General features: G+C 59.3%; 4 protein-coding genes and 1 long non-coding RNA gene across 5 annotated transcripts; 2 read left to right on the top strand and 3 right to left on the bottom strand.

Moving 5' to 3' along the window:
* The first annotated feature begins 1482 nt into the window (after positions 1-1482).
* On the top strand, positions 1483-14284 carry TTC5 (tetratricopeptide repeat domain 5). Its single transcript, XM_087734975.1, has 10 exons — positions 1483-2582; positions 7218-7566; positions 8361-8572; positions 9156-9288; positions 10413-10504; positions 11603-11659; positions 11879-12025; positions 12511-12698; positions 13303-13447; positions 14052-14284. The coding sequence occupies exons 1-10, from the start codon at positions 2508-2510 to the stop codon at positions 14175-14177; spliced, it is 1524 nt and encodes a 507-aa protein (XP_087591101.1). The 5' UTR covers positions 1483-2507; the 3' UTR covers positions 14178-14284.
* Positions 14285-15029: 745 nt separating this feature from the next.
* On the bottom strand, positions 15030-27076 carry HNRNPC (heterogeneous nuclear ribonucleoprotein C). Its single transcript, XM_087734991.1, is given in 9 exon segments — positions 15030-15244; positions 16113-16199; positions 16201-16271; positions 23377-23478; positions 23594-23711; positions 23713-23755; positions 23852-23899; positions 24087-24162; positions 26107-27076. Coding segments are annotated over 9 exon segments (870 nt in total). The 5' UTR covers positions 26348-27076; the 3' UTR covers positions 15030-15160.
* A 171-nt stretch (positions 27077-27247) lies between these two features.
* Positions 27248-32430, bottom strand: LOC148051898 (uncharacterized). The gene is made up of 3 exons (XR_015699394.1): positions 32217-32430; positions 29398-29425; positions 27248-28970 (listed from the first exon to the last, which is right to left on the bottom strand). It is a non-coding gene; the product is annotated as an uncharacterized LOC148051898 (long non-coding RNA).
* Positions 32431-35109: 2679 nt separating this feature from the next.
* Positions 35110-52202, bottom strand: SUPT16H (SPT16 homolog, facilitates chromatin remodeling subunit). The gene is made up of 26 exons (XM_087734960.1): positions 52055-52202; positions 50873-50965; positions 50084-50254; positions 48764-48916; positions 48541-48687; positions 48279-48430; positions 45600-45772; positions 45412-45502; positions 45253-45326; positions 43889-44001; positions 43712-43777; positions 43491-43586; positions 43285-43400; positions 43019-43172; positions 41834-41961; positions 41604-41739; positions 41400-41526; positions 41198-41316; positions 40980-41105; positions 40765-40877; positions 39464-39539; positions 39194-39363; positions 38991-39120; positions 38044-38173; positions 36708-36785; positions 35110-36622 (listed from the first exon to the last, which is right to left on the bottom strand). Exons 1-26 carry the CDS (start codon positions 52118-52120, stop codon positions 36501-36503), a joined length of 3120 nt encoding a protein of 1039 aa, XP_087591086.1. The 5' UTR covers positions 52121-52202; the 3' UTR covers positions 35110-36500.
* Positions 45904-48148, top strand: LOC148051899 (uncharacterized; the record flags this gene model as incomplete). Its single annotated transcript, XM_087735034.1, has 5 exons — positions 45904-46097; positions 46454-46597; positions 46829-46925; positions 46967-47072; positions 47549-48148. Coding segments are annotated over 5 exons (762 nt in total), but the record flags the coding sequence as incomplete, so codon positions are not given.
* Positions 52203-52478: the final 276 nt, after the last annotated feature.

The raw sequence follows: 52478 nt of genomic DNA on the forward strand, positions 1-52478 counted from the left end.
TCCCTCAGTTTTTCCCCTTTTTCCCTCGTTTTCCCCCTTTTTCCCCTCGTTTTCCCCCTTTTTCCCCTCGTTTTCCCCCTTTTTCCCCTCGTTTTCCCCCTTTTTCCCCTCGTTTTCCCCCGTTTTCCCCTCAGTTTTTCCCCTTTTCCCCTCGTTTTTCCCCTTTTTCCCTCGTTTTCCCCCTTTTTCCCCTCGTTTTCCCCCTTTTTCCCCTCGTTTTCCCCCGTTTTCCCCTCAGTTTTTCCCCTTTTCCCCTCGTTTTTCCCCTTTTTCCCTCGTTTTCCCCTTTTTCCCCTCAGTTTTCCCCCTTTTTCCCCCCTTTTCCCCTTTTTCCCCTCAGTTTTTCCCCTTTTTCCCCCCTTTTCCCCTTTTTCCCCTCAGTTTTCCCCCTTTTCCCCTCAGTTTTTCCCCGTTTCCCCCCAGTTCCCCCCCCAGTTCCCCCCCAGTTCCCCCCCAGTCCCCCCCAGTTCCCCTCTCACCACGCCCCCCCCCCTTCCCGGACGACGCGGGAGGAGGCCGCTGCTGCCGCCGCCGCCGCCTGTGTCGGGGTTTTGATGACGTCATAAAGGCGTCGTTGGCTCCCTCAAGGTCTCATCTCGGCTTCCTGGTGTTCGGAGGTGGTGGGGGCTGAACGGGGGGAAAGGGTTAAAAATGGGTTAAAACTGAGGGGAAAAGGGTTAAAAAGGGGGAAAATGGGTTAAAAATGGGGGGAAAATGAAGGGAAAATGGGTTTAAAAAGGGGGGAAATGGGTTAAAAAAGGGGGAAATTGGTTAAAAAAGGGGGGAGTGAGGGGAAGAATGGTTAAAACTGAGGGGAAATGGGTTAAAAATGAGAGGAATAAAGGGGAAATTGGTTAGAAATGAGGGGAAATGGGTGAAAACTGGGGGGAAAAGGTTAAAAATGGGGGGAAATGGGTTAAAAATGGGTTAAAACTGAGGGGAAAAGGGTTAAAAAAGGGGGAAAGTGGGTTAAAACTGAGGGGAATGAAGGGAAAATGGGTTTAAAAAGGGGGGAAACGGGTTAAAAAAGGAGGAAATTGGTTAAAAAAGGGGGGAGTGAGGGGAAGAATGGTTAAAAATGAGGGGAAATGGGTTTAAAAAGGTTAAAAAAGGGGGGAAACGGGTTAAAAAAGGGGGGAATGAGGGGAAAAGGTAGATAAAAAAGGGGAATAAAGGGAAAAAAGAGTTTAAAAGGGGGGGAAAAGGGGGAAATGGGTGTTAAAAAGGGGGGGCGCCCACCTGGAGCCGCTGCCTCAGCCGGGGGGTGTGTGTGCGTGTGAGGGGTGGGGCCCCGCCCCCAGGGGGCGGGGGAGAGGGCGGGAAATCCGGGGGCGGGGCCAGTTGAGGGGGTGCGGTGGGAAAGCCCCGGGCGGGGGGGGGGAGCCTGGGGGCGGAGCCAGTGGAGGGGGTGGGCCCCGCCCCGACGGGGGCGGGCCCCTGCCCCTAGGGGGCGTGGCGAGGAAAAAGGCGGGAAAAGCACCCCCCCCCCCTCTCCCGGCGGGGTGGTTTCTGCCGTTGCTGTGTGACATCACCGCCGTGACGTCACCACCGCGCCCTGGGGCGGGGGGGGGGGGCGCGCGCGGGCCGCCATTTTGTCGCTTTCCCCCTCAGGCTCGGCCGCCGTCTTGTCCCCGCCCCGAGATGGCCGCCGCGACGCCATCGCCGCCGCGACGGAGGCGCCGGGTGAAGGGTGGCGGCCGTGACGTCATCGCCTGGGGAGGGCGGCGGCCATCTTGTCTTCACCCTGAGGGGACGGCGGCCATCTTGTCCTCTTCCCTGAGGGGACGGCGGCCATCTTGTCTTCACGCTGAGGGGACGGCGGCCATCTTGTCGCGTTCTCTGAGGGAGAGGGTTGGCGGGAGGGCGGCCATCTTGTCCCCTTCTCTGAGGGGGTGGCGGCCATCTTGTCTTCACCCTGAGGGGCCGGCAGCCATCTTGTCCCCTTCCTTGAGGACAAGGCAGCCATCTTGTCCCCTTCCCTGAGGAGAAGGCAGCCATCTTGTCCCGTGAGGGGACAGCGGCCATCTTGTCCCCTTCTCTGAGGGGATGGCGGCCATCTTGTCTTCACCCTGAGGGGATGGCAGCCATCTTGTCCCCTTCCCTGAGGACGAGGCAGCCATCTTGTCCCCTGAGTGGACGACAGCCATCTTGTCCCCTTCCCTGAGGGGACGGCGGCCATCTTGTCCCCTTCCCTGCGGGGGCAGCAGCCGTCTCGTCCCCTGAAGGCACGGCAGCCATCTTGTCCCCTTCCCTCGCGCCGCGGCCGCCATTTTGCCCCTTTTCCCCCGCCGCGGCAGCGTCGCTACCGCCGCCATCTTGAGCGCGGCCACGTCGCCCGCGCTGCCGCTCCGGCCGCCATCTTGTGCGCGGCGCGGCCGCCATCTTGCGCGTGTGTCGCGGCCGCCATCTTGTGCGCGGCGGCGTCCTCCCGGGCGGCGGGGGGCGCTGCGGCGGGGGGCGGGGCCCGGGGGCGGGGCTCGGGGGCGGGGCCCGGTCCCAGCCCGGCGATGGCGGCGGCGGAGGCGGCCGAGCCCCGGGACGGGGACGGCGACGGGGACGAAGCGGCGCTGAGGCGGCTGGAGGTGAGGGGGGGGCGCCTATAGGGGCTGTGGGTCCCTATGGGGGCTCCTATAGGGGCTATGGGGGTTATGGGGCTGCTATAGAGACTCCTATAGGGGTTATGAGGTTCCTGTAGGGGCTGTGGGTCCCCTATAGGGGCTGTGGGGCGCCTATAGGGGGTGTGGGTCCCGTATAGGGGTTATGGGATCCGTGTAGGGGCACCTATAGGGGATGTGGGTCCCGTATAGGGGGTGTGGGTCCCGTATAGGGGCTGTGGGATCCCTATAGGGGCTCCTGTAGGGACTATGTGGCTCCTATGGGGGCTACGTGGCACCTATAGGGGCTGTGGGTCCCGTATAGGGGTTATGGGATCCCTGTAGGGGTTCCTATAGGGGCTATGGGGGTTATGGGGCACCTATGGGGGTTATGGGGCTGCTATAGGGGTTATGGGGCTGCTATAGAGACTCCTATAGGGGTTATGAGGTTCCTGTAGGGGCTGTGGGTCCCGTATAGGGGCCGTGGGGCGCCTATAGGGGGTGTGGGTCCCGTATAGGGGTTATGGGATCCGTGTAGGGGCACCTATAGGGGCTGTGGGTCCCGTATAGGGGGTGTGGGATCCCTATAGGGGCTCCTACGGGGGGTATGGGGCTCCTATAGGGGCGCCTATAGGGGCTGTGGGTCCCGTATAGGGTGTGTGGGGCTCCTATAGGGGCTCCTATGGGGGCTACGTGGCACCTATAGGGGGTGTGGGTCCCGTATAGGGGTTATGGGATCCCTGTAGGGGCTCCTGTAGGGGCTATGGGGGTTATGGGGCACCTATGGGGGTTATGGGGCTCCTATAGAGACTCCTATAGGGGTTATGAGGTTCCTGTAGGGGCTGTGGGTCCCCTATAGGGGCTGTGGGATCCCTATAGGGGCTCCTATGGGGGGTATGGGGCTCCTATAGGGGCACCTATAGGGGCTGTGGGTCTCCTATAGGGGCTCCTATGGGGGGTATGGGGCGCCTATAGGGTCTGTGGGTCTCATATATGGGTTATGGGATCCCTATAGGGGTTCCTATAGGGGCTATGGGGGTTATGGGGCTGCTATAGGGGTTATGGGGCTCCTATACAGACTCCTATAGGGGTTATGAGGTTCCTGTAGGGGCTGTGGGTCCCCTATAGGGGCTGTGGGGCGCCTATAGGGGCTGTGGGTCCCGTATAGGGGTTATGGGATCCGTGTAGGGGCTCCTATGGGGGCTGTGGGTCCCGTATAGGGGCTGTGGGATCCCTATAGGGGCTCCTATGGGGGGTATGGGGCTCCTATAGGGGCGCCTATAGGGGTTATGAGGCTCCTATAGGGGCTATGGGTCCCGTATAGGGGCCGTGGGGCGCCTATAGGAGGTGTGGGTCTCGTATAGGGGTTATGGGATCCCTATAGGGGTTCCTATAGGGGCTATAGGGGTTATGGGGCTCCTATACAGAGTCCTATAGGGGTTATGAGGTTCCTGTAGGGGCTGTGGGTCCCGTATAGGGGCCGTGGGGCACCTATAGGGGCTGTGGATCCCGTATAGGGGTTATGGGATCCGTGCAGGGGCACCTATAGGGGCTGTGGGTCCCATATAGGGGGTGTGGGATCCCTATAGGGGCTCCTACGGGGGTATGGGGCTCCTATAGGGGCTGTGGGTCCCGTATAGGGGGTGTGGGGCTCCTATAGGGGCTCCTATGGGGGGTATGGGGCACCTATAGGGGCTGTGGGTCCCGTATAGGGGTTATGGGATCCCTGTAGGGGTTCCTATAGGGGCTATGGGGGTTATGGGGCACCTATGGGGGTTATGGGGCTCCTATAGAGACTCCTACAGGGGTTATGAGGTTCCTATAGGGGCTATGGGTCCCGTATAGGGGGCCGTGGGGCGCCTATAGGAGGTGTGGGTCCCGTATAGGGGCTGTGGGTCCCGTATAGGGGCTGTGGGGCTCCTATAGGGGCTCCTACGGGGGGTATGGGGCTCCTATAGGGGCGCCTATAGGGGCTGTGGGTCCCGTATAGGGGGTGAGGGTCCTGTATAGGGGCTCCTATGGGGGTATGGGGCACCTACGTGGGTTATGGGATCCCTGTAGGGGCTCCTATAGGGGCTATGGGGGTTATGGGGCTCCTATAGAGACTCCTAGAGGGGTTATGAGGGTCCTGTAGGGGCTGTGGATCCCGTATAGGGGCTGTGGGGCTCCTATAGGGGCTCCTATGGGGGGTATGGGGCTCCTATAGGGGCGCCTATAGGGGCTGTGGGTCCCGTATAGGGGCTGTGGGGCGCCTGTAGGGGGTGTGGGTCCCGTATAGGGGTTATGGGATCCCTGTAGGGGCTCCTATAGGGGCACCTATAGGGGCTGTGGGTCCCGTATAGGGGCTGTGGGATCCCTATAGGGGCTCCTATGGGGGGTATGGGGCTCCTATAGGGGCTGTGGGTCCCGTATAGGGGCTGTGGGATCCCTATAGGGGCTCCTATGGGGGGTATGGGGCTCCTATAGGGGCTGTGGGTCCCGTATAGGGGCTGTGGGATCCCTATAGGGGCTCCTATGGGGGGTATGGGGCTCCTATAGGGGCGCCTATAGGGGCTGTGGGTTCCGTATAGGGGCTGTGGGATCCCTATAGGGGCTCCTATGGGGGGTATGGGTCGCCTATGGGGGTTATGGGGCTCCTGTAGGGGCTATGGGGCACCTACCTGGGTTATGGGATCCCTATAGGGGCTCCTATAGGGGCTGTGGGGGTTATGGGGCTGCTATAGTAATTATGGGGCTCCTATAGAGGCTCCTATAGGGGCTATGGGGCGCCTATAGGGGCTATGGGTCCCCTATGGGGCTTATGGGATCCCTATAGGGGTTATGGGGCACCTGTGGGGGTTATGGGGCTGCTATAGGGGTTATGGGGCTCCTATAGAGACTCCTGTAGGGGTTATGAGGTTCCTATAGGGGCTATGGGTCCCATATAGGGGCCGTGGGGCGCCTATAGGAGGTGTGGGTCCCGTATAGGGGTTATGGGATCCGTGTAGGGGCTCCTATAGGGGCTGTGCGTCCCGTATAGGGGGTGTGGGATCCCTGTAGGGGCTCCTATGGGGGCTGTGGTGCGCCTATAGGGGCGCCTATAGGGGGTGTGGGGGTTCCTAAGGAGGTTATGGGGCTGCTATAGAGGCTCCTATAGGGGCTATGGGGCTCCTATGGGGGTTATGGGTCCTCTGTGGGGGCTGTGGGGTGCCTACAGGGGCTATGGGGCATCTATAGGGGCTATAGGTCCTGTATAGGGGGCTATGGGGCTCGTATGGGGGCTGCTATAGGGGTTATAGGGCACCTATAGAGGGCTATGGGTCCCCTATAGGGGCTATGGGGCTGCTGTAGGGGCTATGGGTCCCCTATGGGGGTTACAGGTCCTCTATAGGGGCTGTGGGTCCTCTGTAGGGGGTTATGGGGCACCTATAGGGGGTCATGGGGCTCCTGGGGGGGTTGTGGGTCCTCTATAGGGGCTATAGGGCGCCTATAGGGGGTGTGGGGTGCCTGTAGGGGCTCCTATAAGGGCTGTGGTTCCTCTATAGGGGCTATGGGGCTCCTATAGGGGCTGTGGGTCCCTATAGGGGGTTATGGGGCGCCTATAGGGGCTATGGGGCGCCTATAGGGGGGCTATGGGGCGCCTATAGGGGGGTTATGGGGCGCTTATAGGGGTTATGGGGCGCCTATAGGGGGGCTGTGGGGCACCTATAGGGGCTATGGGGCGCCTATAGGGGTTATGGGGCGCCTATAGGGGGTTATGGGGCGCCTATAGGGGCTATGGGGCGCCTATAGGGGGCTGTGGGGCGCCTATAGGGGCTATGGGGCGCCTATAGGGGGGTTATGGGACGCCTATAGGGGTTATGGGGCGCCTATAGGGGGTTATGGGGCGCCTATAGGGGCTATGGGGCGCCTATAGGGGGCTGTGGGGCACCTATAGGGGTTATGGGGCGCCTATAGGGGTTAGGGGGCGCCTATGGGGGGGCTGTGGGGCACCTATAGGGGCTATGGGGCGCCTATAGGGGGGTTATGGGGCGCCTGTGGGGAGGTTATGGGGCGTTATAGGGGCTATGGGGCGCCTATAGGGGGGCTGTGGGGCGCCTATAGGGGCTATGGGGTGCCTATAGGGGGGCTGTGGGGCACCTATAGGGGTTATGGGGCGCCTATAGGGGGGCTGTGGGGCACCTATAGGGGTTATGGGGCGCCTATAGGGGGGTTATGGGGCGCCTATAGGGAGGTTATGGGGCGCCTATAGGGGTTATGGGGCGCCTATAGGGGGGCTGTGGGGCGCCTATAGGGGCTATGGGGCGCCTATAGGGGGTTATGGGGCGCCTATAGGGGTTATGGGGCGCCTATAGGGGGGTTATGGGGCGCCTATAGGGGCTATGGGGCGCCTATAGGGGGGCTGTGGGGCACCTATAGGGGTTATGGGGCGCCTATAGGGGCTATGGGGCGCCTATAGGGGGGCTGTGGGGCACCTATAGGGGCTATGGGGCGCCTATAGGGGGGTTATGGGACGCCTATAGGGGTTATGGGGCGCCTATAGGGGGGTTATGGGGCGCCTATAGGGGCTATGGGGCGCCTATAGGGGCCGTGGGTCCCTATGGGGCCGTGTGGGGCTGGGTCCCCCCTGACCCCTCCCCCCAGGCGCTGGTGCAGGCCCTCTACCGCTTCCGGGACCGCCTGCCCCCCGCCGGCCCCGCCCCCGCCGATGACATCACCACCGCCCCCGCCGATGACGTCACCGCCGCCCCTGCCGATGAGGTCACCGCCGCCCCCGCCCGCGACCTCGTCCCCCCCGCGGGTGACGTCAGCGCCCCCCAAGGTGACGCCGCCGCCGCCGCCACTGTGGATGACATCGTCAGCGCCGCCGCAGATGACATCGTCAGCGCCCCTGGCGACGACCTTGTCGACCCCGGCGATGACCTCAGCGACCCGGCGGCCAGCCTGGCGGCCGCCATGGAGAAGACGCTACGCCTGATGGATGACGTCACCGGTAGGCCCCGCCCCCCCCGCCCCGCCCCCCCCCCCCCCCGGGGTGGCCCCAGCGCCACCCCCTCCCCCTCCGTGGGGCAGCCCCTGACTGATGCCCCTCCCCCCATTTTCTGACCCTCCCCCCACCTCTGCCCCTCCCCCCAACCTCGGCCCCTCCCCCCAACACCTCCCCCCACTCCCCACCCCCGCCCCTCCCCCACCTTCTCCCCCTCCCCCACCTCCTGCCCCTCCCCACCTCTTCCCCTCCCCCATTCCTCCCTGCCTCCTCCTCCCACCCCCTGCCCCTCCCCCACTCCTGCCCCTCCCCCACCTCCTGCCCCTCCCCCACCTCCTGCCCCTCCCCGACACCTGCCCCTCCCCCATTTCTCCCCCTCCCCCACTCCTGCCCCCACCCCTGCCCCTCCCCCCTCCCGCCCCTCCCCCATTTCTCCCCTCCCCCACCCCTGCCCCTCCCCACCTCCTGCCCCTCCCCCATTTCTCCCCTCCCCCACTCCCACCCCCCCACCTCGTGCCCCTCCCCCACCTCCCTGCCCCCCGCCCCTCCCCCATTTCTCCCCCTCCCCCACTCCCGCCCCTCCCCCACCTCCTGCCCCCCTCCCGCCCCTCCCCCATTTCTCCCCCTCCCCCCTCCCACCCCTCCCCCATTTCTCCCCCCACCTCCTGCCCCTCCCCCACCTCCTGCCCCCCCTCCCGCCCCTCCCCCATTTCTCCCCCACTCCCGCCCCTCCCCCATTTCTCCCCTCCCCCACTCCCGCCCCTCCCCCGCCTCCCTGCCCCCCCCCCCCCCCCCCCCAGTCTCGCGGCAGGGGCGGGGCCGGGCGCTGGCGCTGCGGGCGCGGGCGCTGGGCGTGGCGCCCTCGGGCGCGGCGCGGGCGGAGGCGGCGCTGGGGCGGGCGCTGAAGCTGGAGCCGGGGCTGGGCCCCGCCTGGACCCAGCTGGGGGAGGCAAAATGGCGGCGGGGCGACCTGGAGGGCGCCCGCGCCTGCTTCCGCCGCGCCCTGGCCCACGTGAGCGGGGGAGGGGCGGCGGGGGGTGGGGGAGGGGATTGGGGGGGTTGGTGGGGGATGTGGGGGGTGGGGGAGGGGCGGGGCGCCGTGGGGGAGGGGATTGGGGGGAAGGGGCGGGGGGGAGGGGGAGGGGGTGGGGGAGGGGGAGGGGCGGGGCGCCGTGGGGGAGGGGATTGGGGGGGTTTCGGGGGGTGGGGGGAGGGGGGAGGGGGTGGGGGAGGGGCGGGGTGCCGTGGGGGAGGGGATTGGGGGGGTTTCGGGGGGTGGGGGGAGGGGATTTGGGGGGTTGGTGGGGGGAGGGGCGGTGGGGGGAGGGGATTGGGGGGTTTCGGGGGGTGGGGGGAGGGGATTTGGGGGGTGGTGGGGGGAGGGCCGGTGGGGGGAGGGGATTGGGGGGTTTCGGGGGGATTTGGGGGGAGGGGCGGCGTGCCGTGGGGGGAGGGGATTTGGGGGGGTTGCTGGGGGATGTGGGGGAGGGGCAGGGGTCAGGGTCCTGTGGGGGAGGGGAACGGGGGCGTCGTGCGGTGGGGGAGGGGAGGCCCCGCCCCCCGCCCCACCCCCCACCCCCCCCCCCCGCCGGCAGGGGGAGGAGGCGGAGGCGCGGCGGCTGCTGTCGATGGCGCTGCGGGCGGGGGGCGGGGGCGGGGCCCTGCGCGAGAGCCTGGCCCAGGCCGAGGCCGCCGTGCGCTGCGCCCCCGCCGACGGGCGCTCCTGGTGTGAGTGGGGGAGGGGCGGGGGCGGGGCCGCGGGGGGGAGGGGCCCTGTGGGGCGGGGGAGGGGTGTGTGGGGTGGGGGGGGGGCCATATGGGGGGCTTGAGGGGCTCTACGGGGTGGGGGAGGGGCTCCGTGGGGTGGGGAGGGGCTTTATAGGGTGGGGGAGGGGTTCTGTGAGGTGGGGGAGGGGCTCTGCGGGGTGGGGGAGGGGCTCCGTGGGGTGGGGAGGGGCTTTATAGGGAGGGGGAGGGGGTCTGTGAGGTGGGGGAGGGGCTCTGCGGGGTGGGGGAGGGGGCTCCGTGGGGTGGGGAGGGGCTTTATAGGGAGGGGGAGGGGGTCTGTGAGGTGGGGGAGGGGCCCTGTGGGGTGGGGGAGGGGTCGGGGGGCGGGGGAGGGGCTCCATGGGGCAACATCAGGGGAGAAGGGGGGGGGGGGCTCGCTATAGGGGGAGGGGCGGCATATGGGGTGGGGGAGGGGCTCTGTGGGGGGAGGGGCTCTGTGGGGCAGGGGAGGGGCTCGATGGGGCAGGGGGGTCTCTATGGGTCCCTATGGGGCGGGGGGTCCCTATGGGGCCGGGGGGTCCCTATGGGGCGGGGGGGTCCCTATGGGTCCCTATGGGGCAGGGGGGGTCCCTATGGGGCTGGGGGGGTCCCTATGGGGCGGGGGGGTCCCTATGGGTCCCTATGGGGCGGGGGGTCCCTATGGGGCCTGGGGGGACCCTATGGGGCGCGGGGGGTCCCTATGGGGCGGGGGGTCCCTATGGGGCGGGGGGTCCCTATGGGTCCCTATGGGGCAGGGGGGGTCCCTATGGGGCTGGGGGGTCCCTATGGGGCGGGGGGTCCCTATGGGTCCCTATGGGGCGCGGGGGTCCCTATGGGGCGGGGGTCCCTATGGGGTGGGGGGGTCCCTATGGGGTGCGGGGGGTCCCTATGGGGCGGGGGGGTCCCTATGGGTCCCTATGGGGCGGGGGGGTCCCTATGGGTCCCTATGGGGCGGGGGGTCCCTATGGGGTGCGGGGGGTCCCTATGGGGCTGAGCGGCCGCCCGGGGGCGGGGGAGGGCGCTCGTGGGGCGGCTGTGGGGGAGGGGGGGGCGGTGGGGCTGAGGCCCCGCCCCTCCCCCCCCAGACGTGCTGGGCAACGCCTACGTCTCCCTCTTCTTCGCCGGGGGGCAGAGCCCCGAGGCCGCGCGCCGGGCGCTGGGGGCCTACGCACAGGCCGTACGGGGGGTGGGGCGGGGGGTTCCTATGGGGCTGGGGGGGCTGTGGGGCTGGGGGAGCTGTGGGGCGGAGGGGGCTGCCATGGGGCTGGGGGATTGCTATGGGGCTGGGGGTCGCTGTGGGGCTGGGGGGTCGCTATGGGGCTGGGGGTCGCTGTGGGGCTGGGCGGGGTGGGGCTGGGGGGTCGCTGTGGGGCTGGGGGGTCGCTATGGGGCAGGGGGTTGCTGTGGGGCTGGGGGGTCGCTATGGGGCAGGGGGTTTAGTGTGGGTCTGGGGGCGTTGCTATGGGGCTGGGGGGAGCTGGGGGGCAGGGGGAGCTGTGGGGCGGAGGGGGCTGCCATGGGGCTGGGGGATTGCTATGGGGCTGGGGGTCGCTGTGGGGCTGGGGGGTCGCTGTGGGGCTGGGCGGGGTGGGGCTGGGGGGTCGCTGTGGGACTGGGGGGTCGCTATGGGGCAGGGGGTTTAGTGTGGGTCTGGGGGCGTTGCTATGGGGCTGGGGGGAGCTGGGGGGCAGGGGGAGCTGTGGGGCGGAGGGGGCTGCCATGGGGCTGGGGGATTGCTATGGGGCTGGGGGTCGCTGTGGGGCTGGGGGTCGCTGTGGGGCTGGGGGGTCGCTATGGGGCTGGGGGGTCGCTGTGGGGCTGGGCGGGGTGGGGCTGGGGGGTCGCTGTGGGGCTGGGGGGTCGCTGTGGGGCTGGGCGGGGTGGGGCTGGGGGGTCGCTATGGGGCAGGGGGTTGCTGTGGGGCTGGGGGGTCGCTATGGGGCAGAGGGTTTAGTGTGGGTCTGGGGGCGTTGCTATGGGGCTGGGGGGAGCTGGGGGGCGGAGGTCGCTATGGGGCAGGGGGAGCTGGGGGGCGGGGTCGCTATGGGGCTGGGGGATTGCTATGGGGCAGGGGGTGGAGCTATGGGGCAGGGGGTGGAGCTATGGGGCAGGGGGTGGAGCTATGGGGCAGGGGGTCGCTATAGGCCCCTGGTGGGGCAGTGCCTTGCTATAGGGCGGGGCTATGGGGCTGTGGGCGGGGCTATGGGGCTGTGGGCGGGGCTATGGGGCTGTGGGCGGGGCTCCGGCTCCAGCCAATGCCTGCTCCCCCCCCCAGGAGCGGGTGGACCCGGAGGCGGCCAATAACCCGGACCTGCACCTCAACCGCGCCACCGTGAGTCAGCCAATGGGGAGCCGGGGGGGCGGGGCCTCACCGGGGAGGGCGGGGCCTCAACATAGGGGGCGGGGCATCGCCATGGGGGGCGGGGCTGTGGGGCCCTATGGGGCGTACAGAGGGGGCGAGGCCCAGCGGTGGGGGGGGTGGGGCCCGGGGGGGGGCGTGGCCGCCGAGGCCCCGCCCCCCCGAGGGCACCAGCCAATGGGAGGGCGGCAGCTGCTGCAGTACCAGGAGGGGTTCGGGGCGGCGCTGGAGGGGCTGGGGCGGGCGGCGGCCCTGGCCCCCGGGTGGGAGGAGCCTCGCCGGCGCCACGCCCACCTGCTCGACTTCCTGTCCCGCCTCTGCAGCCTGCTGGCCAATCGGGTGAGGGGGCGGGGGCGGGGCTTGGGGGTGGGGGGGCTGGGGGGGCCACTTGTGGGGCTGGGGGGGCACTTGTGGGGCTGGCGAGGGACTTGGGGGGCACTTGGGGGGCTCAGTTGTGGGTCTGGGGGGCACTTGGGGGGCACTTGTGGGGCTGGGGGGCACTTGTGGGGCTGGAGAGGGACTTGGGGGGCACTTAGGGGGCTCAGTTGTGGGTCTGGGGGGCACTTGTGGGGCTGGGGGGCACTTGTGGGGCTGGAGAGGGACTTGGGGGGCACTTGGGGGGCTCAGTTGTGGGTCTGGGGGGCACTTGGGGGGCACTTGTGGGGCTGGGGGGGCACTTGTGGGGCTGGGGGGGCACTTGTGGGTCTGGGGGTGGTCACTTGGGGGGCTGGGGGGCACTTGTGGGGCTGGGGGGGGGCACTTGTGGGTCCGGGCCGACCCCGCCCCCCCCCCGACCCCGACCCCGCCTCTGCCCCTCCCCCCAGGGGAAGGTGCGGGGGAAGCGGCGGCGGGGGCTGGAGGGGCCCCTCCCCCCCGGGCTCCTGGGCCCCCTGGGGGGGGCGGGGGGGCTCCGCCCCTCCCCCCTCGCCGCCCTGCGCCCGGGGCCCAACCCCCGCCACGCCCTGCTGGGCCGCGCCCTCTTCTGCCTCACCCCCGAGGAGCGCGTGCCCTAGTCAGTGACGTCACACCCCGCGTCAGCACCCCGCCCCCCCCCCATGTCCCCCATTTTCCCCTCCCCCACCACCCCCCCATCGCCCCTCCCCCATCTCCCCTCCCCCTCCCTCCACCTGTCCCCTCCCCCACCCGTGTCCCCTCCCCCCATCCTCCTCCCCCACCTCCCCTCCCCCATCTGCCCCATCGCCCCTCCCCCATCTCCCCTCCCCCCACATCCCCCTCCCCCACCTCCCCTCCCCCCATTTCCCCTCCCCCCACGCCCCCATCTCCCCTCCCCCATCTGCCCCATCGCCCCTCCCCCACCTCCCCTCCCCCCATTTCCCCTCCCCCCACGCCCCCATCTCCCCTCCCCCATCGGCCCCATCGCCCCTCCCCCCATCTCCCCTCCCCCCATCTCCCCTCCCCCCAGGACCCCTCCCCCCCACCTCCCCTCCCCCCACCTCCCCTCCCCCCCATTTCCCCTCCCCCCCCACGCCCCCATCTCCCCTCCCCCCCATTTCCCCCGTCTCCCCTCCCCCCATCTGTCCCCTCCCCCCCCCCCCCCATGTGCCCCGCCCCCGGGGCCCCGCTGCCCCTCCCCCCGCTGACGCCCCTCCCCCCAGCACGGTGGGGCTGGCGGACGGGGCGGGGGCGGTGGCCGCCGTCACCATTTACAACGCGGCGCCGGACTGGGGGGTGCTGGTGGGGGATGGGCTGGCCCTGCCCCACCCCCACCTGCGCCACCACCACCTCCAGCACCAGGGCAAGGTACGGGCACTGGGAGGGACTGGGAGGGGAGGTGGGGGCACTGGAAGCAGACCGGGAGGGTACTGGGGTGGAACTGGGAAGCACTGGGAGGCCACTGGGGAGCACTGGGAGTAAACTGGGAGGGACTGGGAGGCACTGGGAGGGGAGGTGGGGACTCTGGGAGGGAATTTGGGGGCACTGGACGGCACTGGGAGGGACTGGGAAGGGAGATGGGGGCACTGGGAGGGGACTGGGAGGCACTGGGAGGGGATGTGGGGGCACTGGAAGCAGACCGGGAGGGTACTGGGTTGGAACTGGGAAGCACTGGGAGGCCACTGGGGAGCACTGGGAGCGAACTGGGAGGGACCGGGGGGCACTGGGAAGGGGATTGGGGGGGACAGGAGGGACTGGGGCGGACTGGGAGCATACTGGGATGGGACTGGGAGGCACTGGGAGGGGATTTGGGGGCACTGGGAGGGACTGGGAGGGGGATGTGGGGGGTCCGTACTGGTCGGTACTGGTCCATACTGGTCCATACTGGTCAGTACTGGTCGGTACTGGTCCATACTGGTCAGTACTGGTCCATACTGGTCCGTACTGGTCGGTACTGGTCCGCCGGGCGCAGACCTTCTCCTTCACAGGGATCCGCGTGCCCTCGCCGCTGGCGCTGCTCGTCAACGGGCGCCGCCCCCCGCCCTCCGCCCTGGCCCCGCCCACCCTGGCGCTGCGCAACGACCCCGCCCCCCGCTAGCCCCGCCCACCGCCCCCCAACCCCGCCCCCAGCCGTCAAACCCCGCCCCCTCCCCGCCAACCCCCTGCCCACCGCCTCCAAACTCCGCTTCCCCCCGCCAAGCCCCGCCCCCCGCACTCAAACCCCGCCCACAAGCCCCACCCCCCCCCGCCCTCAAACCCCGCCCCGTCCCCGCAAACCCCGCCCGCCCGGCGGCACCCGGCGCAGGGGGCGGGGCAATAAAAGGCGCCGCGGAGCTGATTGGTCGCCTGCGTGTAGGGCCACGCCCCCTCCCTTCTTCGCCATCTTGGGGGCGGGGGGGGGGGAGGTGTCCGTGGCGGCCGCCATCTTGGGCGGGTTAACGGTCCCTACGGCGGCCGCCATCTTGGGGCGGGTGGGGGCGCCGCGTGGCGGCGGCCATGTTGGATTGGGGCGGGGGGGGGGGCGGCGGCGGGCGGCCCCGTGGCGGCCGCCATCTTGGGCGGGTCTCTGTACCCCGTGGAGGCGGCCATCTTGGGGGGAGGGGCTACGGGGGGCTCTATGGGGCGGGGGAGGGGCTATGGGGGGATCTATGGGGCTGGAGAGCGGCTATGGGGCAGCTGTGGGGCAGGAGCAGCGCCCTAGGGCCGGCGACAGGGCACTTGTGGGGCAGGAGGGGGGCAGCCGTGGGGCACTTGTGGGGCGCTGTGGGTCACGGGCGGGGGGGGGGGGGGGGAGGGTCCCGCTCAGCGCCGCCATCTTACAAACCATCCGTCCTTTAATCGTCAAGTCGTAACGAGGTATCAAAATTAACGGGGGGAGGGGGAGCGAATTACGGGGGGGGGGGGGGAGGGGCGGGGGAGGGGCGAAGCCCAACTACGGGGGGGAGGGGTCACGACACCACGAACACGGCGGGGGAGGGGCGGGGGGCGGGGTTTTTGGAGGGGGGGGAGGGGTCCCGGCTCAGTTTTGGGGGGGGTGGGGGGAGGCGGGGGGAGGGGCGGGGGGCGGGGCTTTGCGTTTTTTTAGGAATCGTCCTCGCCGTTGGCGCTGTCCCGGTCGTCCTCCCCCTCCTCCGCCTCCTTCTCGTCGCCCTTGATCGACTCCAGCTGGGGGGCGGGGACAGGGGGGGGTTAGGGGGCGGCTACCCCATAGATTCCGTGGGGCTGCCCCATAGATCCCCTTCATCCGCCCCCCCCAGATCCCGTGGGTCCGTCCAAGAGATCCCGTGGGCTCGCCCCACAGATTCCGTGGGTCTGCCCCATAGATTCCGTGGGTCCGCCCCATAGATGATGTGAGTCTATCCCATAGATGATGTGGGTCTGCCCCATAGATCCCATGGGCCCGCCCCCCAGATTGCATGGATCCACCCCATAGATCCCGTGGGCCCGCCCCATGGATCCCGTCAGTCTGCCCCATAGATTTTGTGGGTCCGCACCCCCAGATTCCATGGATCCGCCCCATAGACCCCGTGGGTCCGCCCCATAGAATCCGTGGGTCCGCCCCCCAGATTCTGTGGGTCCGCCCTCCAGATCCCGTGGGTCCACCCCCCCAGATTCCATGGATCCGCCCCATAGACCCTGTGGGTCCGCCCCATAGAATCCGTGGGTCCGCCCCCCAGATCCCGTGGGTCCACCCCCCCAGATTCCATGGATCCGCCCCATAGAATCCGTGGGTCCGCCCCCCAGATTCTGTGGGTCCGCCCCCCAGATCCCGTGGGTCCACCCCCCCAGATTCCATGGATCCGCCCCATAGATCCCGTGGGTCCGCCCCATAGAATCCGTGGGTCCGCCCCCCAGATCCTGTGGGTCCACCCCCCCAGATTCCATGGATCCGCCCCATAGCCCCCGTGGGCCCGCCCCCCAGACCCCGTGGGCCCGCCCCATAGATCCCGTGGGTCCGCCCCCCAGACCCCGTGGGCCCGCCCCATAGATCCCGTGGGCCCGCCCCCCAGACCCCGTGGGCCCGCCCCCTCACCTGGTCGTCCCCCCGCTCCTCCGCCTCCTCGTCGTCCAGGAGGTCGCCCTCCTCCGCCGAGTCCTCGCCCCCCGCCTCCGCCTTGGCCCCGCCGCCGCCCCCTCCTCCTTCTTGGCCGAGCTCCCCCCTGCTCCTCCTCCGCCTTCTCGCTCTTCTGCTCTGGAACCCGCAACCGGGAAAAACATCAGCAACCCGGCAAAACCCCCCGAACCCCAGCAAAACCCCCCAAACCCAGCAAAAACCCCCCAAAACCCCAGCGAAACCCACCACAAAATGAGCAAAAACCCCCAAAACCCCCCAAACCCATCAAAACCCCCCAAAACCCGAGCAAAACCCATCAAAAAATGAGCAAAAACCCCCAAACCCATCAAAAAACCCCAAAACCGAGCAAAACCCAAGCAAAACCCCCCAAAAAATGAGCAAAACCCCCCAAAACCCACCACAAAATGAGCAAAACCCCCCAAAACCCATCACAACCCGAGCGAAACCCACCACAAAATGAGTAAAACCCCCCAAACCCATCACAACCCATCAAAACCCATCAAAACCCCCCAAAACCCATCAAAACCCGAGGAAAACCCCCCCAAAAAATGAGCAAACCCCCCAACCCATCAAAAACCCCCCAAAACCCCCCAAAACCCGAGCAAAACCCATCAAAAAACGAGCAAAAACCCCCAAACCCCCCAAAACCCCCAAAACCCAAGCGAAACCCATCAAAAAAATGAGCCAAAACCCTCCAAACCCATCAAAAACCCCCCAAAACCCATCAAAACCCGAGCAAAACCCCCCCCAAAAAATGAGCAAAAACCCCCCAAAACCGAGCAAAACCCATCAAAACCCCCCAAAACCTGAGCAAAACCCCCCAACCCCATCAAAAAACCCCCAAAACCCATCAAAACCCCCCAAAACCCGAGCAAAACCCCGCAAAAAATGAGCAAAAACCCCCCAAAACCCATCAAAACCCCCCAAAACCCAAGCAAAACCCCCCCAAAAAATGAGCAAAACCCCCCCCAAACCCATCAAAACCCCCGAAACCCATCAAAAAACCCCAAAACCGAGCAAAACCCATCAAAAAATGAGCAAAACCCCCCAAACCCATCACAACCCATCAAAACCCCCCAAAACCCGAGCAAAACCCCCCGAAAAATGAGCAGAAACCCCCCAAACCCATCGAAAACCCCCCAAACCTGAGCAAAACCCATCAAAACCCCCCAAAACCCGAGCAAAACCCACCACAAAATGAGCAAAAACCCCCCAAACCCATCAAAAAACCCCAAAACCGAGCAAAACCCATCAAAACCCAAGCAAAACCCCCCAAAAAATGAGCAAAACCCCCCGAACCCCATCAAAAAAACCCCAAAACCCATCAAAACCCCCCAAAACCTGAGCAAAACCCCCCAAACCCCATCAAAAACCCCCCAAAACCCGAGCGAAACCCACCACAAAATGAGCAAAAACCCCCAAAACCCCCCAAACCCATCAAAAAACCCCAAAACCGAGCAAAACCCATCAAAACCCAAGCAAAACCCATCAAAACCCCCCAAAACCCATCAAATCCCCCCAAAAAATGAGCAAAAGCCCCCAAACCCATCAAAACCCGAGTAAAACCCATCAAAATCCCCCAAAACCCCCCAAAACCCGAGCAAAAACCACCAAAAAGACCAAAGCCGAGGAAAAAAAACCACTAAAACCCGAGCAAAAAGCATCAAAAAACCATGGGAAACCACCGAGAGACGTCAAAACCGAGCAAAAAGCCCCAAACCCCTCAAAACCCGAGCAAAAAACCCACCGAAAACCATCAAAAACCGCCACAACCCGCCGAAAACCGAGCAAAAACCCGATGGCGACCCGTCAAAAAAGGGTCAAAACCCCTCACAAAACCCGTCGGAACGGATCAAAACCGGTGGAACGTCATGAAACGGCGTCGAACCCCACCAGAAGCGATCAAAAACGACCCAAGATTCCTCAGACCGGCGAGAAAGGATCCCAAGTGATCCGAAAACATCGCCGGAAGCGCTCGAAGGCCGTCGGGACCGGATCGGAAGCGACCGAAATGGGTCAAAAAATTCGACTGAAAGCCATCGAAAATGATCGCAAACGGATCGAAACCACGACCGAAAGCGACCGAAACTCATCGAAAGCGACCGAAACTCATCGAAAGCGACCGAAACGGATCGAAACCGCGATCGGAAGCGATCGGAAGGGATCAAGACGGATCGAGAACGTGATCGAAAGCCATCAAAAATGACCGAGACTCATCGAAACCCATCGAAACCGACCGAAAACGCGACCGAAACCCATCGAAACCCATCCAAAATGTGATCGAATCCCATCGAAAGCCATCAAGACTGACCGAAACGGATCGAAAGCGATCAAAAACGTGACCGAAAGTGATCAAAAGCGATCGAAACGGATCAAAAGCCATCGAAACCCATCGAAAACGTGATCGAAAGCGAGCAGAACGGATCAAAACCCATCGAAAGCGATCGAAACCGATTGAAACTCATCGAAACCGATGGAAAACGTGATCGAAAGCCATCGGAAGCCATCGAACCGGATCAGAAACGGATCAAAACCGATCGAACCGGATCGAACCTCATCGAAAGGGATCAAAACCGTGATCGGAAGCGATCAAAATGGATCGAAACGGATCAAAACCGGATCAAAAATGCTTAAAAACCATTGAAAGCGACCAAAACCGTGATCGGAAGGGATCGAATCGGATCGAAAGCGATCAGAACCGATCAAAAACGTGATCGAAAGCCATCGGAACGGATCGAAATGGACAGAAATGGATCAAACCGGATCAAAACCGATCGGAACGGATCAAAAGTGATCGAAAGCCATCGCAACGGATCAGAATCGGACCAAAAACGTGATCGAAATGGATCGAAACGGATCGAAACCGGATCGAAACCGATTGAAACGGATCAAAACCCATCGAAATGGATCGAAACGGATCGAAAACGTGATCGAAACGGATCGAAAACGGACCAAACCCCATCAAAACTCATCAAAACCCATCGAAATGGATTAAAACCGGTCGAAACCGATCAGAAGTGATCGAAAGCGATCGAAACCGATCAGAAACGGATCAAAACCGATCAGAAGTGATCGAAACGGGTCAAAAGCGTGATGGAAAGCAATCGAAACCGATCGAAACCGATCAAAACCAATCGAAAGCCATCGAAAACGTGATCGAAATGGATCAAAACGGATCAAAACCGATGGAAACGGATCAAAACCGCTCGAAAACGTGATCGAAAGCGATCGAAACGGATCGAAACGGATCGAAAGCGATTGAAACTCGTCGAAACGGATCAAAAACGTGATCGAAAGCGATCGAAACGGATCGAAACGGATCGAAAACGTGATCGAAAGCGATCGAAACGGATCGAAACGGATCGAAAACGTGATCGAAAGCGATCGAAACGGATCGAAAGCGATCGAAACCGATTGAAACTCATCGAAACCGATGGAAAACGTGATCGAAAGCCATCGGAAGCCATCGAACCGGATCAGAAACGGATCAAAACCGATCGAACCGGATCAAAACTGATCAAAAACGTGATCGAAACGGATCGAACCTCATCGAAAGGGATCAAAACCGTGATCGGAAGCGATCAAAATGGATCGAAACGGATCAAAACCGGATCAAAAATGCTTAAAAACCATTGAAAGCGACCAAAACCGTGATCGGAAGGGATCGAATCGGATCGAAAGCGATCAGAACCGATCAAAAACGTGATCGAAAGCCATCGGAACGGATCGAAATGGACAGAAATGGATCAAACCGGATCAAAACCAATCGGAACAGATCAAAAGTGATCAAAAGCCATCGCAACGGATCAGAATCGGACCGAAAACGTGATCGAAATGGATCGAAACGGATCGAAACCGGATCGAAACCGATTGAAACGGATCAAAACCCATCGAAATGGATCGAAACGGATCGAAAACGTGATCGAAACGGATCGAAAACGGACCAAACCCCATCAAAACTCATCAAAACCCATCGAAATGGATTAAAACCGGTCGAAACCGATCAGAAGTGATCGAAAGCGATCGAAACCGATCAGAAACGGATCAAAACCGATCAGAAGTGATCGAAACGGGTCAAAAGCGTGATGGAAAGCAATCGAAACCGATCGAAACCGATCAAAACCAATCGAAAGCCATCGAAAACGTGATCGAAATGGATCAAAACGGATCAAAACCGATGGAAACGGATCAAAACCGCTCGAAAACGTGATCGAAAGCGATCGAAACGGATCGAAACGGATCGAAAGCGATTGAAACTCGTCGAAACGGATCAAAAACGTGATCGAAAGCGATCGAAACGGATCGAAACGGATCGAAAACGTGATCGAAAGCGATCGAAACGGATCGAAAGCGATCGAAACCGATTGAAACTCATCGAAACCGATGGAAAACGTGATCGAAAGCCATCGGAAGCCATCGAACCGGATCAGAAACGGATCAAAACCGATCGAACCGGATCAAAACTGATCAAAAACGTGATCGAAACGGATCGAACCTCATCGAAAGGGATCAAAACCGTGATCGGAAGCGATCAAAACGGATCGAAACGGATCAAAACCGGATCAAAAATGCTTAAAAACCATTGAAAGCGACCAAAACCGTGATCGGAAGGGATCGAATCGGATCGAAAGCGATCAGAAAGGGATCGAAAGCGATCGAAACCGATTGAAACTCATCGAAACCGATGGAAAACGTGATCGAAAGCCATCGGAATGGATCAAAACGGATCAAAAGTGATCGAAACCGTGATCGGAAGCGATCGAACCGGATCAAAACCGATTGAAACTCATCAAAACCGATCGAAACGGATTGAAAACGTGATTGAAACGGATCGAAAGCGATCGAAACTCATCGAAACGGATCGAAACTGTGATCGAAAGCGACCAAAACCGATCGAAACGGATCAGAAACGGATCAAAACCGATTGAAACTCATCGGAAGCGATCAAAATGGATCAATACCGATCGAAACGCATCAAAAATGTGATCGAAATGGATCGAAAGCGATCGAAACGGATTAAAATGGATCAAAACCGCTCAAAGCCGATCGAAACCGCTCAAAACCGTGATCGAAATGGATCAAAACGGATCGAAAGTGATCAAAACGGATCAAAAACCGATCTAAACCGATCGAATCGGATCAAATCGGATCAAAAAGGATTAAAAATCATCGAAAGCCATCGACATGGCGATCGGAAGCGATCGAACCGGATCAAAACCGATTGAAACTCATCGAAACCAATCGAAACGGATCAAAACCCATGGAAACGGATCAAAACCAATCAAAAACGTGATCGAAACGGATCAAAACGGATCAAAACCGGGATCGGAAGCGATCGAACCGGATCGAACCGGATCAAAACCAATGGAAACGGATCAAAACCGATCGGAACGGATCAAAATGGATCGAAACCGATCGAAACGGATCGAAACCCATCAAGAACGTGATCGAACCGGATCGAACCGGATCGAAAGCGTGATCGGAAGCGATCGAACCGGATCGAACCGGATCAAAACCGATCGAACCGGATCGAAACCGATCAAAACCCATCAAAAACGTGATCAAACTGGATCAAAACAGATCGAAAGTGTGATCAGAAGCGATCGAACCGGATCAAAACCGATTGAAACGGATCAAAACCGATCAAAAATGTGATCGAAATGGATCGAAACCCATCAAAAACGTGATTGAACCGGATTGAACCGGATCGAAAGCGTGATCGGAAGCGATCGAACCGGATTGAAACCGATCGAACCGGATCGAACCGGATCAAAACTGATCGAAACCCATCAAAAACGTGATCGAACCGGATCGAAAGCGTGATCGGAAGCGATCGAACCGGATCGAACTGGATCAAAACCGATTGAACCGGATCAAAACAGATCGAACCGGATCGAACCGGATCAAAACCGATCGAAACGGATCGAAACCCATCAAAAAGGTGATCGAACCGGATCGAACCGGATCAAAACCGATCGAAACGGATTGAAACCCATCAAAAAGGTGATCGAACCGGATCGAACCGGATCAAAACCGATCGAAACGGATCAAAACCGATCGAAAACGTGATCGAACCGGATCGAAAGCGTGATCGGAAGCGATCGAACCGGATCGAACTGGATCAAAACCGATTGAACCGGATCAAAACAGATTGAAACGGATCGAACCGGATCAAAACCGATCGGAACGGATCAAAACCCATCAAAAAGGTGATCGAACCGGATCGAACCGGATCAAAACCAATTGAAACCCATCAAAAACGTGATCGAACTGGATCGAAAGCGTGATCGGAAGCGATTGAACCGGATTGAACTGGATCAAAACCGATTGAACCGGATCAAAACAGATCGAACCGGATCAAAACCGATCGAAACGGATCGAAACCCATCAAAAAGGTGATCGAACCGGATCGAACCGGATCAAAACCAATCGAAACCCATCAAAAACGTGATCGAACTGGATCGAAAGCGTGATCGGAAGCGATCGAACCGGATCAAAACCGATCGAAACGGATCGAAACCCATCAAAAAGGTGATCGAACCGGATCGAACCGGATCAAAACCGATCGAAACGGATCGAAACCCATCAAAAACGTGATCGAACCGGATCGAAAGTGTGATCGGAAGCGATCGAACCGGATCGAACTGGATCAAAACTGATTGAACCGGATCAAAACAGATTGAAACGGATCGAACCGGATCAAAACCGATCGGAACGGATCAAAACCCATCAAAAACGTGATCGAACCGGATCGAACCGGATCAAAACCGATCGAAACGGATCAAAACCCATCAAAAACGTGATCAAACCGGATCGAACCGGATCGAAACCGATTGAAATGGATCGAACCGGATCAAAACCGATCGAAACCCATCAAAAACGTGATCGAACTGGATCGAAAGCGTGATCGGAAGCGATCGAACCGGATCGAACCAGATCGAAACCGATCGAACCGGATCGAAACCCATCAAAAAGGTGATCGAAACGGATCGAACCGGATCGAACCGGATCAAGACCCATCAAAAACGTGATCGAACCGGATCGAACCGGATCAAAAACCCATCGAAACGGCGCTCGAAAGGGATCGAACCGGATCGAAAAGGCGCCGCCAGCGGCCCGAAGGCCCCCGGGCGGGCGCTGGGCAGGGCCCCTCCCCTCCCCCCTCCCCTCCCCCCGCCGCCCCGCGCCCCTCCCCCCCCCCCCGCGCCCCTCCCCCGCTCACTCTGCTCCCGCTCGATCCGCTCCAGGCTCTCCAGCAGCGCGTCCACCTTCTGCTTGATCTGGCTCAGCTCCTTCTTGATGCTCTGCAGGTCCTCGCCTTTCACTGCCCCCCCCCCCCCGAGAAACCCCCAAAAGCGTCGTGATTCGCCCCGAAACGAAGCCCCGCCCCCCCTCCACCCCGCCCCGCCCCCCGCCCCGCCCCCCGCCCATTCTCGTACACTTGCCGGATTTGGAGGAGGAGCCGCGCTGGCCGCTCTTGGAGTTGAAGCCGCTCTTGCCGCGGCGGGAGGTGTTGCCCGACACCCGCTGCCGCTTGGTGGGGACGACGGCGCGGGGGAAGGGGGGGGGGCGGGGGGACGCGGGCGGGGTAGCTGTACATCCTATAGGCGACAGCGTATGGGGGGGGGGGGGGGGGCGGGGTCAGCGCGGCGGCCGCGCCCCTAACCCCCCCGCCGGCGGCCATCTTGGCGCGTTACCTATCGTAATAATCGCGCTGGAAGTCGTAGTCCAAGTCGAAGGAGGATCTGTGGGGGAGGGGGGGGGGAGAGGGGAAGGGGGTGAGCGGTGCGGGGGGGGGGGGGGGGGGGAGGGGCGGCCCCGCCGTGGGGCGGCCCCTCCCCCGCTGGGTGCGTCGGGGGTGGGGGGAGGGGTATAGAATGAAAGGGTCCCGACCTGACGAGGGGGGACGGAGAAGGTGGGGCAGCTACTGACCCGTACATCTCGGCCGCCGAGCGCTTCACCCCCGCCTTGCCGCGGTTCACCTTGGGCTCGGCCGCCAGGTTGATGTCTGGGGGGGGGGGGGGGGGGGGAGGGGCGAGCCCCGCCGTTAGGGGGGGGGGAGGGGCGGGGGGTGGGGGTGGGGAGGGGGGAGCTATGGCGGGGGGCAGGGGGACTGGGGGGGGGGGGGAGCGATGAGGGGTCTGTGGGGCTGGGGAGGGGGGTTGGGGGCAGCTGTGGGGCTGGCGAGGGATCTATGGGGCAGCTGTGGGGCTGGGGAGGGGGGTTGGGGGCTCTATGGGGCAGCTGTGGGGCTGGGGAGGGATCTATGGGGCAGCTGTGGGGCTGGGGAGGGGGGTTGGGGGCTCTATGGGGCAGCTGTGGGGCTGGGGAGGGATCTATGGGGCAGCTATGGGGCTGGGGAGGGGATTTGGGGGCATCTATGGGGCTGGGGAGGGGATTTGGGGGCTCTATGGGGCAGCTATGGGGCTGGGGAGGGATCTAGGGGACAGCTATGGGGCTGGGGAGGGGGTTTGGGGGCTCTGTGGGGCAGATGTGGGGCAGCCGTGGGGCTGGGGAGGGATCTAGGGGGCAGCTGTGGGGCTGGGGAGGGGGTTTGGGGGCTCTGTGGGGCAGCTGTGGGGCTGGGGAGGGATCTAGGGGGCATCTATGGGGCTGGGGAGGGGGGTTGGGGGCTCTATGGGGCTGGGGAGGGATCTATGGGGCAGCTGTGGGGCTGGGGAGGGGGCTTGGGGGCATCTATGGGGCTGGGGAAGGGGCTTGGGGGCTCTATGGGGCAGCTGTGGGGCAGCTGTGGGGCTGGGGAGGGATCTATGGGGCAGCTGTGGGGCTGGGGGCTCTGTGGGGCTGGGGAAGGGTCTATGGGGCAGGGAGGGATCTGTGGGGCAGCCGTGGGGCTGGGGGCCCCCAGGGGCCACCTGGGGGCTCGAGGGGCTCCTGAGGATCCCCAGGAGCCCCCCTCCCCCGCCCGGCCCCTCCCCCCCTCGCCCGCTCCCCCCCCCCAATTTCCTAAAAATTTCCTAAAAAATCCCCAAATTTCTTAAAAATGCCCCCAAATTTCCTGAAAATGTCCCAAATTTCCCAAAATCATCTCCAAATTTCCCGGAACTTCCTAAAAACGTCCCAAAGTTTCCCAAAAATGTCCCAAATTTCCTAAAAATGTCCCAAATTTTCCAAATTTTCTCAAAGTCCCAAAGTTTCCTAAAAATGTCCCAAATTCTCCAAAATTTCTCAAAAACATCCCCAAATTTCCTCAAAATGTTCTAAAAATGTCCCAAAATTTCCCCAAACGGCCCCAAATTTCCTCCAAATGTCCCAAATTTTCCTCAAATGTTGCCAAATTTCCTCAAAATCTCCCAAATTTTCTCAAACACGTCCCAGAATTTCCCCAAATGTCCCCAAATTTCCTAAAAAGTCCCAAATTTCCTCAAAAATGCCCCCAAATTTCCTAAATGTCCCCAAATTTCCTCCAAATGTCCCAAATTTTCCTCAAATGTTGCCAAATTTCCTCAGAATCTCCCAAATTTTCTCAAAAACGTCCCCAAATTTCCTCACAACGTTCCAAAAATGTCCCAGAATTTCCCCAAATGTCCCCAAATTTCCTAAAAAGTCCCAAATTGTCTCAAAAATGCCCCCAAATTTCCCCAAACGGCCGCAAATTTCCTCAAAAATGCCCCCAAACTTCCTCCAAATGTTCCAAACATGTCCCAAAACTTCCCCAAACGGCCCCAAATTTCCTCAAAATGTCCCAAATTTTCCTGAAATGTCCCCAAATTTCCTAAAAAGTCCCAAATTTTCTCAAAAATGTCCCGGAATTCCCCCAGATTTCCTAAAAAGTCCCAAATTGTCTCAAAAATGCCCCACAATTTCCCCAAACGGCCCCCAGTTTCCTCCAAATCCCCCCAATTTCCTCCAGAAGCCCCCAAATTCCCTCAAAAAATCTCCGAAACGCCCCCAACTTCCTCAAAATCCCTTCCTCGCCCCCGCGACTCACCCAGCACCTGCCCGGCGATCATCCTGCCGTCCTCCCCGGCGACGGCGGCGCGGGCGTTGCGCTCGTTGACGTACTGGACGAAGGCGAAGCCCTTGTGGACGGAGCAGCCGACGATCTTGCCGTACTTGGAGAAGATGGCCTCCACGTCGCTCTTCTTCACCACCAGGGTGTTGAGGTTGCCGATGAAGACCCGCGAGTTCATGGAGCGCGGGTCCGTCTTGTTCGTCACGTTGCTGGCCATGGCGCGGGGGCGGGGCTGGGGGGCGGGGGGGAGGGGCACCTGCGAGAGCGGGAGGCCCCCGGATTTTCCTCAAGGCCCCGAAATTGCCTCAAAATGGGCCCCCCCCTTCCTCAAAAGCGTCCCCAAATCCCATCAAAACGCCCTCAAATGTCCCAAAATGCCTTAAAAATATCACCAAATTTCCCCAAGATCGCCCCAAATCTCCCCGAATCCAAAAAAAGTCTCAAGAATGCCCCCAAATTTCCCCATTTCCCAAAAAAGTCGCAAACTTTCCTCAAAAGGTCCCCAAATGCCCTAAAAATGCCCTAAAATGTCCCCAAATTCCCTAAAAATGTCCCCAAATTTCCCCAAAGGACCCAAAAATGGCCCCAAATTTCCTCAAAATGGCCCCAAATTTCCTCAAAATGGCCCCAAATGTCCTAAAGATGCCCTAAAATATCCCCAAAACTCCCCAGAATGTCCCAAAATCTCCCTAAATGTCCCCCAAATTCCCCAAAGTGATCCAAAATTTCCCCAAAAATGTCCTTAGATGTCCCCAAATGTCCTAAAAAAGCCCTAAAATGTCACAAAAGTCCCTAAAAATGTCCCAATTTTTCCTAAAAATGTCCCAAAACATCCTGAAATGTCCCCAAAGGACCCAAAAATGTCCCCAAATTTCCGAAAAATGTCCTAAAAATGCCCTAAAATGTCCCAAAATTCCCGAAAAATGTCCCAACATGTCCCCAAAATGCCCGAAAAATGCCCTAAAATGTCCCAGAATTTCCCAAAATGTCCCAAAATTGCTAAAAATGTCCCAAATTTTCTCCAAACATCCCCAAATTTCCCAGAACTTCTTAAAAATGTCCCAAATTTTCCTAAAAGCGGCCCAAAAATGTCCTAAAATGCCCCAAAATTCCTGAAATGTCCTAAAAATGTCCTAAAATGTCCGTAAATTTCCCTAGATGTCCCCAAAATTCCCAAGTGTTCCAAAATTTCCCAAAATATCCCCAAATTTCCCCAAAACGTCCCAGAATATTCCAAAAATGTCCCAAAATGTCCCAAGATTTCCTAAAAATGTCCCAACGTGTCCCCAAATGTCCTGAAATGTCCCCAAATGCCCTAAAAATGTCCCCAAATTTCCTAAAAATGTCCCAAAATCTCCCCAAAATGTCCTACAAATGGCCCAGAACTTCCCAAAACTTCCTAAAAGTGTCCTAAAATGTTCTAAAAATGCCCTAAAACGTCCCCAAATTGACAAAAAACGTCCCCAAATTTCCTAAAAATGTCCTAAAATGTCCCAAAATGCCCTACAAACGTCCCCAAAATGCCCCAAACTGTCCTAAAAATGCTCTAAAACGTCCCAAAATTCTCTAAAAATGTCCCAGTTTCCCAAAACTGTCCCCAAATTTCCCCAAACGTCCCAAAATTTCCTAAAAATGCCCTAAAATGTCCCCAAATTCCCTGAAAAGCTCCCCAATTTCCCAAAACGCCCCCAAAATTCCCCCCAAATGTCCCAAATTTCCCAAAATGCCCCCAAAAATGTCCCAAATTTCCCAAAACGCCCCCAAAATTCCCAAGTGTTCCAAAATTTCCTAAAAATGTCCCACAACGTCCCCAGTTTCCTAACAAACGTCCCAGAATTGTCCTAAAATGTCCCCAAAACGTCCCCAAAATCCCTAAAAAAGGTCCCAAAATCTCCTAAAAGTACCCACATGTCCGAAAAATGTCCCCAAAATTCCCCAGATGTCCCAGGATTTCCTAAAAATATCCCCAAATTTCCCAAAAATTTCCCCAAATGTCCCTAAAATTTCCGACACTGGTCCAGAGTTCCCTAAAAAGCCCCAAAATAGCCTAAAATGTCCCCAAATGTCCTAAAAATGTCACAAAATGTCCTAAAAATGACCCCAAAATGTCCCCAAACGCCCCCGCATTTCCCAGAATTCCCTAAAAACGTCCCCACGCGTCCCCAGGTGGGGGGAGGAGCTCGTTAGCGGCGCTCGTTAAGGCGGGAAAGCCCCTGGGGTCGTTAAGGACCTCCCCCCTCCCAGCCCCCCAACATGGCGGCACCTCCACAGCGTCATCCCCTTCGTCGCCCAACCCCGCCCCTCCCCCCTTCGTTAGCGCCAATCAGCGTTCGCGCCGCTAATTAGCGCCCGCCTCCTCGTGAAGGGGCGTGGCCTCCCCCCCCCCCCGCCAAAATGCTTCTGGGGGCGCCTTAATTACCTCACGGCTCGCCCTGATTGGCCGACCTCCAGGCTCGTTAGCCCCTCCCCCCCGTTAGCGCCTGCCCTAATTAATTAATTAATGACGAGGACAGCCGATCCCCCCCCGAGCTTTGAGCCCCGCCCCTGCCGTGCCCGCGCTCGTTAAGCCCCGCCCCTCGTTACCGTTCGCCCTGGGGACCGCCATGTTGGCGCCGCTCGTTAGCGCCCTAACGAGGGCCTGCCCCCTCCCCCCTCGCCTCGTTAGCGAGCCCCGACCTCGTTAAGCGAAGCCCCGCCTCCTCGAGCGAAGCCCCGCCCCTTTTGCTCTTACCGTCTGGGGGGAAGGGGGGGCTGGAGCCGCTCCGGTGAGGGGGGGGGAGGGGCGTCCGTGGGTCGGCGGCGGCGAGGGGGGGGTGGGGGAGGGGCGAAAGGGGGCGGGGCTTGAGGGGGGGAGGGGCGGGCCGGAAAAAAAAAAAAGGCCGAAAGGAAAAAAAAAATTAAAAAAAAAATTAAAAAAAATAAAAAAATTAAAAATGAAAAATAAAAAATCAAAAATAAAAAGTTAAAAAAAATTTAAAATTTAAAAATAAAAAAGGGAAAAAAAAAACAATAAAAATAATCAAAAACACTCAAAACCCCTTAAAAGTCCGGCGGGGGGAGGGGCGCGGGGGGTGGGGGGAGGGGCGGCCGCCGCCCGCCCGCTTCTGGGGCATTTTGGGGCCTTTTCGGGGGCGGGGGGAGGGGGGTGGGGGAGGGGAGGGGGGGAGGGGCCCCAAAGGAGGGGGAGGGGGTGGGGGAGGGGAGGGGCGGGGTCATCGCTGAGGGGGTTCTTTTTTGGGGGGAAAAAAAGGAGAATTTGGCACTTACGGTCGCCGCCGGCTCTAAAAAAATCGCGCTGTGAAAAGACAAAATGAAAAAAAAAGGGGGGGGGAGGGGTTAGGGCGGGGCCGGGGGGCGGGGCTTCCCCCGCAAGCCCCTCCCCACGCGCGCGAGGCCCCGCCCCCGCCCCACCCCCCCCATCGCGGGGGGAGGGGGGGAAGCGGTGAAAATTTGGGGTTGGGCCCCAAAATGGCGCTGGGGGGGGTGGGGGTGGGGCGGGGTGGGGGAGGGGCCGGAAATGGAAACGGGGGGGCGCAAAAGGAGGTTGAAAATTGGGAATTTTCCCATTTTGGCCCCAAAAGTGAGGGGAAATTTGGGAATTTCCCAACTTCGGCACAAAAACCTGAGGTAAAAATTGGGATTTTTCCCAATTTGGCCCTAAAACGGAGGTGAAAATTGGGATTTTCCCCATTTTTAGTTCAAAAGCTGAGGTGAAAATTGGGAATTTTCCCATTTTGGCCCCAAAACCTGAGGTAAAAATTAGGATTTTTCCCATTTTAGCTCAAAAAATGAGGTGAAAATTGGGAATTTTCCCATTTTGGCCCCAAAAACTGAGGTGCAAATTGGGATTTTCCCCATTTGGGCGCCAAAACTGAGGTAAAAATGGGGATTTTTCCCAGTTTAGCCCCAAAAGTGAGGTAAAAATTGGGATTTTTCCCGTTTTGGCCCCAAGAATGAGGTAAAAATCGGGAATCTCCCCATTTTGGCCCTAAAAATGAGGCAAAACATGGGAATTTCCCCATTTTAGCTCAAAAGATGAGGTAAAAAAATGGGATTTTCCCCATTTTAGCCCCAAAACTGAGGTGGAAATTGGGATATTCTCCATTTTGGCCCCCAAAAATACGCGGCAAAAAGGAGATTTTTGCCCGCTTTTGCCCCAAAATTGAGGTGGAAAAGGGGACGGAGGAGATTTTACCCCCAAAATTAGGTGGAAAATGGGATTTCCCCCCCGTTTTGCCTCAAAAATTGTGCGGAAAACGGGATTTTTGCCATTTTAGCCCCAAAACAGGAGGTGGGAAAGGGGACCTTCTGCCAGTTTAACCCTAAAAAAACACGCGGAAAAGGGAAATTTTTGCTGGTTTTGCCCCAAAACTGAGGTGGAAAAGGGAAATTTTTGCTGGTTCGACCCTAAAACCGGGGTGGGGGAGGGGGTTGAGGGGGGTTTAACGCCATTTTGCCCCCCAAAATGAGGCGGAAAAGGGGATTTTTGTTGCTTTTTCCCCAAAACGGGGTGAAAATGGGTTTTTTTTGTTCGCTTTACCTCGAAAATGAGGTGAAAAAGGGGGGTTTGGTGGTTTTTCCCCCAAAAATGAGGTGAAACCCGGGATTTTTCCCATTTTGCCCCCAAAAATGGAGCGGGGGAGGAGATTTTTCCCTGGTTTTCCCTCAAAAATGAGGTGAAAAATGGGGATTTTGGGGGGTTTTTTCCCTCAAAAATGAGGTGAAAAATTCCGATTTTTCCCATTTTTCCCCCAAAACGGGGGAGGGGGGAGGGGGTTTTCCCTGGGTTTGCCCCCAAAATGCGGTGAAAACGGGGTTTTTTCCCTTGGTTTTACCCCAAAATGAGCTGAAAACGGGGGTTTTTTTGTCGCTTTGGCCCCAAAAACGAGGTGAAAACCGGGATTTTTTCCCCGTTTCGCCCCCCAAAACGAGGGGGAATTTGGGATTTTGGGTCGATTTCTCCCATTTTGCCCCCCCAAAACGGGGGGGGGGGGGAGGGGCTCGAGAACCATTTCTGCCCCCCAAAATGAGGTAAAAACGGGGATTCCCCCCCAAAATGGAGCTGGGGGGGGCGTGGCCACCCCCTCAAGATGAGGCGAGGGGGCGTGGTCACCCCCCAAATTTGGGGGCGGGGTTTAAAGGGGGTGGGGGAGGGGGGGCGGGCGCTGACCCCAGCTCCGGGCTGTTGAGCCTGAAAGAGAAGCACAAGGAGCCCCCCCGCCCCCAAGCCACGCCCCCTGCCCCTTAAGCCACGCCCCCTGCCCCTTAAACCAGGTCTTAACCCTTAAGCCCCACCCCCATCCCCTTAACACCGCCTTCATCATCATTAGGCCATGCCCCCACCCCTTGAGCCACGCCCCTTGGCCCTTAAACCACGCCCCAACCCCTTAAGCCCTGCCTTAACCTTTAAACCACGCCCCCCACTCTTAACCGTTAAACCCCGCCTAAATCACCAAGCCACGCCCCCAGCCCTGAAACCACGCCCCTTACCCTTAAACCACGCCCAAACCGCTAAACCACGCCCCCACCCACCTAAACCAGGCCTTAACCATTAAACCCCGCCTAAACCATCAAACCACCCCCCTTGACCCTTAAACCCCGCCCAAATCATTAAGCCACGCCCCCAAAGTCGGGCCTTAACCACTAAACCACGCCCCTGCCCGTTAAACCCGGCCTCATTGATTAAACCCCGCCCAAACCGTTCAACCACGCCCCCTTCCCTTTCAGACCACGCCCACGCCCCCTCAAACCCCGCCCGAACCGTTAAACCCCGCCCCCCCCACCGGGCCTTAACCCTTAAACCCCGCCCCCCAGGCCACGCCCCCTCCCTCCCGGCCCCCCCCCTTCCCCTCCCCCATCTTCCCCCTCCCCCCCCTCCATTTTCCCGCCTTTTTCCCCTCAGAGCCCGAGGGGGATGAAGGGGGGGGGAAGGGGGGCTCGGCCGCCATTATCCCCCCCCTCCCCCCGCCATAAACCGCCTCCCCCGACGCGTGTCCCCCCCCTCCCCCCACCCGCGCCCCCTCTCCCCCCTTTCCTTTCCCTCCCCTCCCCTCCCCCCGCTCTCCCCTCCCCCCTCCCCCCCTCACCGCTCCGGCCCCGGCTCCGCTCCCGGCCGCCGCCGCCGCCGCCTTCGGGGGCTGCTCACAAAATGGCGCCCGCGCCGCCCTCTGCGCCTCACGGAGGGGGGGAGTGAAGCGCCGGGCCCCGCCCCCCTCCTCCCGCCCCACAGCCCCGCGCGCTGATTGGCGCAGGGGGGCGTCCGTCAGGCGGGCGGCCAATGGGAAGGCGGGGAGCGCCGCAGCGCGGGAGGGGGAGGAGCGGCGGCGTGTGGCGGAGCCGCGCTGTCCATCAAGCCGCGGGGGCGGGGAGAGAGCGGTGATTGGTTAAGCGCGACGCCCGCCTCCCGCTGGACCAATAGGGACGGAGAGGCGTCCCCGCGCTGGCCCCGCCCTCCAGCGAGGCGGAGCGACGGGGGGGTGCGGGTTGTTGCGCTCTGATTGGCGAGCGGGAGGGCGGGGCTTGCGGGCGGCGCGGGCGGGGATTGGCCCAGGCGCGCCGGCGGCGGGAGGGGATTGCGCCGCCCGCCTGTCAATCACCGGGGGGGCGGGGCCGGCCGGGGGTGTCATGGCGGAGCCCAGGGCGCTGGCGTGGGCCCGCGTTTCCCGGGTTAAGCCCGGTTTTTACTGGTTTGAGCCCAGTTTAAACTGGTTTGGGCCCGATTCATACTGGTTTTGTCCCAGTTAAACTGGTTTGGCCCCGATTCATACTGGTTTTACCTCAGTTAAACTGGTTTGGCCCCATTTATACTGGTTTTACCCCTTTTATACTGGTTTTACCCCAGTTAAACTGGTTTAGCCCCAATTCAAACTGGTTTTACCCCAGTTAAACTGGTTTTACCCCAGTTAAACTGGTTTAGCCCCAATTCAAACTGGTTTTACCCCAGTTAAACTGGTTTAGCCCCAATTCAAACTGGTTTTACCCCAGTTAAACTGGTTTGGGCCCAACTCATACTGGTTTTACTCCTTTTATACTGGTTTTACCCCATTCCAACTGGTTTGGGCCCGATTCATACTGGTTTTGCCCCAGTTAAACTGGTTTTACCCCAGTTCAGACTGATTTTACCCCTTTTATACTGGTTTCACCCCTTTCCAAACTGGCTTCGCCCCATTTATACTGGTTTCACCCCATTTGAACTGGTTTTGCCCCGATTCAAACTGGTTTTGCCCCAATTCAAACTGGTTTTACCCCCGTCCAACTGGTTTCGCCTCAATTCATACTGGTTTCGCCCCAATTCATACCGGTTTCGCCCATATTCATACTGGTTTTGCCCTCCTCCAACTGGTTTTACCCCAATTCAAACTGGTTTTGCCCCAATTCATACTGGTTTTGCCCCTATTCATACTGGTTTTAACCCAGTTCAAACTGGTTTTGCCCCAATTCATACTGGTTTCGCCCAATTCATACTGGATTTGGCCTCCTCCAACTCGTTTTGCCCCAATTCAAACTGGTTTTGCCCATATTCAAACTGGTTTCGTCCCGATTCAAACTGGTTTTGCCCATATTCAAACTGGTTTCGTCCCGATTCAAACTGGTTTTGCCCATATTCAAACTGGTTTTGCCCCCGTCCAACTGGTTTCGCCCCAATTCATACTGGTTTCGCCCAATTCATACTGGATTTGCCCCTATTCATACTGGTTTTAACCCAGTTCAAACTGGTTTTGCCCCAATTCAAACTGGTTTTGCCCATATTCAAACTGGTTTCGCCCCAATTCATACTGATTTCGCCCCAATTCAAACTGGTTTTGCCCATATTCAAACTGGTTTTGCCCCCAACTGGTTTCGCCCCAATTCATACCGGTTTCGCCCCAATTCATACTGGTTTCGCCCCAATTCATACTGGATTTGGCCTCCTCCAACTGGTTTCGCCCCAATTCATACCGGTTTCGCCCATATTCATACTGGTTTTGCCCTCCTCCAACCGGTTTCGCCCCAATTCATACTGGATTTGCCCTCCTCCAACTGGTTTCGCCCCAATTCATACTGGTTTCGCCCCAATTCATACTGGATTTGCCCTCCTCCAACTGGTTTCGCCCCAATTCATACCGGTTTCGCCCATATTCATACTGGATTTGCCCTCCTCCAACTGGTTTCGCCCCAATTCATACTAGATTTGCCCTCCTCCAACTGGTTTCGCCCCAATTCAAACTGGTTTCGCCCCAATTCATACTGGATTTGCCCTCCTCCAACTGGTTTCGCCCCAATTCAAACTGGTTTCGCCCCAATTCATACTGGATTTGCCCTCCTCCAACTGGTTTCGCCCCAATTCAAACTGGTTTCGCCCCAATTCATACTGGATTTGCCCTCCTCCAACTGGTTTCGCCCCAATTCAAACTGGTTTCGCCCCAATTCATACTAGATTTGCCCTCCTCCAACTGGTTTCGCCCCAATTCAAACTGGTTTCGCCCCAATTCATACTGGATTTGCCCTCCTCCAACTGGTTTCGCCCCAATTCAAACTGGTTTCGCCCCAATTCATACTGGATTTGCCCTCCTCCAACTGGTTTCGCCCCAATTCATACCGGTTTCGCCCATATTCATACTGGTTTTGCCCTCCTCCAACTGGTTTTAACCCAGTTCAAACTGGTTTTGCCCCAATTCATACTGGTTTCGCCCAATTCATACTGGATTTGCTCTCCTCCAACTGGTTTCACCCAATTCATACTGGTTTCGCCCCAATTCATACTGGATTTGCCCTCCTCCAACTGGTTTCGCCCCAATTCAAACTGGTTTCGCCCCAATTCATACTGGATTTGCCCTCCTCCAACTGGTTTCACCCCAATTCATACCGGTTTCGCCCATATTCATACTGGTTTCGCCCCAATTCAAACTGGTTTCGCCCCATTTTTCCTGGTTTCGCCCCATTTGGGGGGCGGGGGGGGGGATTTGGGGGTGGAAAAAGTCACTTTTTAGTTAAAAAACCTTAAAAAAACCACGTTTTTTTTTTATTGAACGATTGGAAAAGAGCGAGAGCTACCGGCTACGGAAAAGAGGGGGGAGGGGGCCCCGAAAACGAGAAGAAGGGGGAGGGGCCCCCCAAAAAAGAGGGGGGACCCCCCCCAAAAAAAGAGGGGGGGATCCCCCCTCCTCCCCGCTGATAAATAGAGCTAAATAAAAAAAAACAACAACAAAAAAAACCCCAAAAAAGGGAAATTTTGGGGTCACCCGGGGAATTTTGGGGTCCCCCCATGGGATTTGGGGTCCCCAGTTGGTTTTTGGGGTTCCCCCCCCTTGGAAATTTTGGGGGGTCCCCCCCCAAATCGGGAGGAAATTTCCCAATTTTGAAAGAACCCCCCGCCAAATTCTGAGGAGAATCGCCGAATTTTGGAGAACCCCCCGTTTTTTTCGGAGAATTCTGCAAATTTGGGGGACCCCCCCCCCAAAATTTTAGCGGCGATGCCCCAAATTTTGCGGGGAACCCCCCCCCAATTTTTCAGGGGGACCCCCAAATTTCAGAGGAAACCCCCAAATTTTTGAGGGGGACCCAATTTTGAGGAGAAACCCCCAAATTTTGAGGAGAAACTCCCAAATTTTGAGGAGAATCCCCCAAATTTGGGCCAAAACCCCAAAATTTTCAAGGGGGGGGGGCTCCAAAATTTTTAGAGAACCCCAAAATTTGTAGGGGCAGGCCTCCAAAATTTTGAGAACCCCGAATTTTGAGGAGAAACCCCCAAATTTTGGTCAAGACCCCCAAATTATGGGGGAGAACCCCCACATTTTGGGGGGGGGCAAATTTTGAGGAGGACCCCCAAATTCGGGGGGAAAACCCTGCAAATTTTCAGGGGTGCACCCCCAAATTTGAGGAGAATCTCCAAATTTCGAGGAGAACCCCCAAATTTTGAGGAGATTCTCCAAATTTCGAGAAAAACCCCCAAATTTTGAAGGAGACTCTCCAAATTTTGAGGAGAATTTCCAAATTTCGAGGAGAACCCCCAAATTTTGAAGGAGACTCTCCAAATTTTGAGGAGGGGCCCCCAAATTTGGGGGGACAACCCTGCAAATTTTCAGGGCTGCGCCCCCAAATTTGAGGAGAATCTCCAAATTTCGAGGAGAACCCCCAAATTTTGAAGGAGACTCTCCAAATTTCGAGCAGAATCTCCAAATTTCGAGGAGAACCCCCAAATTTCGAGGCGAACCCCTCCAAATTTTGCGGGGGGACCCCAAAATGTGGCGAACCCCCCATATTTTGACCCCCCCCCCCCCCCCCATTTTTCCCGGGATCCTCAAAATTTCGAAGCGCGACCCCAAAATTTTTGACGGGGACCCCAAAATTTTTTTTTTTGGAGGGGGGGGAGGGGGTGGGGGAGGGGTCCCCTACTTCCTCTTCTTTTTGGGGGGCCCCGGGTTGCGGGGGTGGGCGCCCCGGCCGGTGGGAGCCTTCCTCTTCCGGCTGCGGCCGTGCTCCTCCTCCTCCTCGTATTGGCTCTCCCGGTCGGCTGCGGGGGAGGGGACAGGGGTGGGGGAGGGGTCAGGGGGGTCCCCCCAAATTTTGGGGGGTCCCCCCCACCCCCTTGGACTCACCTTTTCGGGCTTCTTCTTCCAGCTCGTCCCAGTCTTTGCCGCTCTCTTCCTCGCTGCCCAGGGACTCCTTGGAATATTCTGGAAGGAGATGGCGGGGGGGGGAGGGGGTTGGGATCTCCGGGGGGTTGTGGTGGGACTCCGTGGGGACGTGGGGGCCTCCACGGGGATCTGGTGGCCTCCACGGAGATGTGGTGGCCTCCATGGGGACATGGTTGGTATCTCCAAGGGGTTGTGGTGGCCTCCATGGAGATGTGGTGGCCTCCATGGGGACGTGGTGGCCTCCATGGGGCCGTGGCTGCTATCTCCCAGGGGTTGTGGTGGCCTCCACAGGGATCTGGTGGCCTCCATGGAGATGTGGTGGCCTCCATGGGGACGTGGTGGCCTCCATGGGGCCGTGGCTGGTATCTCCCAGGGGTTGTGGTGGCCTCCATGGGGTTCTGGTGGCCTCCGTGGGGACATGGTGGCCTTCGTGGGGACACGGTGGCCTTCGTGGGGCCATGGCTGGTATCTCCTAGGGGTTGTGATGGCCTCCATGGGGTTCTGGTGGCCTTCGTGGGGACATGGTGGTCTCCATGGAGATGTGGTGGCCTCCACGGGGACGTGGCTGGTATCTCCCAGGGGTTGTGGTGGCCTCCATGGGGTTCTGGTGGCCTTCGTGGGGACATGCTGGCCTCCAAGGGGTGGTGGTGGCCTCCATGGAGACATGGTGGCCTCCAAGGCGTTGTGGTGGCCTCCATGGAGATGTGGTGGCCTCCATGGGGATGTGGTGGCCTCTATGGGGACATGGTGGCTTCCATGGGGATGTGGTTGGTATCTCCAAGGGGTTGTGGTGGCCTCCATGGGGATGTGGTGGCCTCCATGGTGCCGTGGCTGGTATCTCCCAGGGGTTGTGGTGGCCTCCGTGGGGTTGTGGTGGCCTCCGTGGGGACATGGTGGCCTTCGTGGGGACATGGTGGCCTCCATGGAGATGTGGTGGCCTCCACAGGGAAGTGGCTGGTATCTCCCAGGGGTTGTGGAGGCCTCCATGGGGATATGGTGGCCTCCAAGGGGTTGTGGTGGCCTCCTCAGGGACGTGGTGGCCTCCTCGGGGACATGGTTGGTATCTCCCAGGGGTTGTGGTGGCCTCCATGGGGACGTGGTGGCCTCCCAGGTGTTGTGGTGGCCTCCACAGAGATGTGGTGGCCTTCATGGGGCCGTGGCTGGTACCTCCCAGGGGTTGTGGTGGCCTCCATGGGGACGTGGTGGCCTCCCTGGGGTTGTGGTGGCCTCCACGGGGACGTGGTGGCCTCGTGAGGGATGGGCCACCCTCCTTGGGGACGTGCCACCCCCTCCCCACCTGACTCCTCGGCCTCGGAGGAGTAATCTTCATCGCTGTCCTCCTCCTCCTCCTCGTAGTCCTCCTCCGAAGGGTTGAAGGTCTCGTCCTCCATCTCCGACTCCGACTCGCCCACCTCCGCGTCGCTGCCCTGGGTGGGTGGGGGGGACATCAGGGGTGGGGCCACCAAGGGGTGGGGACAACCTGGGGGTGGGGACAACCTGGACTGGAGAAGCTGGGGGTGGGGCCACCAAGGCTGGGGACACCAAGGGGTGAAGACATCATGGGTGGGGACATCAAGGGGGTGGGGATAACCTGGAGAAGCTGGGGGTGGGGCCACCAGGGGGTGGGGCCAACCTGGAGAACCTGGGGGTGGGGACATCAAGGGGTGGGGCCACCATAGGTGGGGACACCCTGGAGAACCTGGGGGTGGGGCCACCATGGGTGGGGACAACCTGGGGGTGGGGACACCAAGGGGGTGGGGACATCAAGGGGGTGGGGACAACCTGGAGAAGCTGGGGGTGGGGACATCAAGGGGGTGGGGACACCAAGGGGGTGGGGACACCAAGGGGGTGGGGACAACCTGGAGAAGCTGGGGGTGGGGACATCAAGGGGGTGGGGACACCAAGGGGGTGGGGACAACCTGGAGAACCTGGGGGTGAGGCCACCATGGGTGGGGCCACCAAGGGGTGGGGACAACCTGGAGAAGCTGGGGGGACGCCAAGGGGTGGGGACAATTTTGGGGTGGGGACAACCTGGGGGTGGGGACAACCTGGAGAACCTGGGGGTGGGGCCACCACGGGTGGGGCCATCAAGGGGGTGGGGACATCAAGGGGGTGGGGACATCAAGGGGGTGGGGACAACCTGGAGAAGCTGGAGGTGGGGACATCACGGGTGGGGACCACCTGGAGGTAGGGACAACCTGGGGGTGGGGCCATTTTGGGGGTGGGGCCACGGAGGGGCGGTACCTCGCCCTCGGGCTCGAGGAAGGACCACCCCCCCTGCTCGAAGAAGCCCTCGGGGTCATCCACGATGGTCTTCATGATCTTGGTCCAGTTGAGGGACTGGACGCCCTCCGTGTACTTGAGGTCGCAAGAGCTGGAGGAGGAAGAGGAGGGTGAGGGGGGGGCGGGGCGAGGCGGGGCGGGGCAGGGGAAGGGGCGGGGCCTACTTGAGCCACTCCTTGATTGGGTCGAGGGAGGCGACGGGGATGGCGTTGATCATGGTGACCTTCTTGCTGTAGTCCTTGTAGACGATGACCATGTCGAAGTTCTTCAGGTGGAACTGGACGCGCTCGAAGTGGATGAGCTCCACCTCGTCCAAGGTCACCACGAAGGGGGGCTGGGGGGGGGGGGGGACGGACATCAGTGGGGCAGCCCCCCAAGTTCTGGTGGCCCCCCCACCCCCCAAAAAAATTACCCCCTCCCCCACCTCAACTTACCCACTCGGTGCAGTTGACCAAGGCGCTGCTGGTGGGTTGGAGAAGGCAGGTGCTGCGGTACGGGGCGCCGTTGAACCTGCCGGCGGGGGGACACCCCCAAAAAACCATGAGGAGACCCCAAAAAGAGATGAAGAGACCCCAAAAAACCATGAGGAGACCCCCAAAAACCATGAGGAGACCTCAAAAGAGATGAGGACACCCCCAAAAACCATGAGGAGACCCCGAAAGAGATGAAGAGACCCCAAAAAACCATGAGGAGACCCCAAAAAGAGATGAAGAGACCCCCAAAAACCATGAGGAGACCTCAAAAGAGATGAGGACACCCCCAAAAACCATGAGGAGACCCCCAAAAACCATGAGGAGACCTCAAAAGAGATGAGGACACCCCCAAAAACCATGAGGAGACCCCAAAAACCATGAGGAGACCTCAAAAGAGATGAGGACACCCTAAAAAAACATGAGGAGACCCCAAAAAGAGATGAGGAGACCCCCAAAAACCATGAGGAGACCCCGAAAGAGATGAAGAGACCCCAAAAAACCATGAGGAGACCCCAAAAAGAGATGAAGAGACCCCCAAAAACCATGAGGAGACCTCAAAAGAGATGAGGACACCCCCAAAAACCATGAGGAGACCCCCAAAAACCATGAGGAGACCCCAAAAACCATGAGGAGACCTCAAAAGAAATGAGGACACCCCCAAAAAAACATGAGGAGACCCCAAAAGAGATGAGGACGCCCTAAAAAAACATGAGGAGACCCCAAAAGGAGATGAAGAGACCCCCAAAAAACATGAGAAGACCCCCAAAACCATGAGGAGACCTCAAAAAGAGATGCAAACACCTCAAAAAGAGATGGTGGCACCTCAAAAAGCATGAGGACACCTCAAAAAATGATGGTGGCACCTCAAAAAAGATGAGCTCACCTCAAAAAGAGATGAAAACACCCCAAAAAGAGATGAAAACACCTCAAAAAGCATGAGGACACCTTAAAAAAATGATGGTGGCACCTCAAAAATGATGAGGACACCCCAAAAAGAGATGAAAACACCTCAAAAAGAGATGGTGGCACCTCAAAAAGCATGAGGGACACCTCAAAAAATGATGGTGGCACCTCAAAAAAGCTTGAGGACACCCCAAAAACTGTGAGGACACCCCCCAAAAAAGATGAAGACACCTCAAAGAGATGAAGACACCTCAAAAAGAGATGGTGGCACCTCAAAAATGATGAGGACACCTCAAAAAGAGATGGAAGACACCTCAGAAACGATGGTGGCCCCCCAAAAAACGCTGGTGGCCACTTACCCCAGCTCCCGGAAGGGCACCTCGAACTCCAGCTCCTCCTTGGTGAGCGCTTCCACCTTCTCGATGAAGTTCTTGAAGGCCGTCTTCAGCTTGTGGCGCATCTCCCGTTCCATCTGGAGGAGGAGGAGGAGGACAAATAAGAGTTGGGGGGTCACCTCCAGCCTGGTGGCACCCCGAAACCTTCTCGAGGACTTTCCAAGGTCCTTCAAACCGACCTGCTCGGCGTAGAGGTCGTCGCGGTCGTGCATGTGTTGGTGTTTGCCCAAGTCGGTGGTGATCTCGCCCACCTCCGTGTAGAACTGGACGTCGGTGTGACGCTTCTTCCCGAACATGATGGCGTTCTAGGGGCGGAAGGAGACCAGAAGACGTCGTTTTGGGGAGGTCCTACACCCTAAAATTAAAAGCCACCGGGTGTCCGCCCCCAGAAGAAGACCTTGAGGTGGAAATGGAGGACGATGATCATCTCCCCGTCGCAAGGTTGGAAGACGGCGTGCTTGATGTTGTTGTAGAGGATGTCCACCTTGTCTCCGCGAACCGAGGTGAAGCGGAAACCTGGAGGCGGGGACAATTTGGGGTGACGGCAGGAGGTCCCCAACCCCTCCAGGAGGTCCGTCTGTCCCACCCCACGTCCGTACCGTTGACGTGGGCCTCCAAGGAACCCTGCATCCTCTTCTGGGCGATGTTGGGACGGATGTAGAGGTCCTTCAACTTGGGGTTGCTACGGTTGAGGTTGATGACCAACGAATCTTGTTTGACGATGCCCTGGAGAAGATCGGGAGATGGTGGGGAGGTCCCCAACTTCTCAGGAGACCCCAAAAAACCTCCTCCGTGGTCCTCACCTCCTTCTCCTTCTCCTCAGCTTCTCGGGTTTTGTAACGTTTCTGGACCTCCTTGATGATCCGAAAAGCGTTTTGAAGGTTGAGGGCCGGCACCGTCTGCTCGCCCGGCGTCTTCATGTTGGAGGCGCGGTAGGTGCTGGTGAGGAGACCAGAAGAAGTTGAGGGGACCCTCAAGGAACCGCCCCCTCCCCCCCCCCCAAAAGTCCCAACCCCCCGCGCGGTGGCTTTACATCTCCTTGACGAAGGTGGCCTCGGGGTTGGGGAAGATGTTGCCCTCGTTGCGCCCCAAGGCGCTGCCCGGGCAGTAGAAGTTGATGCGTAGGTAGGTGTAGTCGCCTTCCACCGACATGCTGATGTTCTGGGTGGGGCCAAAAAAAAGGGGGTCACCCCCAAAACGAAGGGGCGCACCCCCAAAAATGGGGTGGGGAGAAGGTTTCGGGGGAGGGGGAGGGTTGGTGGTCCTCAAAAACGCGGTGGGGAGAAGGTGGGACCCCAAAACCACCTTGGGTTGAAGGTGGGACCCCAAATTAATCTTGGGTTGAAGGTGGGACCCCAAAACCACCTGGGGTTGAAGGTCGGGAAAAGGTGGAACCCCAAAACCACCTGGGGTTGAAGGTGGGACCCCAAAATCATCTTGGGTTGAAGGTGGGACCCCAAAACCACCTGGGGTTGAAGGTGGGAGCCCAAAACTACCTGAGGTTGAAGGTGGGACCCCAAAACCACCTGGGGTTGAAGGTGGGACCCCAAAATCATCTTGGGTTGAAGGTGGGACCCCAAAACCACCTGGGGTTGAAGGTGGGTTGAAAGCAGGACCCCAAAACCACCCTGGGCTGAAGGTGGAACCCCAAAACCACCTGGGGTTGAAGGTGGGACCCCAAAACCACCTGGGGTTGAAGGTGGGGAGAAGGTGGGACCCCAAAACCACCCTGGGTTGAAGGTGGGACCCCAAAATCATCTTGGGTTGAAGGTGGGACCCCAAAACCACCTGGGGTTGAAGGTGGGGAGAAGGTGGGACCCCAAAAACCACCTTAGGTTGAAGGTGGGAGCCCAAAACTACCTGAGGTTGAAGGTGGGACCCCAAAACCACCTGGGGTTGAAGGTGGGACCCCAAAAACCACCCTGGGTTGAAGGTGGGACCCCAAAATCATCTTGGGTTGAAGGTGGGACCCCAAAACCACCTGGGGTTGAAGGTGGGGAGAAGGTGGAACCCCCAAAGTCAACGCTGGGGGTCAAGTTGCACCCCAAAACCTCATCACCTCAAGGTTGGAGGTCAGGTTGCACCCCAAAACCCCCTCCCCAGCTCCCCAAGCGCCGCTCCCCGGGACCAACCGAACCTCCCCTTGTCCCACCACCAGAACTTGGGACCCCCAGGAGGTTTGGGGGTCCCCTGGGGGGGGAGGGGGCGGGTTCCCCACCTTGATGGTGGCGATGTGGAAGGGGGTGGCGATGCCGAAGACGGGCATGATGACGGTCTCGTACTTCTTGTCGATGTAGATCTTCATCTCGCGGATGTGGGGCTCCTTGGGCATCAAGGCCGGGTTCTTGTAGGAGATGTTGGACTTGCGAGCCCTGGGCGTGACGCGGCGATGAGGCGAGAGGCGCCCCCGAAAATCGAGACAACCCCGTTCCCCTCCCCCCCCCCCCCCCCAAAAAAAAAACCACCCCGAAATTTGGGGGTTACTTTTGGATCTGCTGCTCCCCCTTCTGCTCCGTCAACCGCCGGCGCGCTTCTTCGTTGAGTTGGGCCGCCAACTCCTTCTGGTGGGCTCGGCGTTTCTCCTCCGCCGTCAGCTCGTTCTGGGCGGGGCAAAAATGACGTCAGGCACCCCCCCAAAAAACGATTTTTGGGGTGCTCGGTGGGGGGGGGGGGGGGGTTGGACAACTCACCCGCGTCCTCTCGGTCAGCAGAGCCGCCCGGGAGCTGCGGCCGAGGAGATCTTCAGCTTCGTCTTTCTCTTCTTCCTCTTCCTCCTCGTCTTCGTTCTTTTTATGAGGTAAACCCCCCCCCAATTACCGTTTTTTTTTAAAAAAACGCCGTCTAAAACGGGGTTTGTCCCCAAATCGGGGGGTTTCGCCCCATTTTTGGCCCCCCTCCGTCGCGGCGTCACCTTGAGGAAGATGCCGACGTTCTTGACCTTCTTCTTGACGGCGGTGAGGACGGTGGCGGGACCCTCCTGGAGGAAGGAGGAAGAGCGCGGGGTGGGGGGGAGGAAGGACGCCGGCGAGGTTGGGGTGGAGTCCTGGTGGCCCCGCCCCATCCCGAAGCCCCGCCCCCCCCTCCCCACCTCGTCCACTAGCACGGTGTCCCCGATGAACATGGCGTAGGTCCTCTCCTCCGGCTTCTTGCCTTCCTTGTTGGTCAAGTCGGAGAAGCCGACGTTGATGCTGAAGACCATGCCTGGGGGGAGGGGGGAGGAAGAGGGGGGGGGGGGGGGGGGGAGGAAGGGTTGGGGGCGGGGGAGGGGACAATTTTGGGGCGGCGGGAGGAAATTTGGGGGTGGAAGAGGTCAAATTTGGGGCAGTGGGAGAAAATTTTGGGTGGTGGGAGGAAATTTGGGGGTGGTGGGACAAAATTTGGGTGGAGGAAGAGAAATTTTGAGGTGGTGGGAGGAAATTTTGGGTGGTGGGAGGAAATTTGGGGGTGGTGGGAGAAAATTTGGGGGCGGAAGAGGTCAAATTTGGGGCGGTGGGAGAAAATTTCCGTGGAGGAAGAGAAATTTTGGGGTGGTAGGACAAAATTTGGGTGGAGGAAGAGAAATTTTGGGGTGGTGAGACAAAATTTGGGGGTGGTAGGACAAAATTTGGGTGGAGGAAGAGAAATTTGGGGTGGTGAAAGAGAAATTTTGGGGTGGTGGGAGGAAATTTGGGGTGGAAGAGGTCAAATTTGGGGTGGAAGAGGTCAAATTTGGGGTGGTGGGGCAAAATTTGGGTGGAGGAGCACAAAATTTGGGTGGTGGGACAAAATTAGGGGGTGGTGGGAGAAAATTTGGGTGGAGGAAGAGAAATTTGGGGGTGGTGGGAGAAAATTTTGGGGTGGTGGGAGGAAATTTGGGGTGGTGGGAGGAAATTTGGGTGGAGGAAGAGAAATTTGGGGGTGGTGGGAGGAAATTTGGGGGTGGTGGGAGGAAATTTGGCGTGGAAGAGGTCAAATTTGGGGTGGTGGGACAAAATTTGGGGGCAGTTGGTGAAAATTTGGGGGCGGTTGGTGAAAATTTGGGTGGAAGAGAACAGATTTTGGGCGGTGGGAGAAAATTTGGGGGTGGTGGGACAAAATTTGGGCGGAGAAGGACAAATTTTAGAGCGGTGGGAAAGAATTTTGGGGTGGTGGGAGAAAATTTGGGGTGGAAAAGAACAATTTTTGGGTGGTGGGAGGAAATTTTGGGGTGGAAGAGGTCCAATTTGGGGGCGGCGGGGCAACATTTGGGGTGGAAGAGGACAAAATTTGGGGCGGCGGGAGAAAATTTGGGTGGCAGAGGACAAATTTTGGGTGGTGGGAGAAGATTTGGGGTGGAGGAGGACAAAATTTGGGGTGGTGGGACCAAGTTTTGGGGTGGAAGAAGACAATTTTGGGGTGGCGGGACAAAATTTGGGGCGGAAGAGGACAAATTTGGGCGGAAGAGGACCTCTTGGGGGACAAAGTTCTCCTCACCCTTCTTCAGCCGGTGCTGGTTCTTGCTGTTGATGACCAAGGAACCCTCCCTGAACTCGATCCCCATGGCGAAGCTGGTGAGATACGGACCCGTGGCCACCAGGAGCCCCCCGACCTCCTCCCCCGTCCCACCCCCACCCCAAAATCCCCCGTCCTCACCCCAAATTCTTGGTGATTTTGCTCAACAGCTCCGGCTTCTGCTTCTTCACCACGTCCATGACGGCGCCGTAGACGTCGCAAAGCTTGGCTCCTGCAAGGAGAAGACGGCGCCGCTCGATGACCTCATCAGGGGGCGGGGGGTTCCAAGAGGTCCACGGCGCCCCTAGAACCTCACGGGGGCTCCTCACCGTGTCGCATCTCCTTCAGCATCTCCTCCTGGAGCTGGAGGAGGAAGGCGTAGTGGTCCTGCATCTCCTGAGGTGGATCCACCATCAAGGTCCTCACCAAGTTGGAGCAGTAGGACTTGTAACGGATGCCCATGGCGCAGGTGATGGCCCCGAAGTGCATGTGGTTCTTGTCGCTTTTTGAGGAGGGGACACCGAAATTTGAGGTGGGGACAGCGAAATTGGAGAGGACAACAAAATTTGAGGAGGGAAGGACAAAATTTGAGGAGAAGGTGACAGAATTTGAGGAGGGGAGGACAAAATTTGAGGTGGGACACCAAAATTTGAGGAGCAAAGGACAAAATTTGAGGAGAAGGTGACAAAATTTGAGGAGAAGGTGACAGAATTTGAGGAGAAGGTGACAGAATTTGAGGAGAAGGTGACAGAATTTGAGGAGGGGAGGACAAAATTTGAGGTGGGACACCAAAATTTGAGGAGCAAAGGACAAAATTTGAGGAGAAGGTGACAAAATTTGAGGAGAAGGTGACAGAATTTGAGGAGAAGGTGACAGAATTTGAGGAGGGGAGGACAAAATTTGAGGTGGGACACCAAAATTTGAGGAGCAAAGGACAAAATTTGAGGAGAAGGTGACAAAATTTGAGGAGAAGGTGACAGAATTTGAGGAGAAGGTGACAGAATTTGAGGAGGGGAGGACAAAATTTGAGGTGGGACACCAAAATTTGAGGAGCAAAGGACAAAATTTGAGGAGAAGGTGACAAAATTTGAGGAGAAGGTGACAGAATTTGAGGAGAAGGTGACAGAATTTGAGGAGGGGAGGACAAAATTTGAGGTGGGACACCAAAATTTGAGGAGCAAAGGACAAAATTTGAGGAGAAGGTGACAAAATTTGAGGAGAAGGTGACAGAATTTGAGGAGAAGGTGACAGAATTTGAGGAGGGGAGGACAAAATTTGAGGTGGGACACCAAAATTTGAGGAGCAAAGGACAAAATTTGAGGAGAAGGTGACAAAATTTGAGGAGAAGGTGACAGAATTTGAGGAGAAGGTGACAGAATTTGAGGAGGGGAGGACAAAATTTGAGGTGGGACACCAAAATTTGAGGAGCAAAGGACAAAATTTGAGGAGAAGGTGACAAAATTTGAGGAGAAGGTGACAGAATTTGAGGAGAAGGTGACAGAATTTGAGGAGGGGAGGACAAAATTTGAGGTGGGACACCAAAATTTGAGGAGCAAAGGACAAAATTTGAGGAGAAGGTGACAAAATTTGAGGAGAAGGTGACAAAATTTGAGGAGAAGGTGACAGAATTTGAGGAGGGGAGGACAAAATTTGAGGTGGGACACCAAAATTTGAGGAGCAAAGGACAAAATTTGAGGAGAAAGTGACAAAATTTGAGGAGAAGGTGACAGAATTTGAGGAGAAGGTGACAGAATTTGAGGAGGGGAGGACAAAATTTGAGGTGGGACACCAAAATTTGAGGAGCAAAGGACAAAATTTGAGGAGAAGGTGACAAAATTTGAGGAGAAGGTGACAAAATTTGAGGAGAAGGTGACAGAATTTGAGGAGGGGAGGACAAAATTTGAGTTGGGACACCAAAATTTGAGGAGCAAAGGACAAAATTTGAGGAGAAGGTGACAAAATTTGAGGAGAAGGTGACAGAATTTGAGGAGGGGAGGACAAAATTTGAGGTGGGACACCAAAATTTGAGGAAAGAGCACCAAAATTTGAGGAGCAAAGGACAAAATTTGAGGAGAAGGTGACAGAATTTGAGGAGGTGACAGAATTTGAGGAGGGACACCGAAATTTGAAGAGAGACACCGAAATTTGAGGAGGGACACCAAAATTTCAGGCAGGGACACGGAAATTTGAGAAGCAAAATTTGAGAAGGTGACAGAATTTGAGGAGGAGGTGACAGAATTTGAGGAAGGACACCAAAATTTGAGGACCAAAATTTGAGGATGGACACTGAAATTTGAGGAGGGAAGGACAAAATTTGAGGAGAAGGTAACAGAATTTGAGGAGAAGGTGACAGAATTTGAGAAGAAGGTGACAGAATTTGAGGAGAGAGCACCAAAATTTGAGGAGGGGACACCGAAATTTGAGAAGCAAAGGACAAAATTTGAGGAGAAGGTGACAGAATTTGAGAAGAAGGTGACAGAATTTGAGGAGGAACACTGAAATTTGAGGAGGGGACACTGAAATTTGAGGAGGGGACACCGAAATTTGAGGAGGGGACACCGAAATTTGAGAAGCAAAGGACAAAATTTGAGGAGAAGGTGACAGAATTTGAGAAGAAGGTGACAGAATTTGAGGAGGGGACACCAAAATTTGAGGAGGGAAGGACAAAATTTGAGGAGAAGGTGACAGAATTTGAGGAGGGAACGACAAAATCTGAGGAGGGACACCAAAATTTGAGAAGGGGACACCAAAATTTGAGAAGGGGACACCAAAATTTGAGGAGGGACACCGAAATTTGAAGAGGGGTGACCTCAAAATGGCGCCCCCCCACCCCTCAGGGGACAAATCGCCGTGGCCAAAGTCCCCCCCGCGGCCTATTTTTGAGGAGAAACGCGGTGAAATTGGCCGCTTTGGGCCTTTTTTGCGGAGGAACCTGATCCCGCGGGGAATTTTGGGGAATTGTGTCGCCCCCTCCCCGCCCCCCCCCAAAATTTTAGGGGTCCGCGCACCTGACGACGCTAAATTTGAGGTTGTAGTTGCCGCCGCTTTGGATGATGGGAGGGTAACACATCTCCACCGCCGAGGGATCGGCTCCCGCCAAATATTTCTTCTCCTCAATGGCTTTCTCCACCGATTCGGCCAATTTGCTGTGCCGGACTTTCTGGGGGTGATGATATCACGATGACATCACTCGCTGGCGTTATTTTTGGGGGTTTGTAAGCGTTTCCCGCCCCCCCCCCCCCCAAAAAATGTGAACACCAGCGCGCTGACCTCATCGGCGTCAACGATCTCCATCACCCGCTCTTTGAAGAACTTGGTGAAGACCTCGGAAGTGATGGCGGCCGCTTTGCGCATCAAGTTGAGCTCGCCGTCTTCCTTCGCCGCCATGGTGTAAGCCACCACGGCGCTGATGTCCACCTAGGGAAAAGGCGCCGGTGATGTCATAATGACCTCAAAAAAGGGCGGTAAAGGGGGGGGTGGGACCTTCTCGGACCTTCTCGAAGCCCTCCTTGCTGAGGCAATCGTTCCAGCTCTTCATGAAGTCACCGGGGAACTTGTCCTTGCTGAAGACGCCGATGCGTTTCCCGCCCTTGCTGGCCTTCAAGGCCTCGATCATCTTCTCGAAGTTGGCTTTGTTGCTCTCGTTCTGAGGTAAAACGAGGAGAAATCGGGTCAAACCGAGCAAAAAACGAAAGGCGCCGGGGTCGCGGGGCGGGCGCGGAGGGCGCGGCCCGGCCGCCATCTTGTTGCGGCGTCTCCGGCTCTGCTTTCATCCCGGCTCCGCTCCGTTCCGTCCTCGTCTTCACCTTTGGTTTCACCTCGCGTCCACCATCATCTCCATCTCCGTCCCGCCTTCAGCCCGCCTCCATCTTGAAGCCCCGCCTCCATCTTGAAAGCCCCCACCTCCATCTTGAAGCCCCCACCTCCATCTTGAAAGCCCCACCTCCATCTTGAAGCCCCCACCACCATATTGAAGCCCCAACACCATCCTGAAGACCCCACCTCCATCTTCAACACCCCGCCTCCATCTTCAAGACCCCGCCTCCACCCTAAAGACCCCACCTCCCTCCATCTTGAAAGCCCCACCTCCATCTTGAAAGCCCCCACCACCATTTTGAAGCCCCCGCCTCCATCTTGAAGCCCCTGCCTCCATCTTGAAGACCCCACCTCCATCCTGAAGACCCCACCTCCATCCTGAAGACCCCACCACCATCTTGAAGCCTCCACCTCCATCTTGAAGACCCTGCCTCCATCTTCAAGACCCCGCCTCCATCTTCAAGACCCCGCCTCCATCTTCAAGACCCCGCCTCCCTCCATCTTGAAAGCCCCACCACCATCTTGAAAGCCCCACCTCCATCTTGAAGCCCCCACCTCCATCCTAAAGACCCCACCTCCATCCTAAAGACCCCACCTCCACCCTAAAGACCCCACCTCCCTCCATCTTGAAAGCCCCCGCCTCCATCTTGAAGCCCCGCCTCCATCTTGAAAGCCCCCACCTCCATTTTGAAGCCCCCACCTCCATCTTGAAGACCCTGCCTCCATCTTCAAGACCCCGCCGCCATCTTCAAGACCCCGCCTCCACCCTAAAGACCCCACCTCCCTCCATCTTGAAAGCCCCATGTCCATCTTGAAAGCCCCCACCACCATTTTGAAGACCCCACCTCCATCTTGAAGTTCCAACCTCCATCTTGAAACCCCCACCTCCATCTTGAAGCCCCAACCGGCACCCCCCAAACACCCCAGCTCCCCTCCCAACCACCCCCCCCCCCCCCCCACCCCCGCCCCCCCCTCCCCCCCCGCGGGCGGTCCCCACCTTCTCGCGGACGAGGAGGGTGATGGCGGGGACGCCGTTGGCGCTCTCCCCGCCCTTGCTGTGGGCCACCTGCTTGAGGAACTCCACCTTCTTCTTGCTGGCCATGAAGAGGATCTTCTCCTCGCAGAACACCATGATGGTGTCCGTCAGCTCGTAGCCGAACAGCCAGGTCTGGGGGGGAGGGGGGGGTGTTAGCCATCGGGGGGGGGGCGAGGTGGCCCGCCATGGGTGGTGGGACCTCCCCAGGGGTGGTGGGACCCTTCCCATGGGTGGTGGGACCTCCCCAAGGGTGGTGGGACCCTTCCCAAGGGTGGTGGGACCTCCCCATGGGTGGTGGGACCCTTCCCAAGGGTGGTGGGACCTCCCCAGGGGTGGTGGGACCCTTCCCAAGGGTGGTGGGACCTCCCCAAGGGTGGTGGGACCCTTCCCAAGGGTGGTGGGACCTTCCCAAGGGTGGTGGGACCCTTCCCAAGGGTGGTGGGACCTCCCCAAGGGTGGTGGGACCCTCCCCAAGGGTGGTGGGACCTCCCCAAGGGTGGTGGGACCCTTCCCATGGGTGGTGGGACCTCCCCAAGGGTGGTGGGACCTCCCCAGGGGTGGTGGGACCCTTCCCAAGGGTGGTGGGACCTCCCCAAAAGGTGAGGAACCCCCCCAAAGGGTGGTGGGACCCCCAAAACGGGTGGTGGGACCCCTAAAGGTGCTCATGGGACCCTTCCCGAGGGCGAGGAACCCCCCCAGGGGTGGTGGGACCCCCAAAACGGGTGGCGGGCCCCCCAACCCCCGCCCCACCTGGAGCGCGGTGGACTTGGCGTAGACGATCTCCTCGTCCACCCCCACCGACACCACGATGGCGTCCACCCCCCCGTACTCCTCCTCCCCCTTCTGCGCAGAGCGGGGGCGGGGGGGAGGGGCAGCGCCGTCACTCCCCTGCCCCCCCTCCCCCCAAATCCACCTCCCCCCCCCAGGCCCCGCGACCCCTCCCCCACCCCGTAACTCCCCCCAACCCCTCCCCCCCCCCATAACCCCTCTCAGGCCCCTCCCCCCTCCCCCAATTCCAACCCCCCCAGGCCCCTCCCCCGCCCCATTCCCCCCTCCCCCACCTTAAACCCCCCAAACCCCCTCCCCCACCCCAAAACTCCCCTTAAGCCCCTCCCCCACCCCATAACACCCCCCAAAACCCCTCCCCCTTCCCATTACCCCCCTCCCCCCCTCCTAACCCCCCTCAAGCCCCACCCCCACTCCAATACCCCCCAGGGCCCCTCCCCCACCCCGATATCCCCCTCCCCCACCTTAAACACCCCCAAACCCCTCCCCCACCCCCCAAAACCCCTCCCCCGCCCCCAAAGCCCCCTCCCCTTTCCCATATCCCCCCTCCCCCACCTTAAACCCCCCTCAACCCCCTCCCCCACCCCCTTCACCCCCCTCCCTCACCCCGAGCCCCCCCCCCCACCTCAAACCCCCCTCCAACCCCTCCCCCGCCCCCAAAGCCCCTCCCCCTTCCCATATCCCCCCTCCCCCACCTTAAACTCCCTTCAAACCCCTCCCCCACCCCATTTCCCCCTCAGCCCCCTCCCCACCCCCTCCCCCACCCTCATAACCGCCCTCCCCCACCCCCAAAACCCCTCCCCCACCGCATAACCCCCCTCCCCCACCTTAACCCCCTCAAACCCCTCCCCCACCCCAAAACCCCTCCCCCACCCCCATAACCCCCCTCCCCACCTTAACCCCCCCAAACCCCTCCCCCACCCCCATAGCCCCCCTCCCCCACCTCAAACCCCCCTCAAGCCCCTCCCCCACCCTCATAACCCCCCTCCCCCCACCACCTCAACCCCCCTCGACCCCCTCCCCCCACCGCCCCAACCCCCCTCCCTCACCCCGAGCCCCCCCCCCCGTCCCCCACCTCCAAGCCCCCTCCAACCCCTCCCCCGCCCCACCCCCCACCCCCACCCCCCCCCGCGGCCTCTCCCCCACCTGCCAGCTGCCGTAGAGCCGCCGCAGCCGGCGGTAGTAGGCCTCGCGGTCGAGGCTGAGCGCCATGAGGGGGGAGGGAGGGCCCCGGGGGGGGCCGCGACCGGGACCCCCGCGCCGCCGCCTTCCTCCTCCTCCTCCTCCTCCTCCTCCTCCTCCTCCTCCTCCCGCGCTGCTCCCCCCGGAAGTGCTTCCCGGCGCGCTGCTTCCGCTTCCGGTGCGCGGCGAACGCGCGCGGTGCGCGGCGGGGGGGGGGGGGGGGAGGGAGAGGAAAACGCGCATGCGCGGAGGCGGGAAAGGCGAGGAGGCGCCCGTGTCACGTGGCGGGGGAGAGGCGGGAAGCGCGGGGGGGCGGGGGGGCGGGGAGGCAGCGCCCCCTGGCGGCGGGGAGGAGCGGACGCGGGGGGGCGGAATTAATGAGGGGGTT

The sequence above is a fragment of the Nipponia nippon genome, unplaced genomic scaffold, assembly GCF_047370975.1.
Source record: "Nipponia nippon isolate SJK-2023a ecotype South Korea unplaced genomic scaffold, ASM4737097v1 scaffold_51, whole genome shotgun sequence".
NCBI classification, from domain to species: domain Eukaryota; kingdom Metazoa; phylum Chordata; class Aves; order Pelecaniformes; family Threskiornithidae; genus Nipponia; species Nipponia nippon.

What these genes read in the sequence shown, in the direction of transcription:
- TTC5 (XM_087734975.1), top strand. Translation starts at nt 2,508, where the DNA reads ATGGCGGCGGCGGAGGCGGCCGAGCCCCGGGACGGGGACGGCGACGGG. An exon ending in CGGCGCTGAGGCGGCTGGAG is followed by an intron (nt 2,583 to 7,217) that starts GTGAGGGGGGGG and finishes CCCTCCCCCCAG; the next exon opens with GCGCTGGTGCAGGCCCTCTA. An exon ending in GCAGCCTGCTGGCCAATCGG is followed by an intron (nt 12,026 to 12,510) that starts GTGAGGGGGCGG and finishes CCCTCCCCCCAG; the next exon opens with GGGAAGGTGCGGGGGAAGCG.
- SUPT16H (XM_087734960.1), bottom strand. Translation starts at nt 52,120, where the DNA reads ATGGCGCTCAGCCTCGACCGCGAGGCCTACTACCGCCGGCTGCGGCGG. An exon ending in TGGTCAACTGCACCGAGTGG is followed by an intron (nt 39,364 to 39,463) that starts GTAAGTTGAGGT and finishes CCCCCCCCCCAG; the next exon opens with CCCCCCTTCGTGGTGACCTT. An exon ending in CCAATCAAGGAGTGGCTCAA is followed by an intron (nt 39,121 to 39,193) that starts GTAGGCCCCGCC and finishes TTCCTCCTCCAG; the next exon opens with CTCTTGCGACCTCAAGTACA.